The 67,598-nt window shown below is 63.7% G+C and overlaps 2 protein-coding genes across 6 annotated transcripts; one reads left to right on the top strand and one right to left on the bottom strand.

Moving 5' to 3' along the window:
* The first annotated feature begins 9,776 nt into the window (after nucleotides 1-9,776).
* Nucleotides 9,777-27,489, top strand: LOC100359014 (interferon-induced GTP-binding protein Mx1). 3 transcript variants are annotated; one of them, XM_070073144.1, is made up of 15 exons: nucleotides 9,777-9,809; nucleotides 10,402-10,574; nucleotides 11,430-11,565; nucleotides 13,239-13,431; nucleotides 13,780-13,917; nucleotides 16,289-16,443; nucleotides 16,946-17,084; nucleotides 17,486-17,684; nucleotides 18,442-18,520; nucleotides 19,439-19,561; nucleotides 19,888-20,029; nucleotides 22,106-22,264; nucleotides 23,627-23,703; nucleotides 24,540-24,791; nucleotides 27,127-27,489. In XM_070073144.1, the coding sequence occupies exons 3-15, from the start codon at nucleotides 11,461-11,463 to the stop codon at nucleotides 27,355-27,357; spliced, it is 1,992 nt and encodes a 663-aa protein (XP_069929245.1). In that variant the 5' UTR covers nucleotides 9,777-9,809; nucleotides 10,402-10,574; nucleotides 11,430-11,460; the 3' UTR covers nucleotides 27,358-27,489. The 3 variants fall into 3 exon arrangements, with proteins under 3 accessions (XP_069929245.1, XP_069929244.1, XP_069929243.1); XM_070073143.1 differs by lacking the exon at nucleotides 9,777-9,809 and having other exon boundaries at nucleotides 10,512-10,649; XM_070073142.1 differs by lacking the exon at nucleotides 9,777-9,809 and having other exon boundaries at nucleotides 10,557-10,767.
* Nucleotides 27,490-29,830: 2,341 nt separating this feature from the next.
* On the bottom strand, nucleotides 29,831-63,279 carry TMPRSS2 (transmembrane serine protease 2). Of its 3 annotated transcripts, none has more exons than XM_070071686.1 (14): nucleotides 63,023-63,154; nucleotides 52,951-53,024; nucleotides 50,036-50,258; nucleotides 45,131-45,217; nucleotides 44,332-44,445; nucleotides 40,180-40,306; nucleotides 38,896-39,003; nucleotides 35,507-35,550; nucleotides 34,105-34,273; nucleotides 33,062-33,237; nucleotides 32,280-32,375; nucleotides 30,937-31,079; nucleotides 30,547-30,699; nucleotides 29,831-30,268 (listed from the first exon to the last, which is right to left on the bottom strand). In XM_070071686.1, the coding sequence occupies exons 2-14, from the start codon at nucleotides 52,963-52,965 to the stop codon at nucleotides 30,257-30,259; spliced, it is 1,467 nt and encodes a 488-aa protein (XP_069927787.1). In that variant the 5' UTR covers nucleotides 52,966-53,024; nucleotides 63,023-63,154; the 3' UTR covers nucleotides 29,831-30,256.
* Between the last annotated feature and the right edge of the window lie 4,319 nt (nucleotides 63,280-67,598).

Raw genomic sequence — 67,598 nt, 5'->3', positions numbered from 1 at the left:
CCTGGCTTTGGCCTGGCCTGGCCCAGCCCTGGGCTGCTGCGGCCGTTTGGAGAGTGACCCAGTGGATGGACAATCTCTCTGTTTCTTCTTCTTTCTGTAACTCAGCCTTTCAAATAAATAAAATAATCTTTAAAAATAATAAATCCTAACAATAAGCCATAAAACAGATCAATCGTGAGTTATCTGACCCGAGAAAGGAGGCACAAACTATCTAAACAGATAATCCATGGAAGGCGCAGACGTGGTGTCAAGGCGGCACCTCCTAGAACCCAGCGCCAGGGCAAGCGTTAAGGGATGCGGCCAGCATTTCAGAGTGGGCGACGCCTTGCCTCTGGCTCAGGACAAAGGGTGAAGATCCAGCAGGACAGCAGGGACAGCAACACTGGACGGTGCACGGACACAGGGAGCTGCGGCCACCGCGGTTCACAAACGCAGCGAGGAGGCGTTCCAGAGCACGTGACCGGATGTGACCGGTCGTGACCGGTCGTGGCATGGTTGTAGCACTGGCCACCAGCCGCCTGGGGTGCAGGGGTCCTGTGATCAGCATGCTTCGATTTCTAGTGGAGTAATAGCATGTATAATTCACAAACTTACATAAAATGTTGAGTGACAGAATTCCAATTCACCACGTTCTTATAAATCGTGGGACTGCCCACTGATGACGACAAACATCTAACGATATTTTAAATAAAATTCTCAATAACAAAACTAGATGGATACGTCCTCCACGTAATGCATTAGGGGGCTGGGTATCAGCTTTTCAAGTTAGGAACAAGGTAAGGGTGCCTCTTCCCACTGAACTGGACGGTGTAATTGGACAGGAAGGAGCAGGTGGAGGTCTGAAATGGGGAAGAATGAATAATGCCATCATTGTTTCCACAACAGAGCCTGAAAACGCCCAATTTACTAAGAAAGTTAAAGTAAAATCAGTATGTACAAACCACCGGCTTTATATTCACAAGCAACAGCCAGTTTAGAAGATTTACTGAAATCAAAACATACGTGGCTAGAATAAATTAATAAGAAGTTGGCAAGAACAATACCAAGGAAATGTTAAAATGCTCTTTTTTTATTTTTTATTTATTTATTTTTATTTTTTTGACAGGCAGAGTGGACAGTGAGAGAGAGAGACAGAGAGAAAGGTCTTCCTTTGCCGTTGGTTCACCCTCCAATGGCCGCCGCGGCTGGCGCGCTGTGGCCGGCGCGCTGTGGCCGGCGCACCGCACTGATCCGATGGCAGGAGCCAGGTGCTTCTCCTGGTCTCCCATGGGGTGCAGGGCCCAAGCACCTGGGCCATCCTCCACTGCACTCCCTGGCCACAGCAGAGAGCTGGCCTGGAAGAGGGGCAACCGGGACAGAATCCGGCGCCCCAACCGGGACTAGAACCCGGTGTGCCGGCGCCGCAAGGCGGAGGATTAGCCTAGTGAGCCGCGGCGCCGGCCAAATGCTCTTTAAAAACATAAAATGTGAACAGATTTCTACAGAATCGGCACGTTTCTTCCTCCCAGAAAGGACTCACCATCAGAGAAGGACCAAGTCTTCTGAAGTTCAAGTATGAATTTTAGACCGGCACACGCACGGCCGGCATCCCGGATGGGCGCCGTGAGCCTCCTGCCTGCACTTCCAATGCAGCTCCCTGCTGGTGCACTTGGGAGAGCAGCAGAGGATGGCCCAGGTGTTTGGACCCCTGCACCCACGTGGGAGACCCGGATGAAGCGCCAGGCTTCAGCCTGGAACCAGTGGCCCACTCCCCTGTGTGTGTGAGTGTGTGTGTGTGTGTGTCTGCTCTGCCCCATAATCCTTTCAAATAAATGAATAATCTTTTACAAAACTAAACCTTTAGGGGCCAGCACTGTGGCACAGTAGGTCAATCCTCCACCTGCGGCACTGGCATCCCATATGGGCACTGGTTCTAGTCCCAGCTGCTCCTCTTCCAATCCAGCTCTCTGCTGTGGTCTGGGAAAGCAGTGGAAGATGGCCCAAGTGCTTGGGCCCTGCACCCATGTGGGAGACCTGGAAGAAGCTGGCACCTGGCTTCAGATCGGCACAGCTTCGGCTCTTATGGCCATCTGGGGAGTGAACCAGCAGATGGAAGACCTCTCTTCTCTCTCTCTCTCTCTCTCTCTGTCTCTACCTCTCTGTGTAACTCTGTCTTTCAAATAAATAAAATAAATCTTTAAACAAAAACAAAAAAACCTAAATCTTTAAAAAATTATATATTTATATCAACCCAATAAAAATTGCAGTATGTATTTGGGGGAGGGGGGTATCTGTAAGAGCTGATTTAGGCCGGCGCCGCGGCTCACTAGGCTAATCCTCTGCCTTGCGGCGCAGGCACACCGGGTTCTAGTCCCGGTCGGGGCACCGGATTCTGTCCCGGTTGCCCCTCTTCCAGGCCAGCTCTCTGCTGTGGCCCGGGAGCGCAGTGGAGGATGGCCCAGGTGCTTGGGCCCTGCACCCCATGGGAGACCAGGAGAAGCACCTGGCTCCTGCCATCGGATCAGCGTGGTGCGCCGGCCGCAGCGCGCTGGCTGCAGCGGCCATTGGAGGGTGAACCAACAGCAAAGGAAGACCTTTCTCTCTCTCTCTCTCTCTCTCTCACTGTCCACTCTGCCTGTCAAAAAAAAATCAAAAAAAAAAAAAAGAAAAAAATAGCTGATTTAAAGGTTCGTGTGGAAAATTAAATGTAATGAGGAAAATGTTGAAAAAGAACGATGGGAATGAAGTGGCCGTGAGGGCGACGAAGCGGTGTCTGTGGCACCGGCAAGTGACTGGCAGCCCACGGAAGGGAAATGCGCAGGAGAAACGGAGCCCAGGGCGAGCCCCGAGCCACGACCAGGCAGGAAGGTGATCCCAAGCCGCTGCAGGGGGTGAGTCACTCAGTAAATGGCACTGAAACACCGACACCTGGTGAAACCGCCCCTCACAGCTGAGTGTCTGTCCCGAATGCACGAGAGCCACGTGTGGGGCCCTCAGCCACACACGCACCAGCAGCGAGCGTGGGAGAGTTTCTTTGGAAACCCGGGGTTCGCTCCCCAAGTGGCCTCAGTGGCTGGGGCTGAGCCAGGCCAAAGCCAGGAGCCCGGGGCCTATGCAGGTCTCCACGTGGGTGCAGGGCCCAAGCACCTGGGTCATCTTCCACTGCTTTCCCAGGCCACAGCAGGGAGCTGGATCAGAGAGGAGCAGCCAGAATGCAAACCGGTATCCATATGGGACGCGGGCACTGCAGCAGTGGCTTGACCTGCTACACCACAACCGTACATTTAGTGTGATTCCAAAACAGGTCTCAACAGGATCATTTTAAGAAAAACATTCACTACTCCCAAAGGGTATCTAGAAGAACACAACACGCTAAGATGCAAGCTGACTCCCTGCCTCCCATTCTTCAAGGTTTCCTGTTCCCTGAGCTGGCAGCCGCCGCCCCCGGCAGATGCCAGGGGCCCACCCGGAAGAGCAGCGGGGTCTCGCCTGCAGGGGTCCCTTGGCGACAGCCTCGCCACAGAGCTCGGGTTGTGGGCACAGCGTCCCCGACACAACCATGTGGCAGTGGAGGACATGTTATCACCTGCAGACCCCAGCCAGGCAGGGCGACAGAGGGGGCACCTGGAAGACCCCCACCCCAGGAACATCCAGGAGTCGGGGGGTGGAGCATCTGGAACCGTGGTCCAGACGCTGCCTGGGGGCCCATCCCTTACGGGAGTGCCTGGGCGCGAGCCCTGGCTCAGCTTCCTGCTAATGACACCCCAGGAGGCAATGGGTGGTGGCTCGGGCACTTGGGTCCCTGCCTCTCAGCTCAGACCCCTGGGTTGAGTTCCAAGCAACTGGGTTCAGCCTGGCTCAGTCTGGCCATTTTTTAACACAAATTTACATTCTTTCTTTTTACATAAATACCCATATAGCCTCAACTTCGCCTTTTGGCCCGGAGAGTCCAAGCCATGTATTATTGGCCTTTTATGGAAAAATATAATTACAGACCCTAATATCAACCGCAAACATCCTTAAACCACAAACCCTTTAACATCGTGCACATGATAAGCAAGAGCAAATGTGAATGCGTCTTTTATCGGATTACCTTAGATTAGTCAAGATGAGGGGTGTCTCAGAAGGTACTCACAGGGCCACGGTTGTGGTGTAGCCAGCTAAGTTGCCACCTGCAATGTGGCATCCCATGTGGGAGTGCCACCTCGAGTTCTGGCTGCTCCACGTCCCAGCCAGCTCCCTGCTAATGTGCCTGGGGAAGCAGCAGAGGACGGCTCGGGCCCCTGCACCCACGTGGGAGACCCCATGGAGTCCCCAGGATTCTGGCTTCTGCCTGGCTCAGCCCTGGCCACTGCAGGCATTTAGGGAGTGAACCAGTAAATCTTAGACCTCCCTCTCTCCCTTCCTCTCTCCCTCTCTCCCTTCCTCTCTCCCTCTCTCCCTTCCTCTCTCCCTCTCTCCCTCTCCCCCCCTTTCAAATCAGTTGGTTACAGAAGGCGACTGGGGGTGAGGTGCCCTAATCTGGGGTTAAAACGTGGCTTCAATGCGGGATTCCTCGCCTTGGCCGGGCCTGGATAGCACCCAGCCACTGCTTCCCTGAGACCCCAAAGATGTTGGCCCCAGGACAGGCTGGCTCCCAAGGACAAGGACCTGCTACAAGGCCCTGGGAAAGTCTGGCCCCGGGTGCCGGGACAGACACCGTGTCAGGACGACGGGAGCACTCACGGGGCATTTGGAAACCAGGTCTCCACCAGCTCCCCGGGACCTGGGGTCTAAGCAGGGCCATGGGGCAGTGCCGTGCGGCCCGGAGGTGCAGGTCTGGCTGCGGATGCAGGTGCAGGTTGGTTCCCTGGAGGGAGCGGAGGCCTCTGGGCTTGGCGGGTGAAAGGCCAGGGCTCCACGAGCGTCCAGGTCATCGGGACCCCGCACACTCTCAGAAAATGACTGCGTGTGTCGGAGATCCTCCAAAGGACGAGGGGACCGGCTGGAGAACGGGAACACCTGTGCCTCGGGGGGGACGAGTGCCCTCGAGACGGGAGGGGAGTTTGAAGGCAGAACGAGGAGGACTCCACCGCTCTTTTGGAAACAACAGTCCCCAGGAAGGACCGATACCCGGCCACAGGACCGATACCCGGCCACAGGACCAATACCTGGCCACAGGACCGATACCCGGCCACAGGACCGATACCCGGGGCGCGGAGGGGCAGGCGTCCCTGCAGGGGGTCCGAGGAAGGCTGAGAGGCCCCTGTGCCAGGCTACGGTCCCAGCAGAATCTCGGTCCCGTGGTCGTCTGCAGGCGCAGGTGCACGGCGTCCCCTCCTTCGCAGGCCCCAGGCCCGCTCTGCGCCGCTTAGGGCTATGAACGCCCACCGTTTCCCACGCAGGACAGCGTCTGAAGTGGGCGGCGTCGGGACGATAAGGAATGGGAGCCTCTGGGGGACGGCTGGGGTGTTCTCCCCCGGCCCCTGCAGGAAGGAGGGACGTGGAGTCTCCGTCAGCCGGGGGCAGGCTGTCTCCTGGGAGACGGAGGAGGTGGGGGCACCCGCCCAGGACAGGCCCTGCAATGCCTGCACCGGAGGAAGTGGGTGCTGGTCCCACCCAGCCTAGAAGCAGATTTGGGTGACTTCAAAGAACTGAAACTCCCGTGACAGTCACGTTCTAGGGTGTTCCTCATGCCAGGAGGGGGCCTGTGGGCAGAGGTGGAGGGAAAGCAGAAGGGGTGGCAGTGCCCCGGGAGGCCCCCCGGCTGTGGCAACCACCCGTGGGCAGCAGGTGAGTGGGCACAGCTGGGTGCTGGCATACACGGGTCAGCCTCAGCCCTGACCTTGGCCCGTGGTCTCCTTGAGGTTCAGGGGCAGCGCATGGGGCTACCAGCCATCTCAACAAAGCCCCCTTCTGCCAGGGCGTCTGCAGGTGCGGACTCTGCAGGACGCACAGGGCGATGGCTCGAGCAAGCGCAACCCCTGGGGTTCCTGAGGTCTGCTGGTGACCCCATGACCAAAATGAGATCAAAACGAGACTCAGTGGTGCTCCTGTTCTGCTCCCACAGCCTCTGGGGCTGGGGTGCTGACATGGAGGCGGGGCCGTCTCTGTCGGGGGTTGTCTTCCCAGGTAGCCACCTGTCCAAGGCCAGGGTTAAGGTATAGCCAGCACAGCTGCCGCCGGCAGCCCACATGGGTTCTGGTTCGAGTCCCGGCTTCTCCACCTCTGATCCAGCTCCCCACTAATGCACCTGGAAAGCTGGTCCAAGTGTTTGGGCCCCTGCACCATGTGGGAGACGCGGAAGAAGCTCCTGGCTTTGGCCTGGCCACTGAGACTATTTGTGGAGTGAACCAGTGAATGAAAGATATCCTCTCTCTCTCTCTCTCTCTCTCTCTCTCTCTCTCTCTCTCTCTCCTGTAACTCTTTCAAATAAATACATCGTTTTTTAAAGAAGATGACAGCTGGCTGGCGCGGCGCTGACCTGCAGCACCCTGGGTGGCGCTGGAGCCCTCTGGTCCGCACGGCTTGGCCCTGAGCACCGGGACTCGGCTGCAGGGAGCAGGCACAGGGTAGGGTAGGGTTGGGCCGTCGCATCTCAAAGCCTGGTGCGCCTGTGTGCCCTGCTGTGAACGACCTGGTTCCCCAAGCCCAGGGCCCCCAGCTCTGTCACCTGTGAGACACAGGCAGCGCTCCACCTGCCGGTCAGTCTGGCCCCACACCAGTCCTGTCCACAACAGAGCCCCCCCCCCCCCGAAGCGGTCCTGGATTTGGGGACCCGCTGCCAGGAAGGGGAGGAAATGGGACCTTCCCTGCCCCCTGCAGGGCCCCGCCGTCCTCTGCGCAGGTGACACACGCGGCCCGGCTCCTGTGAGCCGTGAACCTCATGCCCCCTGTGCCAGGAAACCGACCCTTCCCCTCCGTGAACGCCCCTCCCCAGCCCCAGCAGCCCCCAGCCCTGGCCGCAGCCCCGGTCTGCTCATCTGTCCCCGCACTACGCACCCCCAGCCTCCAGCAGGAGCCAGCACGGAGCTCCGTGAAGGCGCCCAACACGACCGGATGGAGGGCGGGGTGGGCGCGGCGTGGCCGCAGGTCACTGCCCCACGAGGGGCTGGCGGGCGGGCAGAGCCCACGCTCCGACCGGGAGACGGGAAACTCGCTCCTGCGTGGGTGCCCGCGGACGGCGGCCCTAAGGGGAGGCGCGGTTTTGCAGAGGCCACGGTGCCTTCCCGCTCCCCCAAAGCCAGGCCTGCGAGCCTGGGCCCCGCTCGCCCGCCCCCGCGGCTGCGCCCATACACCCGGCTTTCAGCCTCCGTGCCCGCCCTGGGCCCTGCCTTGCGGACCTGGTAGACACAGAGAAGTGGGGGTCAGCGCGGGCTCTGTGCGGGGTCCCTAGGCGGCCCCAGACCCTGCGGCCATCCAGCTCCCAGCGAGGCCAGCGTGCGGGACTGGGGGCCGCCTCTGGGACACAAGCCGAGGAGAAGACGAGACCCACAGGTGACCCGCGCCCTGGACGGGCATCCAGGCTGGACCGCGGGGACTGATCCGGCTCCGCCCCCGGGACACGGCGGGCCCGGACGTGGGCACAGCATCCGCTCCGCATCCCGCGACCCCCGGACAGCGCAAACCTGCGGGGCACCAGCGGCATCTGGCCAGAACCAGGGGACCCCGACCACGGCCCCATCCACCTGCTCCCTCCTCCCTAGGTGACCCCTGTTTCCGGCCCCGCCCCTCTTCCTGGATCCGCCCCTCCTCCCAGCTCCAGCACCTGCTCCAGACTCAGACTCTCCCCAAAACCAAACCCTGCTCCCGGCCCCGCCCCCCCTTCTGCCTCCTCCAGGGTCTCCCAACCCCACTGCCCCCTCCACCAGCCCCTTCCCCCGGGACCGCCCCTCCACAGGCTCCGCCCACTCCACGGCACCGCCTCTCTCCTCCCCGCTCCAACCGAGCCCGAACCCCACCCACTCGTGGAGGCCCCGCCCCTCTCCGTGGATCCGCCCCTCCTCCCAGCTCCACCACCTGCTCCAGACTCAGACTCTCTCCAACCAAAACCCCGCTCTCGGCCCCCGACCTCGCCAGGCTCCGCCCCGTCTCCCGGCCCCGCCCCCTTTAGCCTCCTCCAGGGTCTCCTGGCCCCGCCTACTCCACGGCCCCGCCTCTCTTCTCGGCACCGCCCTCCCCTCCCCGCTCCAACCGAGCCCGGGCCCCACCCACTGTGGAGGCTCCGCCCCTCCTCCCCGCTCCAGGCTCCGCCCCACGCCCACCCCGGCTGCCCACCCGACTTGAGTTTCTGGCAGCCTCAGAGGAAACGGAAACTGAAAATGAACGCGGAGCATGGAAATGAGCGGGGGAGGGGCCGAGCGCGATGACGCAGGCGCGGTGACCAAGCTCGGGGGAGGACCAGGCTGTCTCCTGGCCACGCAGAGTGGGGGGCCCGAGAGGGGCGGGGGGGGGCTGCCCACCGCGGAACCCGGAGCCCTGGGGGCCCTGCAGCGGCGGGCCGGCAGCGACCACGCCAGGCCTGGGAAGTGCGCGCCTGGGGTCCAGGAGCAGCAGTGCTGAGCCGGAAAGAACCGGCCTGCACCTGCAGGGCAGCCCGGCCCAGGGCCACGCGCTGGGGGCTCCGTGGAGCCACAGGAACCCGGGATTCTTCCGCAGAGACCGGCACCTTGCAGGGTCCATGCGGGGAAGACGAGTTACAGGAGTTCATTTAGGGGCAAAAGCTGGAGATGGTGCGGGGCGTTTGACACCCAGCGCTCTCGGCGCCAGGGTCTCGGCCCAGGGGGACGACTGTGAGCTCCTGCGGGTGTAGCCGGGAGCAGAGGCCAGGGCGCAGCCGAGGGAATAAAGCCCTGCACGGGGACCGCGGTGCTGCCGCCCTCTGGTCGGGTGTGAAGTGGGCCTGCCCTTCCCTCTGGGGTGTGTGAAGTGGACCTGCCCTTCCCTCTGGTTGGGGTCTGGTGTGAAGTGGGCCTGCCCTTCCCTCTGGGGGTGTGAAGTGGCCTCCCCTCTGGGGGGTGTGAAGTGGCCTGCCCTTCTCTCTGGGGGGTGTGAAGTGTCCTGCCCTTCCCTCTGGGGGGTTTGAGGTGGCCTGCCCTTCCCTCTAGGGGGTGTGAAATGGCCTGCCCTCCCCTCTGGGGGGTGTGAAGTGGCCTGCCCTCCCCTCTGGGGGGTGTGAAGTGGCCTGCCCTTCCCTCTGGGGGGTGTGAAGTGGCCTGCCCCATCTCCCTCCCCCAAGGGGGCTGGGAAGGCATTGAGTGCAGATGGCCCCTCAGACGGGCATCCAGCATCACAGAGCCCAGGCACTGCTGCCCGTCCACCGGAACCCCACCCCAAACCGGCACAGCCACTCCTCAGGGCGCAGCTGTGTCACCTGCGGGAGCACAGTGAGGTCCCCGAGGGCAGGCCAGGGAGAGGCTGGGCAGGCGCCCGACCCACTGGGAGCAGCAGCCCCCTCGCTGCCCTTCCCCGAGCCCGCCCGGGCGCCACCTGGCTCCGCCTGGCCCAGGCTCTTTCTGAACCCCTCCCCTGCGAGGCCACGGGGATGGGGTGGGGGAGAGCCTCCTGTGGGTTGGAGCAGCGGGGGCAGCACAGAGGGACAGCTCTGTCCCCTGCGGGCCAGCCCCGTGCTGCCTGGGCCCACGTCTAGCAGCACTGTCCCCTTCAGAGTCCTCCCGCGGGGCTTCAGCCTCCAGGATGCTCCGTCCCCACGTGTCCAGGAAGAGCAGCCAGAGAGGCGGAGGGAGAGTGTGGGCTCCCCCTCCCCCCTGCGTGGGGTGGCCCGACCAGGGGAGGACCTCAGGCCAGCACCGCCCCTTCTCTGCCATGGGCCCTGATGGCATTGGCCTCAGGTGAGCTCTCCCCAGAGCTGGGCTGGGGCTGGCTGGGGTGGCCTCTGTCACCAGAGCAGTGTTGGGGGTGGGCTGCTTGTCTGTGTCTGAGCTGAGCTAGGAGCAAGGAAGTGGGGGGTCCGTGGCTACAAAGGGGCGTGTGCTTTCCCACCCACAGCCCCTTAGCAGGAAGGGGAGCCCCTGGGAGGGCTGCCCTCTGCCTGCACCACCCCACCCCAGGCCATGTCCATCCCGGGGAAGTTAGACAGGAAAAGTCCAGGGAGACCTTGGAGTGAGCAAAGGCAGTGGGGAGGGGGGAGGTGCAGGCGGTGGGGGAGGGGAAGCTGACAGGAGGGTGGAATCCCCCCAGGAGCCAGGCTGGCCCAAGACCAGACTGGGCTGTGGGGGCAGCAGCCAGGCCAGGGGCCTCAGAAGCCTCTGATGAGACCCAGGTCCTGGGCTTCCGCCCCTCCCTGAGGGTTAGACCCAGGAGGTCCGGGCTTGGGGCCCCAGGACCTGCATTTCCCGCGGGCAGCCAGGATGGGCATGGAGGGGGCTGCGCTGGGCGCCCAGCCCACCCCCTTGGCCACTGAGTTTCGTTTCTCTCCGGCAGGATGGGCTGCTCTGGGTTTCCTTCTGTGACCCCTGTCCCCGCCCCCGCTCTTGGTCCCTGGGGGTCCGCCAAGTTTCATTTCTCCGTGGCCCTGGGCGGAGCTGGAGGCGGAGCCGGCGCCTCATAAAACCCGAGGAGCCCGGACCGCGGCTTCTGGCGCTGAGCTAGGAGCGGTGAGTGTCGCCGCTGGGGTCCGCGCTCCAGCCGGGAGAGGGGCGCACGCAGCGGGGCTTCCTGGTGGAGAAGAGGTGAGGGCAGTGCGCGTCCTCTCGCGGGCGGGTGACGTCACGGGAGCGAGGGCCACGGTGGATGGGCTCCGACCACCCCAGGTGCTGGCCCCCGGAGCGGCCCGCCCGGAATGACGCGGTAAAACTTGAACCTGCCACCTGTCCTGGCTCTTTTCAAATTCCTGCAGCCAGAGAAGGGGGAGGGGCTGGAGTCGGGAGGGGTCTCCGGTCAGGGGGCGGGGCGCTGAGGAAGTTTCCTGGGGTCTCCGAGTGGGCCCCGCGGACTGGGAGTTTCTGCGGTGGGGCGGGGCGGGCTCCTGGGAAGTGCCGGCTCCAGGTCCTCACTGGTCCTGGGGCGGGGGGCTGGCGCGGAGACCCCAGGGCGGCTGGGAGAGGAGGAGGCCCAGAGAGGCACCTGCGGGGCTCCGCCCACCCTGCGGGGCTGGGGATGCCCAGGGGGCAGGACCCCACACAGAGGATTCCGGAAGGGGCCTGGGGAGCAGGACCCTGCTGCTGGGGATCCAGGCCTGGGGAGACGCCCCTCCCCCACACACAGCGGGGACCACAGACACCACTTCTGAGCGCCTCCCTAGCACCCCCTAGTGGATCAGCTCTGGTCCCCACCCCTCCCCCTCGCAGAGCGCCTCCCTGTCTCCGTTTCTAGGTAGCAGAGCCATGGTGCTCAGGGGCCAGGGCTGGCCCGGGGGAGGGGCAGGCACCATGGAGTCTGGGCAGGGCAATGGCCCAGGCCCTCTGCCCGGGCTCAGCGTGCAGGCCTGGCTGACTCCCGCTTCCTCGCAGCACACAGCGTCGCAGGAGACACCGGAGGAAGATGGTGCAGTCTGGGGTGGAATCCAGGAGTCCGGATTCAGCCGCTGAGCCCAGTGCAGCGACACTGAATGGAGACGCTCACCCGGCAGAGAGCGCGCAGCCCAGGGTAAGTGGCCGCCCGGCAGGTGCGCCTGGGGACACGGGCGTGTCCTGCTGAGGGCTGTCCCCTTCCACAGGGCAGCGGCCGCCCTCCTGCTGCCTCCGCGTCCTCCCCGCTCTCTGGGCCACCAGGGCAGGACGATGGCCTCCGTGCACTCTGGCCGCCAGGGCCACCTGGCTCTGGGAGCCTGGACAGGCGCTGGGGCTCAGGCAGGACAAGCAGCCAGGGCCGTCCCTGCCAACCTCGGCCCGGCCTCCGCTCAGCCCTGGGCCTGCTCACTGCGTTGTGAGCTCCATTGAGCAGCCACGTGCTGTCTCCCCCAAACCAAGACGTTTTGGGGGGAACCCTACGAGCCTCTGCGCTGAGTCCCTGCACTGCCGTTCCCGCCGGACCTCGGGGGGCTTCCTTGCCGCTCACGCCTGGACGAACACCCTGAGATGGGCTGAGCCGGAGGTGGGCTGCCTGTGACCCCCGGGAGGGGCCATGGCAGCTGCCGCCCAGGTCCCAGGGCGTGCCCGGTGATGCCGCCTGCCCCTCGGTGGCTTTATTTATGTAACTTTTGCGTGCACACAGTAGGCGTCTTTCACCGAGTAGGTCTGCCTCCAGGTGGAAACTCGCTCCTCAATGCGCGCTAGGCACCCTGCCGCCGCAGGCTGTGCACGGTCTGGCCGAGCCCCTGACCTCCCACGTCACACACCCCACCGTGCACGGTCGGTGTTGGGCTGGGACAGTCCGGTCCCTTCCAGACACTGAAGTCCCAGGAGGAGCTGAGGTGCTGACCCCTCCTCCGGGTGAGGTCCGGATCCAGCCGGGAGCTCTCCCTGCCGCCTGGAGGATCCCCCACAGAGCCGGGGCTGGGGGGCTGGGGGCTGCGGGGCGCTCAGAGGTCTGTACGTCTGAGGTGGTTGCTGCTCCACTTCCGTGTGTACAGAGACTTGCTCACGTGTGTGACAGGTAGAAACACACACACAGACAGCTCTGATCTGCTGGTTCACCCCTCACGGGGCCACCATGGCCGGGGTTGGGTCAGGCTGATGCCAGCGTCCAGGACCTCACCCAGGTCTCCCAGTGGTGCGGGGGCCCAAGCACTGGGCCGTCTCCTGCTGCTTTCCCAGGGGTGCCAGCAGGGAGGTGGATCAGAAGGGGAGCAGTGGACTCAAACAGGCGCCCCATGGGAGGCCAGCACCCCAGGTGGGGGTGACCCTGTCCAGCACACGGCCGGCCCCCACTTTCACTCCTAAAGGCGTTGTTACGGCGCTTAGACTGTCAGGTCCTCTGCGGGCTGAGCAGCGTCATCCCGCCGTCCCCGCACCTGCCTCGCTGCTGTAGGAACGCAGCGTCCGTCTCCGTCCGCCCCTCGGTGCTCAGCACCGCACGTGGGGGCCGCGATCCTCACGGGGTTCCTGGCGCTGGTGGTGAGCAGTGTGGTCCTGGTGCCCGGTGCAGTGCCCTCCTGTTCCCAGGTCGGGGCTCAGGAGGTCCCTGGGTCTTTGCTTTGCGTTTCCACGACGCGTGAAGACACCCCAGAAGCCTCTCCCGGGTGCTCTTCCCGCTGGAGCCTGCCCCTGCCCCTGCGCCTGCTCTCCTTGGAGAATCCCGAACCTGCTCGGCTCGCTGGGGCTGGCTGCTCGGACGTTGCACCCACGGCTGCCCAGAGTCCTCTGCCTTCCCGTCCGCAGGGGCCTGAGAACAACCTGTACGCCCAGTACGAGGAGAGGGTGCGCCCGTGCATCGACCTCATCGACTCCCTGCGGGCCCTGGGCGTGGAGCAGGACCTGGCGCTGCCCGCCATCGCCGTCATCGGGGACCAGAGCTCGGGCAAGAGCTCCGTGCTGGAGGCCCTGTCGGGCGTGGCCCTCCCCAGGGGCAGCGGTGAGGCCCCTCCCTCTCCTTCCGGGACAGCTGGGACGCGGGGCAGAGGGCCCTGGCAGGTGCTCAGTTGGGGAGGGCGGGGAGCAGGGTGGGGGCTTCGGGGCCTACAGGGGTTTCCCACCAGGCAGCCTGAGGAAGCCTGCGGGCCCCGGGGTCAGAGGGCGCCGGGCTGCCTGTCCAAGGCGGTTCCTGAGGTCATGCAGAGAGCATGCGTGAGCAGCAAGGGGGCGGCGGGAGGTTCTGCCTCGTCACCGTCCCCCCAGCGGTGACCGCCTGGGGGTTGACAAGTGTGGGCTCAGGCCTGCAGGGCAGGGGCAGGTGCGAGCTGACCCGGGCCTGGCCCCCTAGGCATTGTCACGCGGTGCCCTCTGGTGCTGAGGCTGAAGAAGCTGCCCCCGGAAGCCGAGTGGAGGGGCCGGGTCAGCTACCAGGACCAGGAGGTGGAGCTCTGCGACCCCGCGCAGGTGGAGCCCGCAGTGACTAAAGGTGAGAGCCCGGGCCTCCTCCCCTGCTGGTCCTGGCCACACCCGGGCGGTGGGGGGCTCCCGAGACCGCCCACCCCGTCCTGGGCGCTGCTGCTGCCTTGGGGACCCCTCCCCAGGGGCACTCAGCCTCCTGGGCGTTTCCTTCCTTTCCTGCCTGAGCCCCGGGCCCCGGGTGGATCTGACAGCAGCGTCAGGACGCACCGAGAGCCCTGTGACCCATAAACACGGAGGACTCGCACCCTGGGCCCTCTGCGGACTGACGGGGTCGTGTGGGGCGGGGCTCCTCTCGAGATCCTATACAAGGGCTGCCCCAGGGTTGAGGGTAGGGCCCCAGGGCTGAGGATCCAGGGCTGAGGGTGCCAGGGCTGAGGGTGCCAGGGCTGAGGGTCCAGGGCTGAGGGTCCCAGGGCCGAGGGCCCCAGGGCTGAGGGTCCAGGGTTGAGGGTCCAGGGTTGAGGGTGCCAGGGCTGAGGGTCCAGGGCTGAGGGTGCCAGGGCTGAGGGTGCCAGGGCTGAGGGTCCAGGGCTGAGGGTCCAGGGCTGAGGGTGCCAGGGCTGAGGGTGCCAGGGCTGAGGGTCCCAGGGCTGAGGGTGCCAGGGCTGAGGGTCCAGGGCTGAGGGTGCCAGGGCTGAGGGTCCCAGGGCTGAGGGTGCCAGGGCTGAGGGCCCCAGGGCTGAGGGTCCAGGGCTGAGGGTCCAGGGCTGAGGGTCCCAGGAATGAGAGCCTACACACATGGACTGTCTGTCAGCCTCTGAAATAAAAAAAATATATTTTTATAAACTTCAAGGAAAAACAGAATTAGAAATAAGTTCTGTCCTGACGGAAACGCTGGAATTGATTCACACAAGCGTCTTCTAGCAGTTCCTGGAGACGTGTGTGCTGTGGGACACGGGGTTTCCGCGTTCCAGCTGCGGAGAGGCCCTGTGCGCTGACCCCTGGCCCGGGAGCGAGAGCCCCGAGCAGCGGCTGCAGGAGGCTCCCGAGTGACGGCGCCTCCCCAGCTCCTCTGGCTGCTGTGGATTGGGGGCAGGGGGAAAGGCTGGCCCGGGCCTGCCGTGGGCGGCGTGGGTGGAGCGCCTGGCAGACCCAGGCCTCCGGGGACACGGACGCGGACACGGACACAGACACAGACATGGACGCAGACACGGCCACGGCCACGGTGCTCTTTTCGTGCTGTGGGTGAGGCCGGCTGTGGCTGCACACAGGACTGTGTGTCGGCGAGCCCAGCCCCAGGGCTGTCCCTGCCTGTCTCACATGTCAGCGGAGCAGAGGGAAGACGCTGGGGGCGTGGCTGGGCTCAGGAGGAGTGGCCAGGCCCTCCCCACCCGGGGTCTGTCCCAGAGGTGCGCGGGGCAGGTCTTGCAGGCCCTGCATCGCTGCGGCCATCACGTGGCATGGGGGCCGCGGGCCAGCGTCCCAGGGCGAGCCCAGTTGTAAGGAGCAGACCCTGCCTTGACAGGGGACACGGGGAGACGACCCTGCCCGTGGGTGTGGGTGCAGGACGGAAGGGACAGTGGTGTCCCCGTGCACACGGGTGGCAGTCAGCATGGTGGACCGCACACAGGAGCTTCCGCCCTCTCCTGGGCGCCTGCAGGGGGCGGACCAGAGCTGCACTGGGGCTGTGGTCTCAGCCTTGTGCTCCAGAGGGCATGGCCTCTGTCTCTGAAGCCCCTGCGGCACTGTGGGCATGGCCACCCTCCTGCCAGCAGGCCAAGGGCAACAGGCCTGTCCCGGCTGATTTCGGCCTCCCTGGAGCTGCCCCCAGCACTCTCGCAGGAACCCCGGCCGGAACTTAGCTGCAGGCGATGGCGTGTCCAGCCACCGCAGGGGAACCCAGCAGATGGGGCACCGTGTGCGTGGCTGTGGTCCCAGCCCGGGTGGGAGGCTGGTGCCTCGTGGGCAGAGAGCGGGGCGCTCGGCTGCCAGGTTGCACATGCAGACCCTGGCCCTGCACCTGCACCTGTGGGCCTGAGGAGGGAGCAGGCCACAGCCGAGTCGTGGCCGCGACGCCCTGCGTGGCTCGGGCCCACGCAGGCCAGGTCCCCGCGGAGCCTGGCAGTTCCCGTCGGGAATCCCCTGCTTCCTGTGGTTTTCCCTCATTTGCTGTGACCTCAGGGGGGACTCGGGGGTCTCGGGAAGCCTTCGCCTCCCCGCCCTCCCGAGGATGGGACCCCCGGGGGCTGTGAGGACACTGGGCTCTGACCCCAGGGGTCAGCCCGCGGAGGAGCAGTGCCGGGGCTTTGGCTCTGACCGGGGACAGCGAGGTGTGCACCCCGCTGCTCTCCAGCCCTGGGCCCTGGCAGGAGCCGCGGGGCCTCTCCCAGGGGAGCAGGTGCCAGCCCGAGCCCCGCCGCTCCCTGTGCCTCCTGCAGCCCAGAACGTGATCGCCGGGGAGGGGCTGGGCATCAGCTCCGAGCTCATCAGCCTGGAGGTCAGCTCCCCGCTCGTGCCGGACCTGACCCTCATCGACCTGCCCGGCATCACCAGGGTGGCCGTGGGCGGCCAGCCCGCGGACATCGGGCACCAGGTGAGACGCCCGCACCCTTCCCCCTGTGCCTGGGCGCGCCTGGGGAGGGCAGTGGCGAGTCGGGGCCTGTGGTCACCAGTCTCTGCCCGGCTCAGTGGGAACCTCTGAGGAAGTGGGGCCGAGGGCAGAGCTGTGCCCCGTGGTTTGCTCTCCAGGCCTGGCTGTGGCTGGGGGCAGAGGGCTGTGTTTGACGCGGGGTGGGGCGGGGCCCTGTGGGAGGAGGAGCATCAGCAGTGGGCGTGGTTATGGCACCAGGGCCTCACCTGGAGAGGGCAGCAGCAGGGTGCAGCTCCTGTTTTGCAGCGCAAGGCTGGTCCCGGGGAGAATGGCTGGGCCGAGTACCGTGGTGTCTCTGAGGCTCGGCCCTCGGCCGTCCGGGCAGGAGCCCCGGGGCTCAGGGCTCTGCAGGTGTCGCCCTGCGAGTCTGGGTGAGGCCAGGGCACGGCCGGGCCCAGGGAGTCGCTGCGTCACGGAGTCGCGGGGCCCCTCTCTCCCTGTGCAGATCAAGGCGCTCATCAGGAAATACATCCAGAGGCAGGAGACCATCAACCTGGTCGTGGTCCCCAGCAACGTGGACATCGCCACCACCGAGGCGCTGAGCATGGCCCAGGAGGTGGACCCCGACGGGGACAGGACCATCGGTGAGAAGGCGCGGGGCTGAGCCTGAGCGGGTGCCGGGGGAGTCCCAGGAATCCAGGCGGGCGGGCGTGCGGGCGCGGCTCTGCCCAGGTGCACCTGCTGAGGGTGCCCAGGGAGGCCATGGCCAGCAGCTCCCCTGACATCTGGGGGCCCCAGGTGACGCGTGGCCCCTGTCTTCCTGCGTCAGCAGGCCCAGTGGGGAGACTCGGAGGGCGGCCTGTCCGTCCTGGGGCCAGGGGAAGGGGCGTGGCCACAGCCTGTTCCGGGGGCCCCTGCCGCTCTCCCCGTAGGCTGTCGGGGGTTCATCTCTGGGAAGCCAGGCGGGGAGGAACCCTGGCGCCCGCGGCCGGCCCTGCGCTGAGCTTTCGCCGGGGCGGCTCTGACCGGGAGTCCCTGCCCGCAGGCATCCTGACGAAGCCTGACCTGGTGGACAGGGGCACGGAGGACAAGGTGGTGGACGTGGCGCGGAACCTCGTGTTCCACCTGAAGAAGGGCTACACGGTGGTGAAGTGCCGCGGGCAGCAGGACATCCAGGAGCGGCTGAGCCTGGAGCAGGCCCTGCAGAGGGAGCGGGCCTTCTTCCAGGAGCACCCCCACTTCAGGTGCGCGCCGAGCCCCCGCTGGCCGCACAGGCCTGGTTCCGACCCAGCCCCTCCCCCAGCAGGAGGAGCCACGCAGGCCTGGTTCCGACCCAGCCCCTCCCCCAGCAGGAGCCGCGCAGGCCTGGTTCTTACCAGCCCCATCTCTGTGTCCTGTGCAGGCCTGGTTCCGACCCGGCCCCGTCTCTGTGTCCTGTGCAGGCCTGGTTCCGACCCGGCCCCGTCTCTGTGTCCTGTGCAGGCCTGGTTCCGACCCGGCCCCGTCTCTGTGTCCTGTGCAGGCCTGGTTCTGACCAGCCCCATCTCTGTGTCCTGTGCAGGCCTGGTTCCGACCCGGCCCCGTCTCTGTGTCCTGGGCAGGCCTGGTTCCGACCCGGCCCCGTCTCTGTGTCCTGTGCAGGCCTGGTTCCGACCCGGCCCCGTCTCTGTGTCCTGTGCAGGCCTGGTTCCGACCCGGCCCCGACTCTGTGTCCTGTGCAGGCCTGGTTCCGACCCGGCCCCGTCTCTGTGTCCTGTGCAGGCCTGGTTCTGACCCGGCCCCGACTCTGTGTCCTGTGCAGGCCTGGTTCCGACCCGGCCCCATCTCTGTGTCCTGTGCAGGCCTGGTTCCGACCCGGCCCCGTCTCTGTGTTCTGTGCAGGCCTGGTTCTGACCCGGCCCCGACTCTGTGTCCTGTGCAGGCCTGGTTCCGACCCGGCCCCGACTCTGTGTCCTGTGCAGGCCTGGTTCCGACCCGGCCCCGTCTCTGTGTCCTGTGCAGGGTTCTTCTGGAGGAGGGCAGGGCCACGGTGCCCAGCCTGGCCGAGAGACTGAGCACCGAGCTGATTGAACACATCTGTGTAAGCACGCGCGGGCGCTCTCCCGGCGGAGCCCGGCACAGGGCTGCAGTGCCGGCCTCGGGGCCTTCCTGGAAGCCTGGGTGCAAGATGGGGCTCAGGAGGGAAGGCCTGACTCTGGGGAGCCGCCAGTGTGCCCCACTTTCAGTCCTCAGCGGGGGGAGTTGGGGACCCCCAGCCAGGTAGACGTGGGCGACTGGCCATTTGGGGCTGGCTGTGGGTCAGAGCTCGCCTGGGCTCTTTCTGCTCTGCTGGGCCACAGTTCCAGGCCTCCGTGCGTGGCCAGAGAGCCCCGGGACTGCAGGTCGATGTCCCTGAGCCGGGAGTGAGTGGGGAGCTGCCTGGGCCCCCTCATGTGGGAGGCGGGCGCTCGGTTATCGGCCCCTGCCCGGGCTTCCACAGCAGCTCGGGTCCAGACGGGGCAGGCTCAGGTCTCCTTCTCTGGACCAGTGCCTTGAGGCCCGGTCTGTCCTGGGTGCCACGGCCCCGGAGTCTTGCTGACGCACGGGGCTGCTCACGCAGCAGGAGGCTGGGCCTGTTGGCGCCACCGTGAGGCCTGGAGCAGAAGTTCCCGGCCACTTCTTGTTGAGGTTTGCAGATCTGCAGTGGCTCCGGGGGCCCCTGTTCCAGGACCTACCCCACACGGGGTCTCTGTGCTGCCTGCAGGAGCTCCCGTGGCCGGGTCGTGGCAGTGGCTGCTCTTCTGGGGCCGCCTCCAAGCCACGCGGGCGCCTGGGCCTGGTGCCCAGCTGCTTGCCAGGAGCTGGGCCTGGGGCTGGAAGGAGGCCGGGCTGCCCTGGGCCCCTCGGGAGAGACCCCGGGGCGGGAGGCGCCCTCAGGGGAGCCGCGCCCCTTGCAGAGGAGCCGGGCCCCGCCCCCTCGCGGGCTCGCCGGCACATCCGGCCTTTCTCCCCTCCGCAGAAAACGCTGCCCCTGTTGGAGAAGCAGATCAAGCAGAACCACGAGCAGTGCACGGAGGAGCTGCAGAAGTTCGGCGTGGACATCCCCGAGGACGACAGCGACAGGCTGCTCTTCCTGATTGACGTGAGCGCGGCCCGCCCACAGCTGCCCCGCTCTGCCTGCAAGGCCCAGATCTGCGTGCAGCAGGCCCGCCTAGTCCTCCAAGACGGACAGGGCAGAGAACCAGTGGGAGGGGAGGGCTGGGCGCGGGAGGCGGGGCCTGCAGGAGACGGTCGCTCCTTCATTGGCTCTGGCCCTGAGCCCACCCAGGCCCCCCCGGGCGGTCAGGGGAGTGGGTCCCAGGGCGGAGCCTCCTCCTTCCCAGCTCCCCACCCCGCGTGCACACAGTGCATACCAGCCCACGCGTGTGCGTGCACCTCTGCTGACCCCGATGCCTCTCCCCGCCACAGAAAATCAACGCATTTAATCAGGACATCACTGCCCTCATTCAAGGGGAGGAGGTCGTCCGGGAGAACGAAACCCGGCTGTTCACCAAGCTGAGGGCCGAGTTCTGCAAATGGGAGAGCGTGATCGAGAAGAATTTCAAGGCAGGTGAGTGTCGCGGCTCACGGGGGCTGGCCCAGAGCCGTCACCAGTGATCGCGGACGGCGGGGCCTCCCTGGTGCCGGTTCTGGAGGCTGGCGGGGCCCAGTCCAGGCTCCACCAGATCCCGGTCTGGGGCGAGCTCTGTCTGCCCCGCCCCACAGACAGGGCCCCCTGGTGGTGTCCTTGCGTGGGGATGGTCGGGAAAGCCCCTGGGGCTCCTGGATCAAGGCAGGTCCCCTTGGGGAGGGCAGAGCCCTGGGACCTCAGCGCTGCCCAGAGACGCCCCTCCTGCCCCACCACGCTGGGGGTCAGGTTTCGGCACTGGAGTTGGGGGCACAGAGACAGGGCACAGCAGCAATGCAGTCACAGACCGGGGTGCGGGCTGAGCCCGAGAGGGAGATGCACGCAGGCGGTGAGGGTGGGCGCAGTGAGGAGCTAGGGACACAAACTCCCCGTTTGTCCCGTTCCTGGCACTGGCCCGGGTCAGCCAGCGTCTGAGTGCAGGGGACCCTCAAGAGAGGATGGCCATGGACCGGCCGGAGCCAGAAGGCCGCGGGAGCTGCCGTCCTCCCCCATGGAGCAGAACCCACGACCTGTGAGATGACGCAGTGCCGTGGACGTGGCCCATGGAGCAGAAGCCCAAGGCCTGTGAGATGACACAGTGCTGTGGACGTGGCCCACGGAGCAGAACCCACGCCTGTGGGATGACGCAGTGCTGTGGACGTGGCCCACGGAGCAGAACCCAGGGCCTGTGTGATGACGCAGTGCTGTGGACATGGCCCACGGAGCAGAAGCCCAAGGCCTATGTGATGACGCAGTGCTGTGGACGTGGCCCACGGAGCAGAAGCCCAAGGCCTGTGAGATGACGCAGTGCCGTGGACGTGGCCCCCGGAGCAGAAGCCCAAGGCCTGTGTGATGACGCAGTGCCGTGGACATGACCCCATGCACCTGCTGGGGTCTCCAGCCCGGCACGTGGCTGCCGGGATTCCATCATGGCAGCCATGGAGGCAGACGCGCAGCTGCACCGTGGGTCTGCAGGGGCCCAGGAGGCAGGTGGCGTGGCTGCTGGGGCCCGGGCCACCCCAGGCAGCATCCAGATGGGCGAATCCATAGAGATGAGGTAGAGGCGCCCTTGCTCCCGGGGCTGGAGCGCGAGATGGGCAGGGAGTCCTGATGGCTGCCAGGGGTGAGCACGTGGGCGTGGCCAAGGGCGGAGCCGCCGGGTGCAGCCTTGAATGCAGCAAAGGCCTCTCCTGCCTGCACCGGGTGGGCTCCTGTAGGGATTTCTCCTCCATGATCGCTCCTGGGGGACGGCCGCCAGCCAGCAGGGGGCGCCAGGCTCCGCCCCGGTTCTTCACTCGGTGGGGTGGGGAGGGGGCCCTTGGGAGGCTCCAGCCCTGCAGGGTCCCTCCACCCCCTGGGGAGCAGAGAGTGAAAAGAACCCCAGGTTCCCAGAGGGGCTCCCATCACGCAGTGCACCTGCTGTGCCCTGGCCGCTGTCCCTCAGCCGTGACCGTACGCACCGCGGTGGGCCAGGTCCAGTGTCCATGGCTGCACCTGCTGTGCCCTGGCCGCTGTCCCTCAGCCGTGACCGTACGCACCGCGGTGGGCCAGGTCCAGTGTCCATGGCTGTACCTGCTGTGCCCGGGCCGCTGTCCCTCAGCCGTGACCATCCTACCACGGTGGCCGGGTCCAGCGTCCACGCTGCACCTGCTATGCCCATGGCTGTGTCATCAGGTGGTGACGGTGACGGTTCCCACCCGAGGTGCACGGGTTCCAGTGTCAAGGCCGTGCCTGCTGCTCCCTGGCCCCAGGCGGCACCTGGGGCAGTGCAGGGCCGTGGCGAGGTCTCGCCGGTTTTGCTCTTGTCTATGCTGCTTTCCCGGCCCGGGCCCTCTCCCTGCGGCCCTGGGGCAGGGACCTGGAACGGAGGTCTTCCCCGCACCTCCAGGCACTGCTCCGTCTGGGGCTCGGCCGACTTCCTGTTTCCTTGGCACTCTCACGCCCCGGACCCAGAGTGGAATCGCATCCTGAAACGCGGACGATCGCCTGAGGAGTTCACAGCTGCTCTTTCCCACGCAGGTTCTAGTAACATCCGGAACCAACTGTGGAAGTTTGAAAACCAGTACCGTGGCCGAGAGCTGCCGGGATTTGTGAACTTTAAGACGTTTGAGACGATTGTGAAACAGCACATCAGAGCCCTAGAGTTGCCGGCTCAGGACATGCTGCACAGGGTGACAGGTGCGTGTGGTGTGGGCGGGCCACAGGTGACAGGTGTGTGTGGTGTGGGCAATGCACAGGTGACAGGTGCGTGTGGTGTGGGCGGGCCACAGGTGACAGGTGCGTGTGGTGTGGGCGGGCCACAGGTGACAGGTGTGTGTGGTGTGGGCGGGTCACCCAGGTGACAGGTGCGTGTGGTGTGGGCAATGCACAGGGTGACAGGTGCGTGTGGTGTGGGCGGGCCACAGGTGACAGGTGGGTGTGGTGTGGGCGGGTCACCCAGGTGACAGGTGCGTGTGGTGTGGGCAATGCACAGGTGACAGGTGCGTGTGGTGTGGGCGGGCCACAGGTGACAGGTGGGTGTGGTGTGGGCGGGCCACAGGTGACAGGTGCGTGTGGTGTGGGCAATGCACAGGGTGACAGGTGCGTGTGGTGTGGGCGGGCCACAGGTGACAGGTGGGTGTAGTGTGGGCGGGCCACAGGTGACAGGTGCCTGTGGTGTGGGCGGGTCACCCAGGTGACAGGTGTGTGTGGTGTGGGCGGGCTGCACAGGGGATGGGTGGGTGTGGTATGGGCGGGTCACCCAGGTGACAGGTGCATGTAGTGTGGGCAATGCCCAGGTGACAGGTGTGTGTGGTGTGGGCGGGCTGCACAGGTGACAGGTGGGTGTGGTGTGGGCGGGTCACTCAGGTGACAGGTGGGTGTGGTGTGGGCGGGTCACAGGTGTCAGGTGCGTGTGGTGTGGGTGGTCATACAGGTGACAGGTGTGTCTGGTGTGGGTGGTCACACAGGTGACAGGTGTCTGTGTTGTGGGCAGGTCCCACAGGTGACAGGTGCGTGTGGTGTGGGCGGGTCACCCAGGTGACAGGTGGGTGTGGTGTGGGTGGGCTGCACAGGGGACAGGTGGGTGTGGTGTGGGCGGGTCCCATAGGTGTCAGGTGCATGTGGTGTCTACATTTGCACACCAGAAGCTGGTGTGTAAGACCCACCGCCCCACCAGAAGGCTGCAGGATCCCCAGCGTGGGGTCTCCCAAGTTCATGGACGGCGCCTGTTCTGAGTAAAGTCTGTGTGCAGCCGAGGCAAAACCAACTCCTGTTTCCATGCCGGGTCCCGTGAGGCCCCTGTGGCCCCTCCCAGACACCCTGGGAGCCCACGGGACATCATGTTCTTGGGCCCCTGTGGACTTAGGTGAACGCTGTGGGCCCAGCTGCCAGGCCCGGGCAGGTGGAGGGGCCGGGCTCTCCCCAGGCGGTCCTGAGCCCAGGGGCAGGGGCAGGGGGCAGGGGGCAGGGGGCAGGGGCAGGGGCAGGGGACGGTGTCTCTGACCATTTTGTGGCCTCCTGTTCTGCTCGGTCCTCCTGGCTCCGTTCCTCCGCCCTCAGACCTGGTGCGCGCCGCCTTCACAGATGTGTCAGAGAGAAACTTCCATGAGTTCTTCAACCTGCACAAGACCACCAAGGTAAACCCTGCCTGTGGCAGGCCCTGGCCCCAGCGCCAGAGCCAGGGTGGGTGTGGGGGGACGGCCCCACCTCCCCCAGGTGCGGGGCCCGGGGGCTCCTCCTCTGTGAAGTGAGAACAGGAGACCCTCCCCCACCATGGGGCTGTCAGCCCAGTGGGGGGGCGGAGGACACACCTGCTGCCCTGTGTCCCCTAGGCCAAGGGTCCCCTATGCTCTGGATCAGGCATCTCACAGAGAGCCCAGCAGGGGTCCCGGGCACTTGGCTGACGTTGCCCTGGCCCCACCCCCTCCCTGTGGACGCCCTGCTGGCCGTGGCCTCCTCCCCGGCAGGCATGCGAGCCCCACAGGAGAGGTGGACCGGGCTGAGTCCTAGGCCTGAGAGCAGTGTCCTCAGAGGGCCCAGGCTGGGGCGGAGCCAGCTCAGGCGTGGGGCGGGGACTAGGGCTGGGGCGGAGCCAGCTCAGGCGTGGGGCGGGGACTAGGGCTGGGGCGGAGCCAGCTCAGGCGTGGGGCGGGGACGGAGGCTGGGGCAGGGTCAGCTCAGGTGTGGGGAGGGGGCTGCGGTGGTGTCAGCTCAAGTTTGGGGTGAGGATTGGGGCTGGGGCGGGGTCAGCTCACATGTAGGGCGGGGACTGGGGGACTGGGCAGGGTCAGCTCAGGCACGGGGCGGGGACTGGGGCTGGGGCGGGGTCTGCTCCCCTCACGCCTCCCTGGGGAGCCCCACTGACCGCAGCGTCCCCTCCCCTGGGCTGCCCCGGCCTGAGGCCCTGCGGGCGCCTGCGTCCCCGTGAGGCCGGCTCCTTCCCCACCCCTGCCTGTGCTTGTCTCCTCCGCAGTCCAAAATCGAGGACATCCGCCTGGAACAGGAGAAGGAGGCCGAGCGCGAGATCCGGCTGCACTTCCGGGTGGAGCAGGTCGTCTACTGCCAGGACCAGGTGTACCGGGGCGCGCTGAAGAAGGTCCGGGAGGCGGAGGCCGAGGAGGAGAAGAAGTCGCAGAGGTTCGGCGGCTCCTCCTCCGGACTCGGCTCCTCCCAGGACTCCTGCTCCTTGGCCGAAATCATCGAGCACCTGGTGGCCTACTACCAGGTGAGCCTGGGAGCGCGGGGCCAGCGGCTCCTCCTGCCCTCCTGCGGTGCCTCTGCGGGCCTCGCTCTGCCCCGTCTCTGGTCTCTGGGGGCATCACCGCCAGCTCCATCCCCCACCCCTGGCTGTGCCCCTCTGGAGCAGCTGGACGCCAGGCACACAGCAGAGGCGGGGACTTTGCTTGCCCTGTGGGCTGCTTCTCCTCCGGGTTGGGACTTTCTGGAGGTCTCCGTGCAGCCTGGCCGGGCCCTGCACCCTGCGGGTGGCAGCTGTCCACTGGGCCACGTGGCCAGGGGCAGGGACACAGCACAGCTCAGTGGAGCCCCCAGCCTGTCCTGTGCCTGGCGCTCTCCTGGGCACAGCTGCCCCAGAGCTGTGTGTGCGGAGCAGGGGTCTGAGCGGTGTCCCTGCAGACGTGTCCTGTCCACCGCCCCGTCCACGGATGGTGCTCCTCTCTGTGTGCTGCTACCGCCCCGTCCACGGAGTGCCTGCTCCTCTCTGTGCCCCGCCCTGTCCATGGAGTGCCTGCTCCTCTCTGTGCCCCGCCCTGTCCACGGAGTGTCTGCTCCTCTCTCTGTGCCCCGCCCTGTCCACGGAGTGTCTGCTCCTCTCTCTGTGCCCCCGCCCTGTCCACGGAGTGCCTGCTCCTCTCTGTGCCCCCACCCTGTCCATGGAGTCCCTGCTCCTCTCTGTGCCCCGCCCTGTCCATGGAGTGCCTGCTCCTCTCCGTGCCCCGCCCTGTCCACTGAGTACCTGCTCCTCTCTGTGCCCCGCCCTGTCCAGGAGTGCCTGCTCCTCTCTGTGCCCCCACCCTGTCCATGGAGTGCCTGCTCCTCTCTGTGCCCCGCCCTGTCCACGGAGTGCCTGCTCCTCTCTGTGCCCCGCCCTGTCCATGGAGTGCCTGCTCCTCTCTGTGCCCCGCCCCATCCATGGAGTGTCTGCTCCTCTCTGTGCCCCACCCTGTCCATGGAGTGCCTGCTCCTCTCTGTGCCCCGCCCTGTCCATGGAGTGCCTGCTCCTCTCTCTGTGCCCCGCCCTGTCCATGGAGTGCCTGCTCCTCTCTCTGTGCCCCCGCCCTGTCCATGGAGTGCCTGCTCCTCTCTGTGCCCCGCCCTGTCCATGGAGTGCCTGCTCCTCTCTGTGCCCCACCCTGTCCATGGAGTGCCTGCTCCTCTCTGTGCCCCGCCCTGTCCATGGAGTGCCTGCTCCTCTCTCTGTGCCCCGCCCTGTCCATGGAGTGCCTGCTCCTCTCTCTGTGCCCCCGCCCTGTCCATGGAGTGCCTGCTCCTCTCTGTGCCCCGCCCTGTCCATGGAGTGCCTGCTCCTCTCTGTGCCCCACCCTGTCCATGGAGTGCCTGCTCCTCTCTGTGCCCCGCCCTGTCCATGCAGTGCCTGCTCCTCTCTGTGCCCCGCCCTGTCCATGGAGTGCCTGCTCCTCTCTGTGCCCGCCCTGTCCATGCAGTGCCTGCTCCTCTCTGTGCCCCGCCCCGTCCACGGAGTGCCTGCTCCTCTCTGTGCCCCGCCCCGTCCACAGAGTGCCTACTCCTCTCTGTGCCCCGCCCCGTCCACAGAGTGCCTGCTCCTCTCTGTGCCCCGCCCTGTCCATGGAGTGCCTGCTCCTCTCTGTGCCCCGCCCTGTCCATGGAGTGCCTGCTCCTCTCTCTCTGCCCCGCCCTGTCCATGGAGTGCCTGCTCCTCTCTCTGTGCCCCGCCCTGTCCATGGAGTGTCTGCTCTTCTCTCCTCTCTCTGTGCCCCGCCCTGTCCACGGAGCGCACGTGCTCTGCTCTGTCCCAGCTCCTGCTAACAGTGGCTGAGCTCCTTGCCCACCTGGCCGCTCCCTAATGGATTTTGTGTGTGGAATGGCCGGGTTCCTCTCCCAGGGCTGATGCTCCTGGGCCGGTTCTGGAGGGGAAACCGAGGCACACAGGGGGCAGAGCTCGCTCAGCCTGGGACCAGGGGCTTCCTGGAACGGCCCGACCCGGGAGGTGATGCTTTCATGGGGGCTTGGGGAGGGGGAGGGGAGGCTGGGACCTGGGCTGTGCCTGCAGGCAGCTCCGAGGCCCCTCCCCCAGCCCCAGGGCCCTGGCTCTGCCTGGAGCAGCCCGCGGGTGCAGACGTCAGCTGGGCGGGGCTGTGGGCGGGTGGTGGGGTGGGCTGTGGCCCTCGGCCCCCCGCCCTTTGCCCAGCGGGCTCAGCGCTGCCGTGGGCGGCCGCGTCCACGCTCAGGGAGCTGCTGGGAGCGCAGCGGGCAGCCGCCCGGCCACCCTCCCCTCTCCCGGCCTCCCCGGGCGCTCCGGGCGCTCTGGGCGGCCCCTGCAGCCCCCGCTCTCCCTGCAGGAGACGGGCAGCCGCCTGTCCAGCCTGGTCCCGATGCTCGTGCAGTTCTTCGTGCTGCAGTCCTACGGGCAGGAGCTGCAGAAGTCCATGCTGCAGCTGCTGCACAACAAGGAGAACTGCGGCTGGCTGCTGAGAGAGCGCAGCGACACCAGCACCAAGAGGAGGTTCCTGAAGGAGCGGCTGGCGCGGCTGGCCCAGGCCCGGCGCCGGCTCGCCAAGTTCCCGGGCTGAGGGCTCTGCCAGCCGGGCAGCGGGCGGCCCAGGCCCCGCCCCCCCCTCCCCCCCCCCCCCCCCGTGCTGTCCCTTCTGGAACCGCGGCTCAGCTCAGACCTCTCCTCCTTTGTAATAAACGTGTGAGCCTCTGCCGGGTGCCGGGTGCTGGGGGCGGGGGCCCCTGGAAGTGGCAGCGGATTGGGCTGAGCCCGGAGCAGGACCCTCACTCCTGCTGAGCTGGGCAGCAGCCCTGGTTCCCAGAGGTGGCGCCCTCTCTGGCCGCCCTGGGCATCCCCCCGCCCTCGCTGCTCGCTGGCACCTGCCTCAGGACGCTGCAGGACCAGGATGGTCAGCGGTGTCCCTGTGGCCTGGGTTCTGCTTCGCCCCGTTACCCTGCCCCTGTGATGGGTAGAGGTTGCAGGGTGACGTGGCGTCTGCGCTCCTGGGAAGTGGTTGGCCCAGGGTGACCTGCCGGGACCCGCCGAGCTACCCGGTCCTGTGCTGACCAGCCACCCCCAGGGCAGAGTGCGCCGTCCCTCCCCGTCCGTGTGCAGAGTGCGGTGGGTGCGTGGAGGTGGGCTCTGGCTCCTGCACGCCCAGGCCTCGCTCAGGGCTGAGCACTGGGGGTCATCAGTGTGACGTCAGGCGCCTGGGCCTCCCAGAAACACTCGCGTGCAGGAGCCCCCGTGGGTCCCCAGGCGCTCAGCTGCCAGGCGGGTCTCATTCTTTCAAAACAGATTTATTCATCTGAGAGGCAGAGTCACAGAGCGGGAGACCCAGAGCGAGCCGTCTTCCATCCGCTGGTTCCCTCCCCAGATGGCCACAACAGCCAGGCCCGGGCCGGGGGGAAGCCAGGAGCTCCATCTGGGTTCCCCATGGGGTGGGAGGGGCAGACACTGGGGCCATCCTCCACTCCCTCCCAGGCGCCGTAGCAGGCAGCTGGATCGGGAGTGGACAGGGGGACTCGATCCGGGGCCCACATGGGATGGGGGGAGGGGTCACGGACGGCTGCACCCGCCCCACCGCTGCCGGCCCAAGGGCTCTGAGTCCTGGCTGAGATCCGCGTCTCCCGAGTCAGCTGGCGGGCGGAGGAGGCGTTTTCCAACATGGGATCTGTGACAGGAGCGGCCAGTGCGCTGCTCTGTGCATCCTCACTGCCCGCGTCCCAGCCCTGCGTCCTGCACGTGTGCCCCAGCTCCCAGGCTGCGTGGACAGGCGACCAGGGCGGGCTCCCCACCAAGTCCATGTGGCCGCCTCTGCCTGCCCCCGGCCTCTCAGCGCCCTGGTGTTGGGTGCCTGCCCTCTGCAGGCGATGTCGCCGCGTGCCAGGCCCCATGGTGGGAGGAGGCCAGAGAGGGCGGGCAGCCTCCCCAGAGTGGCCTCCGCAGGCCCGGGCTCCCGTGCTGGGAGTGGTGCCCCCCGGAGGCCCCGGCCCACTGGGTGTGAGCTGGGGCAGGAAGTGGTTGGCCGTACCCTGGCCAGGCAGGAAACGTGGTGCGCAGGGCCTCGCAGGAACCCGTGTCCCCAGGTGCAGCAGTGTCCGCTCCCGACGTGGGCCCATGGCAACATCACAGGCACATTGTGGGGACTTTATGGGGTCATCACAGGGACATAAAGGGGACGTCTCGGCACATCACGGGGACCCGCCGTGCTGCGGGGTGCTGGGCTGCGGGCCGAGTGTTTGTCTCCCCTCACCGGGAGCTCTTCCTGGGTCTCCCGCCCAGCTGTGGAGGCCTTTGCTTCCGCGGGCCACGCACTGCAGCCCCTGCTGCCCCCGTGTGGCCGAGGGACGCAGGACAGAGCCAGGATTCTGTCCCAGCTCCTGCTGTACCGTGGCGCCAGCCCCAGGACCTCGCTCGGAAGCCGCTGAGGACACGGCTCTGCCCCGTGACCCTGCAGGGCCCGGGAAGAAACCTGGCAGGTGGACGTGGCTGGCTCAGGGCCGGGCCGACCCCAGGACAGGGCCCAGGTGGGAACAGCACCGGGAGCACACGGCCCAGGGCCCAGCAGAGCCCGATGAAGCTCCCGTGGGCCCGGATGGAAACGCACGCTGTGTTCCCGCATTCGCAGTCGGATCCTGGAGCTTGGGAAAGTGCAAAACGCGGCCACGCGGGGTCACGATGGCGGTGAGGAGGGACGGGGGGTCTTCCTGGCGCCACGGTTTTAAAGCCGGCGCAGGAGCGAGCCACGCGCAGAAGGTTCCCAGGGCGGCACCGCTGCCTGTGCGGGAGGTGGGTGCGCGCGCCGTGCTCACAGCTGGGCCCAGACCGCGGCGGTTTCTTGGTGACGGCTGCGTGAGGGTCTGGGATCCGCGTGGAGGCTGAGGTAGTGACACTGGGAAGCCACGCATCCCTGATTCCCCGCGGGACCCCGGTTCCCACACGCGGACCCGAGCAAGCGTGCGGAGGTGCGGGCGCTCCCTGCTCTGAGGGCTCCGTCCCCAGCCCCCAGGGGCTCTGATGGCTTCAGAATGAGGACCCTGGCACCCCAGGAAGGGCTGGTTCCTTTATTCCCTGTCACCTGCCGGGCTTGCTGAGAAGGCCGAAACTGACCAGCAGGAGGCCCCGTGCAGAGCCAGACCACGGGGCCATGCAGGCTCCCTCTCCCGCGCCTGCAGGGCCTGCCGGTCCACCCCCGGCTGCCCGCAGCCGAGAGCTCACAGGTCCTAAAGGGGCCGGGCATGGGCTGGGAAGAGCCTCAGGTGGCAGCCACGCCACCCACAATGCACTGGGCCCTGGGCTCGGTCAGGGTGGGGGAGGGGCCCGCAGCCCCCACAGAAGGGTGGAGAGGGGGGTCAGACTCCAGCACGGTTTAATGAAAAGGCAGGACGTGAGCTCAGCTGCAGGTGTGCGGGGCGGGGGATGGAGAGTCGGCCCCTCACTCTCTCCCGCGGGCACCTCAGGCAAAGGCGGCCGGATTAGCTGTGTGCCTGCACAAAATGAAGAAAGACACCAATTGTTTTCCTGGACTGAGAGACGCAGGAGTGGGCCTCTCCCTGCACTCCCGGGAGGCTCCTGCAAACCCCGGAAGCCGCTGACCAGCACGGGCGGGTCTCCACCGCCCGGCGTGGAGGCCAGGGCAGCAGCTGCAGGCACGGGTGTGGCACTGGCCGTGGCTTTGGGAGCCCAGCCTGGCCGTGGTGCTGATGCCCTCAAGTCTGGTTAGAGAGCGAGGTATGGGGGAGGGCCCGGGGGAGGGGTACGTTACCCTCATCTGCTGGTAGATCCAGTCTGTGAACGCCGTCACGTTGCCGTACACCCCGGGTCTGTTAACTTTGGCACAGCCAGACCCCCAGCTCGTGTCCCCGATCAGCCACCAGATGTCATTCTTCAGAGTGACCAGAGGCCCGCCGCTGTCGCCCTGGGGGACACACAGGTTACTCAAGCAGCGAGCCAGGGGCCGGGAGCGGTGGGCAGGGCTGGGGGTCTCAGGGTCCACCAGCAGGAGGTGCTGTGGTTTCAGGTCATCACAGCACCTGTTCTGGGTGGGAGGAAGCCGCCCCCGCCCTGGGGGTTGCTGATGCTGCTGCCCCCAAGGCGTCCCTCCCCGGGCTGTCCCTGCGCGGGCTCCTGGCACCCGACTTGACCCTGTAATTACCTGGCAGGAGTCGATGGTCCCCTGCAGGTAGCCGGCACAGATCATGGAGGGTGTGATCAGGTTATTGTAGACGTATTTACTGTTGCATTTCCAGGACTCGATCAGGGGCACCATGGCGGCGTTCAGCAGGTCCGACGTCTTCCCTGGAGGGGGATGTGTGTGTGTGTGTGTGGTGGGGTCCAGCTGTCCGCGCTGCCCACGGGCCCCACTCTGCCAGACCACAATGCCCCTGTGCACATGGCCGCTTCCCACTGTCCTGGCTCCTTCCCACAGCCCAGGATGACATGAAGCCCGGCTCTGGACCCGGTTATCCTGACAGCTACAGGGCCCGTGTGGAAGGCAGCCCACGTTCAGCTCACCCAGAACCCCCCTCATGTGCCCAACAGCCGGTTCTGTGGGATCAGCTTCCCCTCTTCCCAGCCCCTCCTCCCGGGACCACTCCCGGGGCACACGGAGCGCCTGGGCTCCCACCCTCCATCCCAGGGCTGCCCGCTCCTGGCTCCCGGAGGGGCTGCACCTGCTCTCTGCCTCTGCAGCTTCACCGCCCGTCTAGCTCCCGCCACCAGGGGCCCCTCCAAAACCAGGCTTCCCTGCTGCCTCGCTGGCACTGTCTGCATCCCCAGGGCCCGCACCCTGCTCTTCAGAAGTCCCCAGTTGGCCGCTGGTCTCTCTGTGACCCCAATCTGCCCCCAGACAGCCACAGGGCCCGTGAGGTTTGTGGGCCTCACCGGTCTGACCCTAACCTGGATGAGCCCCCCACCTCCAACACTTAATGTCCTCCGTCATGGCTGACGGTGGCACCCGTTCCCCGAAAGCTGAGATGCCAGCACGCCCCCACCCCCGACAGCAGTCCCCGTCACTGGGCCTTTGCCTGCACCCTTGCTTTGGAAGGTTCCAGAAGAAGGCCGTAAGGAGTTTGTAACAGGAGCCTTGGTAGCGCTGAGGCCTCCAACCCTCCACAAAAAGGACCCCTCACTTGGAGAGCGTTGTCTGAGAAGGGTGCAGATCCCAGCTCAAGGGACTGAGCACCCCAGCCAGGGGCCCCGCTCATCCGGGCAGGCCATCCCGGCCATAAGCCCGTGCTCCCCATGTCTGTGGCCACCCCGCCATCTGCAGGGCCTGGTGGGCCTGCCAGGGCGGCTCTTGGTGACGAGACACGCCACTGTGGCCAGCATTCCTACCACGGCAGCTTCCACAAAGCCTGCGCTGATCTGATGGATGCCAGACAGGGCGGGCACGATTCTTCCCGGTCAGCAGACGGCAAGCCTGAGACCCGGAGTACAGCGCCAAGATTCCAACCCCGACCTCCCCCTGTGCTGTGCTCGGGGTGCCGGGGGTCTCACCCTTCTCGTAGGTAGCCCCCCACCCGGAAATCCAGCAGGGCTGCTCCGGCTCCAGCATCAGGCCTGGGTTGGGCAGACACACGGGGCGGACTCTGTCTGTTTGGGGAAGAGGAGAGGCGGTGAGCCAGTCGGCGGTCCCTGACGTCCCAGGCCACTGTGTCCACCCGGCTCGCCCCTGCCGCGGCCTCCTGGGAACCCGAATTTCACGACACCCCAAACTCTCGCCCCTGCCAGGCCCTCCTTCCAACAGCCAAGATGGCCCCTCCGGAAGCGGTGCTCCTTGTAACGGGGGTTCGGAGCCCACTCTGCTTCCAGAGACCCACAGAGACCGCGTTCAGGAAACACACACGGCCGAGGGCACCAGGCTTGCGCCCCGCGAGGACCCCACGCTGGCGGGCATAGCAGGTGCTTCCCACCTGAAGACAAATGCCACGGGGGCGGGGGGGGCTCATTCTCTAGGTGAGGCTGGAACATTCCAGACCCGGGGGTGGACTCCAGTGAGGGCCAGATCAGAAAGCAGCAGACCACAGGCTCAGCTGGAGAGCAGTTCCCGTTGTCACCGCTGGGGGGCTCTGCTGCCAGGCCGTGGGCAGGGCCGGGGTGCTGCAGAATGTTCCGGATGCAAGGGCAGGCCTCACCCGGGAGGAGCACCCAGTGTGTACTACTCACCCCCCTCCGGACGTGGCCACGTGCGGATGGGCTCACCCCAGCGTGGGACAGCCGTGGCCCTGGGCCGCCCCCTCTGTCCCATCAGCACCTCCCTGGGGCTCGGCCACACGCACCATTGAACGTCAGGGGCGTCTGCAACTTGATGAGAGCGATGTCGTTGTTCTTGGTCTTGGAGTCGTAGTTGGGGTGAGAAATCACTTTCTCAGCTTGGTATCCGCTTGGGTAGAGCATGGAGAACTGGGACAGAATCCCGGCAAACGCCATCCAGTAGCGGGCGCTGTTCAGAGGCCTGCGGGGCAGAGCACGGGGGAGGGGGAGAGGGATGATGCGGGGGGGGGGCTGGTTCCGCCCCCTCCTCCCCTCAGCCCCACCACCGCCCACCACGCTGAGGACCCCGCCCTCCTGCTGGCTTCTATGCAGCCCTCGCCCCCCCCCCCCCCGCCAGGTTTTTACTCCTTTTCCGGCAGGATGTGTCTGTCCCTCTCATCCCCACACAGCCAGGGCATTTCCTGGCACACAGTAGGTGCTTAATAAATGTGTGCTTATGAACGGCCTCGGCGCCATGGACCAATCAGGGCGCCCCCTTTCAACCCTCTGAATCTGGGGGTGTGGCCTGAAGCCTCCGCCCCGCCCCAGCCCCGCCTCCCAGGTGCAGAGAGGCCCGGGCCAGCCAGGGTGGGCCTGGCTTAGGGCAAGACATCCAGCTGCTTCTCCCAAAACAAGGCACTCGTTACAGAAAACAGGAGTGGGACAGAATCTTCCACAGAAGCCGGCGGTGAGCTCTGGCCTCCCCCTGCCCCCTGCCCAGCTGCATGGCAGTGCAGGGGGAGGGGACCCCAGCCTTTCACTGGGGACCCCAGAAAACCTCCCCTGAGACCACAGAGGGCAGGGGCTTGTGAGGACAGGTAGAACTGCAGAGGCAGCACCTGGAAGGTCACCTGGCCACGCCCTTGCCCCGCCCCCAGCCAGGCAGGAGGGATGGGCGTGGCAAGTGCGCCCGCCCTCCCCGGGGGCGTGGCCAGCAGGCGCCACCTCCACCCACCTTTTAGCCCCCAGGACACAGGAGCTTTGGAAGGTTGAGGACGCCACTCGGGCTCACCGGAGAGCCACGCCCCATGCCAGGAGCCGGCCCGCCCCGCCCCAGACCCGGGCTTACTCTTCCAGGCAGTGGGCGGCCGTCACGATCCACTGGGGGGTGATGATGGAGCCTCCGCACACGTGGATGCCCTGCACGTGCAGGCTCACCTGCCAGGGCCATTCTCCGGGGGCGGCGTGCGAGCCGCCCACGATCCTGCCCTGCCTGCCGGGCGAGGTCACGCCGCACTCTGAGGGCAGCAAGCACAAGGCCCGGTGCACGCGTGAGCGGAGGCGGGGCTCTCTGCACAGCGCCCGCCCCTCACCGCCCGCCCACGGCTCCCGGAATGCCCTGGCGCCCGCTGCCGCCCTCCCTCCTCTGTCTGGGGTCCGACTCAGGCAACTCATGAAGGTCGTCTCTCGGGTGAGGGGAGCCAAGGACGCTCTCCTGTCCCCCAGGCTTCGGGAAACACCCCTCCTGGGCGGCGGGCACTCCGCCAAGCCTTCCTGGGCACTCTGGGGCGCTATGGGGTCTCCCAACGCCCAGGAAGGGGTGAGAAAGCTCCGGGGCCCCCAGACCCCGAACAAGGAGCAAGAGGCAGGTGGGAGTGAGGGCAGGGATTGGCGGGCAGGAACGTCCTGGTGCAGCTCTGCCCAGTCCCCCAGGCAGGAAGAGAGGCTGCCCCGGCGAGGCTGGGGCCCGCGGCAGGGCATGGGTGGGCAGTTCTGAGAGCCCAGAGGCCCTGGGAGAGTGCACAGGGGGCCCGGGCAGGGGAGGAGCAGGACAGAGGCTGGGTGGGGGTGGGGGTCACTCCTGGGGAGCCTCGCGGGGGCTTCCGTGAGCGCAGCACACCCGCAAACCACCTGCCGCCTTCCCGGCTTCCTCCTGTCTGCTCTTACCGGCCCACCAGGTGGACACCAGGGCCGCGGGCCGGGCGGGCGCCCCAGGCACCCACAGCTACATGGACACCTTCTCAGTACCTAAGAAGCCTTGAGCCCAGCCTCGCGGGAAGTCACCGTGCCGGCTAGCTAGCGTCACCTCTTCACATGAGAGGCGGGGCGTCAGGACCGAGACCCCAGAGCAGGGGAAAGAACCCCCCGCCCCTGCTTCTACGTGGTTTGGAGGCTGAGAGCAACGTAAAGAGACCAGGGGACCAGGGTGCCCAGATCTGAGCCTCTGCCCAAGCCCCGGAGAGGAGCAGTCGGGGGAGTGGCCTCCAGGAGCTGTCCTGAGTCCAGGTGGCCGTGTCACAGGGCTGGGTCAGTGCCCCACGCCGACTGCCTCCGGCTCTGGGTGACACAAAGGACAAGGCCTTGGCCGTATCCTGGGCTGCCTCCTCCCAGGACGCTCTGGGACGGAGGGTTGCAGACGTCTAAGGCGCGTGGAACCCGGGGCCAGGGCCACTACCCACGGCCCAGTGCTGCCCTCCTCTCTCCCCGAGAGACACAGGCGAAGCTTGCCAGGGGCATCAGGGAGCACTTACCGATGCAGCGCAGGGACACCACAGCCTTGGAGGAGCAGGTGTCGCTAGGAAGAAGGGGACACCCTGGTCACCAGCAGGAAAGGACGTGCCAGTGTCCCCTCTCCCGCCACCCAAGACTGCACACGGGCTCGGAACCAGCGGTGGGGCCCCGGGCAAGCCATTCAGCCTCTCTGGGCTGTTTCCCCATCAGCCAAAGGAGACAGCGATGCAGGCTGAACCCCCTTAACCTAAAAATCCAAAATCTTGGAATTGCCCGAGTTGAAACGTTTTAGGTCGACAGCAGACGTGACGCAGTGGACACCTGGGAGCACTGGGAGAGGTGCCTTCCGCGCCCGTGGAGGAGGCGGACGCGAAACCTCAGTGCACTTCAGCTCGGCAGGAGCCCCTCCCCCAGCCCCAGGGGCTCCCCTCCAGCACCCGCAAACACCCCACATCTGACGCAGCTCTGGATCGGGGTTCTCAACCTGCAGCCCCAACTCAGAGCGGGGCGTGGGGGAAGCCGGCTGCCACGTCCCTTGTCGGCCTATGGAGACGCGTGATGAAGTTTGTGGAAAATGGAATTAAACACGAAGTTTGTTTCGGTGTAAAAAAATAGAAATCTGCACACAAGGAGGCTTCAGAGCCTTCACAGCAACTGTGAATTGTGAAAAACCCACGCGTGGATTTCAAAAATGAGAGAGAGAGAGGAAGAGAAGTCCATCCACTCCCCAAGTGGCTGCAACGGCCGGGGCTGGGCCAAGCCAAAGCCAGGAGCCTGCAGCTCCCTCTGGGTCTCCCGTGCGGGCGCAGGGGCCCGAGTATTTGGCCATCTTCCGCCGCTTTCCCAGGCGCATTGGCAGGGAGCTGGATCGGAAGCAGCGATCGGATGTGGGATGCCAGCCTCAGAAGTGGCAGCTTAGCCCACCGAGCCACAACGGGCCCCCTCGAAAATGTTTGAGAGCGGCCGGCGCCGCGGCTCACTAGGCTAATCCTCCTCCTTGCGGCGCCGGCACACCGCATTCTAGTCCCGGTCAGGGCGCCGGATTCTGTCCCGGTTGCCCCTCTTCCAGGCCAGCTCTCTGCTGTGGCCCGGGAGTGCAGTGGAGGATGGCCCAGGTGCTTGGGCCCTGCACCCCATGGGAGACCAGGAGAAGCACCTGGCTCCTGGCTTCAGATCGGTGCAGCGCGCTGGCTGTAGCGGCCATTTGGGGGGTGAACCAACAGAAGGAAGCCCTTTCTCTCTGTCTCTCTCTCTCACTGTGTAACTCTGCCTGTTAAAAAATAAATACATGAAGAAAAAAAGATAATGTTTTAAAGCAAAAAAACCATATTTTAATTCCATTTTTGCATGAACTTTTAAAGTCCCTTTGTGATCGCGAGAGTTAAAAATCAATGTTATAGTTCTGTCAAGAAGTTGCTCTAAACTTCTGGGAACATGTGACGTCTTGACACGTCTGCCACAGAAGCAGTCTGACCAATGAAGATGGCAGCGACTCATTTGGGGGCCAAACTCCCCAGGTCCCAGATGAAGAAGAAACCCCAGTGCCTTTGTTCCGCGGCTCATGACCCCGATGCACTGGGCAGGAGACGAGCAGCCCTTGGCGTCCAGACTGGCCCTGTACTGACCACTGGGGCTGTGCGTTCTGTTGACCACAACCCATCTCTCCCAGTGTCAGCACCAGACCAGGCCATGGTGTGACGGAGGCAGAGCAAGACCCAGGGCAGCCCACTCCCGAATCAGGTCTGCGCTCACAGAACCACAGCCTAATGTCCAGCCCTCCCGTCCCGCTGACCCCAGGGCTGGGCCGTCTGCACCCATCACAGCTTCAGCCTGGCTTCATTCCAAGCACTTTCTAGAAAAACAAAAAAGGCAGCCGATGCCAGGGTTACCCTGGCTTCCTGTTAGCATCCAGTCCTGAGCAAAGCCCTGTGTCCCGGGACGGCCCCCAAGTCGCCCACCACAAGTGCAGGTCGTAGACCAAGGCCTCCCTAACATGCTCACCAGGAGGGCCCTGGGGCCCCAGGATGACAGACAGGTGCATCCTGGCTGGGCTTGGGCCGGGGGCACTGACGACGCCCAGCCGACATGTCCTTGCCCAGAGGGGACATTTTCCAAGCGTCCTCAGCACCCCCAGGATCTGGGGTGCAGCAATTGTCCAGAGTGCGCCCCAAGACTCAGACATCAAAGCGCAAGTTGTGAAAGAGGAAAAGCAGCGCGCCCCTCCACTGCCCGCCCCCAGACAGAATCCGCGTCCCAGACAATGACCTTCTCCTCTTTCCTGCAAACCTGGCAGCCGCCTTGTGAGTTCCCAAGGCTCCTGCCAAGGACCGCGGCCTCCCTGCCCCTCCCCCTCGGCTCCCTGATTGTTCTTGGCTCCCGATTTCTTGTGTAACTGAGCAAGACAAAGAACCACTCAGCATTTTCAAAGCGCCCAGGCAGCTGTGTTTAGCTTCTCCTGGGGCGGGCAAACCACAGCCCCCCTGTTTGGAAGGTGCACCTGGCCGTGCACAGTATCCCTGTCTCTGTCCCCGCCTGGCCACCTTCCCAGGGACGGCAGGCTGCCGCAGAAGTCAGCCAGCAAGACCCCGCAGCCCGCGGCCACCAGGATTGCGGAGCTGTCGCCAGCCTCCCATGCAGAGCACAGGCAGAGCGTGATGCATTCACCCTCCCCTAGGGGGCGCCAGGTGAGCAGGGAGATGTGGGGCATCCACCTGAGGCTTCTGTACAAAGGACCCGTGTGTCCGTGACATCAAAAGCATTCAGGTAGCAGCGATGCTCTTGCAAGCATCCTTAACACGCAGCAGTCCACCCTCCTCCCCTACCAGCCAAACCAGCGCCGCCAACAGTCACGTGACCTGTGGCCTCCGGGGGACACGCCTGGGCAGCCCAGGGTCACGCAGCAGCTTCCAGGTACAGGAAACCTTTGCTGAACCCACCTTGCCCCTGACTCCCAGACCCCAGACCCTGCCCATCCATCGTGTGACGGCTGGGACAGAGGGGACCGACCATCCCAGCTGCCTGCATGGGTTCCTGGGGAGCCTGCTAAGTCCCAGCACTCCCAGGAAGAGCTGCTCAGCCCAGCAGGGGCCCTGGAAATTCTGGGTTGCTAGTGGGGTGCCCTGGTGCGGTGGGACCCTTTCTCGATGTCTGCAGAGAAAAAAATCTCCATTTTGCAGCGGCACCCAGCTCTGGTGGGGCTCATGGCAGAGGCTGCGCAGGAATTGGCAATCAACCTGTCTCCTCCCGAGGAACAAACCCAGAGCCGCTGCCAGCCGCCTGTCCCAGTTTGATTCTAATCTCCCCTAGTGTGACCCATCCGGACCCAGCACCGCAGCCCAGAGAACCGACGGGGACAGAGACGCCCGCGGGGCCCCCGCCGTCTCGGCTGGGTGTTTCCAGGGGCAGGTACCTGTGGTAGAGCTTTTGGTACAGGTCGTGGTTGCTGGCACTGAGGTTCAGTTTCATGAAGCTGGTAGCCCCGCTGTTGTCTGCTATTCCGGAGCTAGTATAAAAACTCCTGGAAAAGACCGGAAACTTCCGTAAGCTAAGGGCAGAGCGCCAGCAGTCACAGATCCTAGGCTACATCATTGCGCCTTTCTTGGGCGATGGCCGGGAGGAGAGGGAAAATCTTAGCATTTTGGAAAACAAAAGCACACGTTCAGTGCAGCCCAGGGCTCGACCGCCCTTCTAGTCTGGGTTAGGACAAAGACAAGGAGACGGCCAGGATGTCAGCACACACCCCCGCGCGCCAAATCCCGGCGGCCCCGAGTGTGCGTTTCTCCAGCTAAGGGGCGACTTCCGATCAAACAGAACTCCTCCTGCAAGCCGGCACACACCGGCGCACTTTGGAAAGTTGGTGGAAAAACAGAATGCAAAGATCAACTTATTTCGGTGCAAAACAGCCTTGGAATCCACGCACGGCTTCTCATAAGATGCATTTTCAAGGCAACTTTAAAAGACCCCAGAGAGCAGCCTGGTGGTGCACGGCCGTCACACGGGCCACGCCCATCGCTCGGTGTGCATGTGGTTGTACGGTGGAGCCCGATGCGACTCTGGCGTTCAGCGACAGGGCTCCGTGGGGTGATCAGGCTAAGTCGTCGATTGAGTCCTGGTGGTTTTATTAAACGAGAAAGAGGCCAGAACATGTACACGTGTGCTCCCTGTCTGACACCACGGCCACTCTCCATGGCCTCGACACCCTTCCGGGAAAAAGACCATCACCAGACGCGGGCTCGTGACCTTGGGCCGGCGGAACTTTGTTAATGGCAACAGAAAAGGAGCCGGGCGCTGGCCAGCAGTCACCAGCAAGCAGTGTCTTTGTAAATCTGATAAAGCCGTCCCTCCTCCCCGCTGGGCTCGGAGGTCTTCAGGGGCTCCCACACACAGCGGAAGCTGCACCTGCTGACGTCAGCCCAGCCCTCCCTCCTCTCCTGCGGCTGCCCCGGCTGGGAAGCCCTGGGCCTGACCTCGGACCTGGTGACCATGACCCTGGGCCTTCCACAGAGGCCGTGAAGCTGCGGGGCTGGCTGGCGGCCTGGGGGTGTGTGGGGGGGCGGGCTCCTTAGGTGCTGGGGGAGAGAGCGGGGCAGGGCTCTGAGGGACAAGTGCTGGCTGCTGGTTGGGGGGTGAGCTTCCAAGTGCCGGGGCTTCCAGGGGAGACGGGAGCACCCCGGGGCCGTGGGGCCGTACTCACTGGTAGCCCATGTCCTTGCACGCCGCCCGCCCGTAGCTCTCGTTCCAGTCGTCTTGGCACACGGGGTGCCAGGACTTCCTCTGCGAGGAATACACCTGGAGGATGAAGTTTGGTCCGTAGAGGCGAACTGCAGGGAAGAGACACGCGTGTGAGCGGCACGCAGGTGTCCCCGACCCTGGGGACACCACGGCTCGGGAGGCAGCTCCTCTCCAGGAACCAGCACACGCGAGGGGGCCGGGAAGTATCCTTCCGGGGCTAAGATGTGTGCTTTGTGCAAAAGGCTTGAAAACAGGGATTCCAAAAAAGGCCCACGCGGCACGGCCCACGGGAGGGAACAGCCCAGCGCCCACCAGAGAGGAACGAACCAGGATTCGTCACTCGCAGCACGGTGACGAACCCCGAATACAGCGCTGAGTGACAGCAGCGACCCCGCCGGTGGGACCCGTCCACGGCGGGACTTGGGCAGGCAGAGGGGAGCGGCGGGTGCTCAGGACCGGGTTGGGGAGGGAGGTGGTCGCTCAAGGGGATGACACAAGTGTGTTCTAAACTGGATATGGTGACGGCCCCACCTAGCAAAGCACACAAACCCCACTGAATTGCTACTGTCAAAGGATATGTGTTCCGGCTTGGGAATCACACTCAATAAGGATGTCTCCACACTTCCCATCCAGCTCTGCTGTGGCCTGGGAAAGCAGTGGACGATGGCCCAAGTGCTTGGGACCCTGCACCCACGTGGGAGACCTGGAAGAAGCTCCTGGCTCCTGGTTTCAGATCGGCACAGCTCCGGGCATTGCAGCCAACTGGGGAGTGAACCAGCAGATCGAAGACCTCTCTCTCTCTCTCTCCTCTCTCTCTCTCTCTGCCTCTCCTTCTTTCTCTGTGTAACTCGGACTTTCAAATAAATAAATAGCTCTTTAAAAAAAACTAGATAAGATAAAGGTTTTTTTTTTTTTTTTTTTTTTTTTGACAGGCAGAGTGGACAGTGAGAGAGAGAGACAGAGAGAAAGGTCTTCCTTTTGCCGTTGGTTCACCCTCCAATGGCTGCCGCGGCTGGCGCGCTGCGGCCGGCGCACCGCGCTGATCCGATGGCAGGAGCCAGGAGCCAGGTGCTTCTCCTGGTCTCCCATGGGGTGCAGGGCCCAAGCACTTGGGCCATCCTCCACTGCACTCCTGGGCCACAGCAGAGAGCTGGCCTGGAAGAGGGGCAACCGGGACAGAATCCGGCGCCCCAACCGGGACTAGAACCTGGTGTGCCGGCACCGCTAGGCGGAGGATTAGCCTGTTGAGCATGTAACGCTGTGATATGTATATGGTATTTGTGTGTGTGATGTGCAGTCTGTGTGTGTGGTGTGATGGACTGTGGTCTGTGTATATACTGTGTGACATGTAGGATGTGGTTTGGTACGCGGTGTTTGCGTGTGGGCTGTGTGTGTGTGTATGTGGCATGTGTTTGCTGTGCAGTATGTATGTGGTGGGTGGGTGGTGTGCAGTGAACGTGTGTGATATGTGTGTATGATGTCCAGTGCATGTGAGGTGTGTGATACATGCAGAACACATGTGTAACATGTGCATGTAACACCTGTGATACACGTGTGTGAGCAGAGGGTGAGATGAAATTTTTCATTTTTCACTGCATACCTTTTATATGCCCCGGATTTTGATCTATTATATATGAGATAATATATAACATACATGGTATATTATATTATATTATATACGATCTATTAACGCATAATATATAATATGTAATTTAATTAACATATAATCATATAGTATGCAGTAGTTAATACATGATTATATCATGTGTTGTCATGCAATTATATAGCATCTTATATAATTATAATATATTATAGTTATATAAATAGGCTTTATTATATGTAATATTATCTATTATATGTTGTATATTTTATATACTGCTATAATCATGTAATATAATTAACGATTAAACTCACACAAACAAGAGCGAGACTCCAGGCCACACAGGGCTGTGAAAACCCTGCTGCCTTTAGGCTCCTGGGACCTCAGCCAGGCTCTGCTCCTCCCTGGGAGCTCGGGCTCCGCTTAGGGAACCGGGGGGCGGAGCTCCAGTTAGGGAAGGGGGGGCGGAGCCAGAGCTCCAGTTAGGGAAGGGGGGGCGGAGCTCCAGTTAGGGAAGGGGGGCGGAGCTCCAGTTAGGGAAGGGGGGGCGGAGCCGGAGCAAGGCGCTGGGCTCTGAGCGGTGACTGAGCCGCGGGGAGCGGGAGGCAGCGGGGACGCGAACGCGGGGTCCCGTGCCCCTCACCGAGAAAGCACCAACCACGCGTCCCACCGGCAGCCGTGGGCTGGGGGTGAGGACGTTAGCTCCAAGGACGGCCGCGGGGGAAGGAAGATTCCTGGGAAGGGGAGCGCGCGTCTTCCCCACGCATCTCAGCTGCGGGGTCTGCGGTTTCCACAGAGACGCCAAGGTCAGGCGTGCACCTGCCGGGGGCAGGGAAGGCTGCCCCCTGGCGGCAGCTCTGAAGCCGCTACTTTGCAGAGTGTGAACGGGTCGGGCTGAGCCCACCGTCCTGGGACCAGGACCCGGCTGGGAAATAAGCCGACTCCTGGGGAAGAGGAAAGAAGTGACAGGCGCTCCCAGGAGGGGTGAGCCAGCTCCAGGCCAAGCGCAGAGCGCACGGCTCAACACGGCACGGGCAGCCAGCGGCCCCCACCCTACACCCAGAGCACAGGTGCCTGCGGGAGATCCGCTCGGTGCCAGGGTGGACGAGGGGAGCCCGGCTCCCAGGCGAGGAGCCCGGGGCTGGGAATTCTCAGTACAGTTCTCAGCCTCGGTGTCCCTTTGCCGTCACAGCCTCTTCACCGCCCTGGCAGCCGCCTTCAAAAATTAACAGCAGAACTAGAAATGCAATTAAAGCCACAATGAGGGGGGCTGCTGCCGGGGCGCAGCGGTTAAGCCGCCGCCTGTAACACTGACGGCTCACACAGGCACCAGTTTAAGTCCCGGCTGCTCCACTTCCATTCCAGCTCCCTGCTAACGCGCCTTGGAGGGAAGCAGATGACCGCCAACGTACTTGGGCCCCTGCAACCCACATGATGGGCGTCCCAGGCTCCTGGCTTCGGCCTGACCCAGCCCTGGCCATTGCAGCCATCTGGGGAGTGGACCAGTGGATGGACGGTATCTCTGTGTGTGTGTGTATCTCCTCTCTCTCTGTAACTCTGCCTTTCAAATAAATAAATAGTTGTGGGTTTTGTTTTGTTTTGTTTTGTTTTTTACAAAAACCCCACAACGAGGTATCACTAACACCTGTTAGATCGGCTGTTACAAAAACACAGTTAAGCACTGGCGGGAACCTGGAGAAAGGGCAGCCCTTGCACAGCGCTGGCGGGAACGGAACCAGCGCAGACGTTCTGGGGAGCAGCACGGAGACTCCTCTGAAAGCTACAAGTGGAGTACATGCGACCCAGGACCCAGCGCTGAACACACATCCGGAGGAGAGCACACTGGCCCCTCAGAGCCACCTGCACCCCAGGAGCTCCCCCCACGTGTCCCGACAGCCAAGACACGCCAGCCACATAAGCACCAGCAGGGTGAAGGCAAGCAGGTGGTAGCGGTGGGAGGGAACTCGGTCCCCAGAAGAAGGGACTCCCCTGGCTGAGCCTGGAGGACCTGAGGGGACTCGGAAGCAGCCAGAGAGGTGACACCGCATGACGTCACCCGGCCGTGGGAGCCCGGAGCGCCGAAGCCCCACGGCGGAGGTGGCGGCCGAGGGACACAACTGCTCATTAGGGGAACGAGTCCAGAGTGCGCGGTGCATCCGGGTGGCACCGCGCGTCTGCCAGTTGCTGAGAGAGGAGAGTTCCCGTGTTCTCGGCACACACAGCAAAGGGAGCAGGTAACGTCACGGAGACGTTAACCGGCTCGATTCCACGGCAAAGCGCCGCGCTGTACAACCAAGCACACGCGGAGTTCACCTGTCCGTTAAACTAAATAAGAGGAACTAATGGCAGCCAGTGGGAGCGCCCAGCTGTGACACAGGAGCCCCGCCCAGCCTCGTGTGTGTGACGCTGGGTCAGGGACACAACCCAGAGCCCACAGCCCGGTCTCCAGGCAGGGGGCCCAGGGCCTCGCCGCCCCATCATCCCCGCCCCGCACCCGGGGCCCAGCCGACTCACCGCAGCGGTTCTCGTCCTCTCCGTTGGGACAGTGTAGGACCCCGTCACACCACTGGGAGGTGCGGATGCAGATCCTCGAGGGGCCACACTCCATCCCTGAGCACCTGCCCTCCACTGGCAGAGGGGACAGGGAGGGAGATGCCCGTCAGCCTGAGGAGCCCAGGGGACCTGGTGGAGCCCACCCGGAGCTTCGGCACCTACTCCCGAGCCCACGATCAAGAGGGAACCAGTCTGCCTCTCTCTGACGGTGAGGGCAGCGCGTGTCTTCACCAGCATCGCCCATCATCAGAATGAGGGCTGGGGAGGTGACTCCCACGAGATCAAAGATGGACCCAAAGTCTCTGGGTTGGGTGGCACTCACTCCTCCTCTGCCACACAGGACGCTCAGGGCCAAGGACAAAAGGCCACAGCAGGTGTCGAGGGAGGGGGCCTGCCTGGCGCATACAGGTGTGCTCCCGGGCAGGGAGGGGCTGTGCTTACGAGACCCTAGCTGCTGGGGAGGGGCTGTCTGCTTCTCCCGGGGCGTGTCGGCACTGCAGCCCTCGGGGTCGCCACCTACAGGTCTGGAGGAAGCGTGCGTGCGTGTGCGTGCGTGTGCGTGCGTGCGTGTGTGTCCCAGCAAGATCAGGGAGGAGCTCCCACCACACCAGTGTTAGGTGAAAAGGAGGAAGAGGAGACGGCCTGGGTGTGGAAGGCAGCAGCTTGGGGGAGGCCTCTGCAGCTCACAAGGCAAGGGGGGGCCCCACCCAGGGGGGCCGGGGAGCCCGTGGCTGGGGGGCTGCCCGGCTCCCGCACTTACGGAAGTTCCAGAGGAGGCCGATGACCAGCCCGGCCCCGACGAGGACGGCGCCCAGGGCAAAGGTGATGCACAGCGCCTTCTTAGCCTCTGGGGAGAGAGGGGAGCACAGGGTCAGCTCGGGGCTGTGCGGAGCTCACACGCTCGCCTGCGACCCACCGTCCTCACCTCCAGGGGCATTGGGGCTCCGACACGAGACGCCCGGCCAAGCAGCAAAGCCCTGAAGGTGCCGAAGCACTTGCCCGCTCCAGCGTGGCCTCATGGCCCTCAGCGTGCCCAGACACAGACACCGGCCTGCGGCTGCGCAGAGCCGCCTCGGGCGAGGCCTCGTTCATCACCGAGCGACAAGGCTCCCGCGACCTGAGCCCTGCGCGCTCACCGACCACAAAGTCGGAAACTGCTTTTATTATTGTTTTTAAAGATGTATTTGAAAGTCAGAGTTACAGAGAGAGAGAGAGAGAGAGAGAGAGACGGAGGTCTTCCACCTGCTGGTTCACTCCCCAAATGCCTGCAATGGTCAGGGCTGGGCCAGGCCTAAGCCAAGAGCCTGGAACTCCATCCAGGTCTCCCACGTGGGTGCAGGGGCCCAAGCACTCGGGCCAGCCTCTGCTGCTTCCCCAGGTGCATTAGCAGGAAGCTGGGATGGGAAGTGGAACAGCCAGGACTCGAACCAGCTCTCATACGGGCTGCCAGCCTCACAAGCGGCAACTTAACCAGCTGTGCCAAAGCTGGAAAATCTGAATGGGAGCCGTTGCTGAGTAGGGGACTGGCTGTGAATCCTGCTAGGAAATCGTTAGCTCTTGCACTTTATTTATTTTTATTTTTTTTGACAGGCAGAGTTAGAGAGAGAGAGACAGAGAGAAAGGTCTTCCCTCCATTGGTTCACCCCCCAAATGGCTGCCACGGCCGGCGCACTGTGCCTATCTGAAGCCAGGAGCCAGGTGCTTCTCCTGGTCTCCCATGGGGTGCAGGGCCCAAGCACTTGGGCCATCCTCCACTGCATTCCCGGGCCACAGCAGAAAGCTGGACTGGAAGAGGGGCAGCCGGGACAGAATCCAGTGCCCTGACCGGGACTAGAACCCGGGGTGCCAGCACCGCAGGCAGAGGATTAGCCTAGTGAGCCGCGGTGCCGGCAGCTCTTGCACTTAAAATGTGACTTAATTTTGGGCATATCTGAGAGGCTCAGTCCTTCTGTCTCCACTAATCTTCAAGCTTCCTGGAGAACAAAAGCAGGAAGCGACAATCTGAGCCAACACACGGGGAAACCAGACTCTAAATCAATAAAAAAGGACGGGGACCGAGGCCAGCGATGGATTAACGTAAAACCGTGGCCGGGAGCGGAAAAGCACCTCCCGTGGTGGCCGCAGGTGTCAGTGACCCAGCGGTCAGGGAGCCCCCGGGGCTCCACAGGAAGCTGAGCGGCCCCCGGCCAGTCAGCAAAGGGACACTGTCACCAAGCTGCACTGGCCCACGGCCACGAGCCACACGTGGCTCTCGACACCTCCGTGAACCAAAGTTGGACAGAACTAAAAGAAGGCAATGTGATCTGTGCCGGCGCCGCAGCTCACTAGGCTAATCCTCTGCCTGTGGCGCCGGTACCCCGGGTTCTAGTCCTGGTCGGGGCGCTGGATTCTGTCCTGGTTGCCCCTCTTCCAGGCCAGCTCTCTGCTGTGGCCAGGGAGTACAGTGGAGGATGGCCCAAGTGCTTGGGCCCTGCACCCCATGGGAGACCAGGAGAAGCACCTGGCTCCTGGCTTCAGATCAGCACGGTGCGCCGGCCGCAGCGGCCATTGGAGGGTGAACCAACGGAAGGAAGGGAAGGAAGACCTTTCTCTCTGTCTCTTTCTCTCACTGTCCACTCTGCCTGTCAAATAAAAAAAAAAAAAAAAAAAGAAAAGAAAAGAAAAAGAAAGCAATGTGACCTGGCGAGCTCACAGCGACGTGGCTGGAGGCCGCCACCCTGGCTGGTCCTGGCGTGGGACACCCAATCCCCACTAAAACTTGCACTGGGCGGCGCCGGCACAGGCCCTTGGGTCCGAGGGCAGAGACAGGAGGCTCAAACAAACTCGGAGAAGGTCACCGATTTTCTTTGCTCAAAACACACGGACGCGGCACCGCTGGCCAGAGCGTGAGACGAACCTGCCTGGGGTCCGGAACGCAGCGCTGGATGCCACGGAGGCACCGCGGTCACACACCGGCCCCGAGACCCGGGCCAAGGAGGGACAGTGGCCCTCCACGCCCCCAGCAGTCGCCAGGCTCCAGAGCTCCTGGGAGCTTCCGTGGGAGCGAGCTGGGAGGAGAGGTGTGTGCTGGCTGGGGCGCCCTGGGCAGACCCTCAGAGCCACGCCTCCTACCTCTCCACCTTCCCAAGCTGTCCCAGGCTGAAGGTCGCCCGGGGACCCCAGCAACCCGTGGGGCCCATGGAAAAAAATTCCTAACGGCTTTGCCATGCCAAAGACACTTTCCTCTTGGGCGACTTCCCTGCGTGCCGTTTTACCTGTGCTAGAACCGCTTGGCCTAGTGCTGACGGCCCCGTCAGGACGCTGCATCCCATATCGGAGACGGCAGCTCCAGCTCCTGACGCCAGCTCCCTGCTAACGCTCACTGGGAGGCTCAGGCAGCCGCGTGCCCCTTACCCAGAGGGGAGACTTGGACGGAGCCCCAGCTCCAGGCGTTGGCTCCTCCGTCAGCGCAAGCATTTGGAGAGTGGACCAGCAGCTGGGAGCCCTCTGGCCACGTCTCTCTCTGTCTCTGCCTCTCACATTAAAAAATCGAAGTGTATGTGGAAAATGCAATTAAAACAAAAATTTTAAAAATGAACTTTATCAAAAGATAATAACTTGCCCGGTGAGTTCGCGGCTATTAAATTAGATCTCCTTGGCCTCCCATGCGGAGCGTGGGTGCAGCAGGAAGTCCCGTTTTACCTCGGTGGCCGGGCACCTCTGTGACGGTGCGTGCTCAGCACACCTCCCCGCCCCACCTGCACAGGCTGCCGTGCGGTTAAACCGGAACTCACTGCTCGTTCACTCCATCAGCCAATCAGGGCTCTGCTGACTCCACCTCACCCCTTCCAGCGTCAACCCTGGCGTCACAGACTGCGAGCCTAACATGCGCACGTGTGCTCCAGGTGTGTGCACGTGTGTGCTCGCATGTGCGTGGGCACTCTCCGGTGTATACACATATAGGCGTGCTCTCCTGTGTGCATACACATGTTGTTCTCATGTGTGTGCATACATTTGCATGTGTCCTCTCCTGTGTGTGCACATACTTCCATGTGTTCTCTGTGTACATGTGTGCTCTCCTTGTACACACGTGTGTTCTCATGTGTGCACATATTTGCATATGTGCTCTCCTGAGTGTACAGGTGTGTGCTCTCCTGTGTGTGCACATATGTGTGCTCTCCTGTGTGTACATGTGTGCTCTCCTGTGTGTACATGTGTGCTCTCATGTGTGCATATATGTTCTCATGTGTGTGCGCACATATTTGCATGTGTGCTCTCCTGTGTGTACACATATGTGATCTCCTGTGTGTACATGTGTGCTCTCATGTGTGCATATATGTGTTCTCATGTGTGTGCACATATTTGCATGTGTGCTCTCCTGTGTGTAATGTGTGTGCTCTCCTGTGTGTGCACATATGTGTGCTCTCCTGTGTGTGCACACATGTACAAAGAGTCCTTTAAAAAGTTCACCAAAAAATGGAAAGGGAGGATGTTTCTTTTGGTGTGACAATATTGGAATCCACGCATAATTTTTCATAATAAGCAAGCACTTTCCATGTACTTTTTGAAGACCCCTCCTAGCCACGGACTTCACGATCTTTCAGGCCAAAACAAACTTGTCCTTTGCTCCCACCTCCACAACTTTTTTGAGCGCCCTTGTCTTCCACACCAGTAACTCATGCTTGAAATCCACGCCAAGGAGAATCCAATGCCATTACCAAGTTACGTGCAGGTTTGCAATGCAAATCACACCCGGGAGCCCAGTCGCCCACTGGGAAGGGACATTTCCCCAGGGAGAGGACGACGGCCGGCGGTCAGGGCGGGGGCGGGGCCCACCCTGTGGGGGTGCTGACCCTTGGCTTATGGCCTCTGACCTCTCTCGGGCGCAGTCCCCACTTCCCTGACCGCCTTCTCCACCGTGAGGGACAAAGGCCAGGATCTCTGCACCCCGGTGCTTCCTGACATTTTGGCCGACGAGCCACGGCCGTGGGGGCATCCTGTGCGTGGCTGGGTGTTTAGCAGCATCCCCAGCTCCACCCAGGAGATGCCACCAGTGTCCCCCGCCCACTTACACAACGCGGCTGTCTCCAGACACTGCCAGTTGTCCCTGGGCTCACAGATCTGCACCTGCCCCGCTGCCACCAGACAGGCGCTGAGGCCAGCACAGGTGCTCGCCTGGGCAGAGGGGACGGGGGTGGGAGGGAAAGAGAGTGGATCCAGGGAGGCGGGCAGGGTGGCCACGAAGCAGGCCCAGGAGGGGCGCAAAGCGTGGAAGGAGAGCATGGGCTGGAAGGGCCACCCATGGCAGAGGGAGGGAGTCGCAGGGCGGACGCGCAGAGTGGCCGTGCCTGGGCGGCGAGACAGGGCTGCTGGTGGGAGCGGGCACGAGGGGAGGCATCCGGAGAGACGCCAGGCCAAGAGGGGGGCCCGAGGCTGCAGTGGTTCACAGAGGAAACCCAGCCCCACGGCCGCTCCCTGAACACGGGGCGGCTGGGCTCACCACGTGCTCAAGAGGAACCAGCCATCACGGAGAAGCAGGCAGCACGGAGACACCCACGGAGCACGCGCGCCACGGCACAGGCCAGAGGGCATGGAAGGCGAGGGTGTCCGGCCGGAGGAGGGACAGGCAGGCGAGGACAGGCGGCCCCCGCGGAAAACCCAGGAAGCCATCGTAAAGGGCGCTTACTTGGGGTGCAGCTTGTGCCCGACCCGGAGCGGGGCTGCCTGCGCACGGCGGGCGTGGCGGCCTGCGTCACGACCCTCGGGGTGTACTGTGGGACCGGGGACGGATAGTACTGCGCCGGATACACTGTGTAGACATGGGGAGCCACAGGGGGCTGGCGGGCGTAGAGGTTTTCTGGTTGGTAGCCATGGTTTTCGTAGTAGGGTCCGACACCCGGGGATAACCCCTACAAAGAGAAGACAGATCAGTGAGGCCCCGCCCCCACTGCACGCGCACCCGAGGAGGCACAGACAGGCACCGCCCCGCCGGCCTCCTGGGGTCCAGGTTCAGGTCGCTCGGCCGGGCTGCTGGCATCAAAACCAGCCAGAATTGTCAGCTGTCAGCATGCTTGCTTTCTTGCTGTTCATACAAGCGGCTGGCACTGGGGCTCGGCGAAAAGGAAAGACAGAGACAGGCTCTCTGCGCAGGTGCTGGGCCACTGTCCCGTACCAGGGAGCCTGGCTCCGCTCCTGACTCCGCTGCCTGCCGAGGCACACCCTGGAAGGCAGCAGGTGGGGCTCAAGCATGTGGGTCCCCGTCACCCATGTGAGAGACCGGGATGGAGGGCTGGGCTCCTGGCTTCAGCCCAGCCCAATTCCAGCTGTGTCGGTCATCTGGGACTCTCTCTCCCTCTCTCTATCTCTGGTTCTCTCTCTCTCTCTGTGTGTGTCTGGCTTTCTCTCTCTCTCTCTCTCTCTCTCTCTCCCCCTGGCTCTCTCTCTCACTCCCTCTGTCTGGCTCTCTCTCTGGCTCTCTCTCTCTTTCTGGCTCCTCTCTCTCTCTCTGTCTGGCTCTCTCTCTCTCTCACTCCTCTCTCTCTCTGTCTGGCTCTCTCTCTGGCTCTCTCTCTTTCTGGCTCTTCTCTCTCTCTCTCTGGCTCTCTCCCCCACCCCCGTGTGCGTGTGCGTGTGCGTGTGTGTGTCTTGCTCTTCTTTTCAAACACATAAAAATAGAGTAGAATAAAATAAAATAAGGGAAAAAAACATGCAGAATTCTGGGGCTACAACCCTCTGGGCCAGGGCCTCTCATCCAAGTCTTTCCTTGAGAACAGAGGTGCGAACTTCCGGGGTAGCAAAGCCAGAATCGCAGTGACAGTGACCACAGCTGGTATCTGAGGACCCACTTGCTACAGGGTCTCTGGTGCATAGTCTTCTGGAAACCTGACCATTAACCCAAGACCAGTTCAGGCACAATTGAAACACCCACTCTGCATAGCTGAAACGGTTAAGGAATTTGCTTAAAAAGCACACTTAGGGGCCAGTGCTGCAGCACATGTAGTTAAGCCATAGCCCGCAGCACCGGCATCCCAGACGGGCGCTGGCTGGAGTCCCGGCTGCTCCACTTCTGATCCAGCTTCCTGCAGACGTGCCTGGGAAAGCAGCAGAGGACGGCCCATGTCTTCGGGTTCCTGCACACACGTGGGAGACCTGGGTGGAGCTCCTGGCTCTGGCTTCAGCCTGGCCCAGCCCTGGTCACTGCTGCCATTTGGAGACTGAACCAGCACATGGGAGATTCTCTCTCTCTCTCTCTGGCCTGGATACTGTGGGCATTTGAGGAGTGAACCAGTGGATGAAGACCTTGCCCTCTGTTTGTACATCATTCTCTCAAACAAAGAAAAATCTTTAAAAATAAATAAGTGAAGAGGGTACCCAAGGTGGGACATCCGTGGGAGCACTGGCCTCCGTGGAACCATCAAGAAGCCTGCCATGGCCCGCCCACCCAGCAATGGGCGGGGGTTCCCGCACCACGGATTTGAACTTAAAAAAAGGATCCATTGAAAAATAAGTGTCAGTTACGGAAAACCATAAATGTACACGGAGGCATTTCAAAGGTCCATGGGAAATGAAAAGATCGCTTTGGTGCCCAAACATTGAAATCCATGTGTCGGAGGGAGCACCACAAAGTTCAAGAAAGATGCATTTTGCAACAACACTGTGCGTGCACGTCTTCCCACAGGATCTAGGGAGCGTTGTTCCTAACGACACCCTCTGCTAAAGCCTCCTTGCAGGTACACGGTGAATGGGTTCTCGGACAGGTGCGTGGCACGGTGGTGCAGGTGCCAGTTAGGACCCCACACCGAAGGGCCCGGGTTCTAGTCTCGGCTCCACTTCCAGTTCCAGCCTCCTGGTAACGCAGACACGGCAGAGGGTGGCTCCAGTCCCCGGGTCCCACGCACGGACGTGTGAGAACGGCACTGAGTGCTCGGCCCCTGCCTTCAACCTGGCCCAGCCCTGGCTGTTGTGGGCATCTGGGGGGTGAACCAGCAGATGGGAGATTTCTCCCTCTCTCCCTCTCTCCCTCTCTCCCTCTCTCCCTCTCTCCCTCTCTCCCGCTCTCTCTCTCTCTCTCTGGCTCTCTATGTCTCTGTCTCTTTGCCTTTCAAAGAAATTCTATAAATAAGTAAATAGTTCTGAAAAGAAGTCTTGGCCAGCTGCGACAGGGAACAGAGAATGGAGCTTGTCTCCGGGGAGGTGGGTTCCAGGGAAGGAGTGTGCCCAATGCCTCATTCAAGTCTGGCTTTTCCCCAGTTATCGGGAAGCTGGGCTCTGCTGGCACCCTCATGAGCTCTCTTCCCTGGGACTCGGTCCCTCTTACGGCCACCCTGCTTCTCTTTGTCCCTGACTGTCACCCCCGCCCTCCCCCTACTCCCGAGCAGGACGCCATCCACCTCCACCTTCAGCAATGGGTCCCTGACCCCCCGTGCAGCTGCGGTGCGGCTGCTCCCCGGGCTCACTGCTCCCCGAGGGGTCCTTACCCACATCCACCCGGCCCAGGCATTCACGACGCGCGCCCAGAGAAGTGCCGACCCACACGGGCTGCTGGGAACAACCAAAGGAACACAAGAAGCCGAGGCAGACAGGTAATAATTAACCACTTACTGAGTTTAAAGCCATCCTGCTCTTATCAGCAGCATCAGGCAAGGGGAGGTATGCTGGCCGTTCAAGATGACCTGGGAGAAAGAATTACAAGATTGTAATATTTCCATGCGGCTGAGTTTTTAGAAGACCAATCGAGAACGAACCGGAAGATTCTAGGTGAAAGTTACCTCTCACCGGGACCAAGTGCAGGTTTGCCCTTGACCTTCATCCCCCCCCCCCCCACGCCTCGTACACCTGAGCAGGTTGCAACTCTGCCGTGCTAGGATACTTCGAACGCTGCTGGAGATGTCATGAAAAGGCAAGTTTATGCAGGTGCAAGAAAACCTCAAAAGCACATTTTTCAGAGTACACGTTTCCGTGAACGTGTTGCAGTCCCTACGTAGGCATGGATTTCCCTGAGTTCAAAGCAGAAGCCCCCGCGGGTCCCGGGCTTGCTGTGCGGTGGGGAATGGGGTGCGGTCGTAACTGCTGTGGCCAGGAGAGCCTCGCCCTGAAGGAGGGTCCGTCCACACCACCTGGGAGGGCCCCTAGCCCTGCCCGAGCTCAGCCTCCAAGCCCCACTACACCCCACAGGCTCACATTGGGTGCTGTGCTGTCCGCCCCCCACAGGCTCACATCCGGGTGCTGTGCCGTCCACCCCCCCACAGGCTCACATCTGGGTGCTGTGCCGTCCGCCCCCACTTTGGATGCAGCTGCCCAAGAACAGAAACGCCCCAAGCACCACCACCAGGGGGACGTCCAAACCCACCAAGTTCAAGGTCAAGGCAGGCCCAGGGGGCAGCTCCCTTCCAAGAGGTGTCACTGGCAGGTGGTGGAACCTTCCAGAAGGCTCAGGTTCCTCTGCTGACGGCCAGACAGGGTCGCCAACACCGTTTCCCGCGGTTGAAGATCCAGCGAGAGTGTGACCAAGAGGAGCAGCAGGTGCACGGTGCCCCGCCCCCACCCGGGCAGACCCTCACACGTCCATGTGTGTGGCAACTGGCGCCAGCAGGCGGTGTGGTGCTGAACAGCACAGACAGGTCCCGCTGGGCTTTTTAGAGAAAGTCCTCTGGAATTTTCCCCGTTGTTAATAGCCATAAATGTCTAAAAAAATTCTAAAGAGCACACCCATACCCGCTGCATCTACCCCCTCAAATCCAGGAAAGAAATCCAGGGCCAAGCAGTTCGACCTTTTCCGAGACGAATGCTCGGCCTGCGTGGAGCCGCCTGTGCGTGGCTAACAGAACCCACAGACACGGCCACGGAGACGCTTCGCGGCAGAGCCTCGGCCCTGGCGTCGCTCGGACAGAGAGGCTCTGCTCTGCCAACCTCTCTCTGGCTCCAGGACCTCCCAGCCGTGTGTGCACGTCCTCGTAAAATCTCGTCCCTCAACAACCCTGCCTGGCAGTTGGGCGAGACCGCCCCCCCCAGACTCACCACCCCGTGCACCCCGTCTGATCAGGTTCCTGGTCCTGCTCTGTCCTGCAGGGTCCCCGGCCGCCTGCAGGGGGCATCGTGCTGGGTGGGTTCAGCCACTGTGTCCTCCCACCGTTTTCCATCACTGAGGGACCCCTGCCCTGCTCCTCAGATGCAAATCCCCATTTGCCTATGCAGGGGGCAGCCCAATCCCCGGCCCCCATGCGGTGGTCCCTGCCAAGGGAGGGGCGCTGACCCCTCCCACTGGGCTTGAAATGACCAAGGAGTATTTCAAGAGATGGTCGTGGAGACCACCAGCCACACAGCCATCTCCCCACGGTGGGGCAACAGCCTGGGGCGCTGTGGGCTTCGGTGCTGGCCAGAAATCTGCCGTCTGCATGAGCCTGGCACACAGGAGGCGCCGAACAGCAGCAGCAGCTCGGCGTCACGGTTGGGGGGGCTCACGGCCTCCAGGACTGGACTCCGGGTCCAAGCCAGGAGTGGCCACTCCACAGCGGTGACCTGGAGCCCTCATCTGCAGGTGCAGCCCCACAGCACCGTCGGGGGCAGCAAGGGAGCCGAGGCCAGCGGGGCGCTAGTGCCCAGCACTGACAGTGCTGCAGAAACCCGAGTCGCGTGAAAGTAGTCGTGCGGCTGACAAATGCTTAACCACCTGCTGGGGAGAGGGGCTGTCCAGTGGCATGCGCCGATTCGCATCTAGCCAATGTCCCCAAGCCACTGATGCGAGTCCACCGGCTCCCAGGGCTCTCCAGAGACAAACGCCTTCCCACCTCCTAGGCGAAGCACCAAACAAACGGCCTTACAAAGCAGCAGCCCGCCGTGAGTCGGATCGCGAGCAAGCCCCCTCCGCTCGGGAACCCCGCCCTGAGCAGCCCACGAATGAGGCGCTGGATCACTCGTGTGCTCTTCGTGTACAGGAAAAACAGAAGAACCCAGTCCTGCTAAGGCCTTCGAGATCCGGGGCAGGTGCGTGATGCGGCTTGGGTGGCCACACCCACACAGAGCGCCTGGGTTCGAGTCCTGACCCAGCTCCAGACCCCACCCGGAGAGGCAGCCAGGGACGGCTCAAGGAGCTGGGTGCCTGCCACCCACTCGTAGGCCCAGATGGGAGTTCCTGGCCCTGCTCCGGCTGTTGCAGGCATTTGGGGAGTGAAACAGAAGATGGGAGATCTGGCTGTCTCTGTGCAGCGTGTGTGTGTGTGTGTGTGTGTGTGTGTGTGTCTGTGTGTGTGACTTTCAAATACAAATGAAATAATTTTTTTTAAGTTTTTAAGTTTCACGACATTTTAAAGATTAAAAAAGCCTTTCTGGTACAGGGCGGTGCAGGCGGGAGGGCTCCCCACTCACAACGCACCACCTGAAGCCTTTAAACCCAGGAGATACTAGCAGCGTGCCTTTCCTGCCAGGTAGAGGGGGCTCGGGGGCTTGGCACCCACACCCCGAATCCCGCAGCCCCGTCTCGGAAGCAGCAAGGACCCTGGTACCTTCCCCAGAGCACGCCCACGGTCCCGAGCCCGCGTTCTCACCCTCAGGTTTCCCTGCTCCCAGCCGCAGCTCTAAGCCCGCTCACCGGCCGTGGGTCCGGCTGGGATTTCAGGAAATGAAGATTTGATCCCCTGGCGGCTTTCCCAGGTTAGCCGCCCTCTGAAAGCAGCGAGGAATCCGTGCTCAAATCCACGCTTGCTATTCATTCAAGATCCCGAACTGTGAGACACAGACAGGAAAGGCGGGGGCACCGGGAGCCGGCCCCCGGGAGCAGGGCCCTCCCAGGACACCCCTCACTCGTCCAGCCGTGCCCCGCCCAGACAGCAGGTGCCGAGGCTGGCAGGACTGCGAGAAGACAGAGCTGTGTGATCTGCAGCAGCACAGGCAGCGGGCGAGGGCCCCGCGGGGTCACATCCGAAGGCGGAAGTGTCCAGAGGATGAAGGCAGCCCCGCTCATCTTCAAAACGGGCATTTCTGGGGCCGGCGCCGTGGTGTAGCGGGTAAAGCCACCGCCTGCAGCGCCAGCATTCCACATGGGCGCCAGTCCTGGCTGCTCCACTTCTGATCCAGCTCCCTGCTCATGCACCTGGGAAAGCAGCAGAGGACGGCCCGAGTGCTTGGGCCCCTGCACCCACGTGGGAGACCCGGAAGAAGCTCCTGGCTCCTGGCTTTGGATTGGCCCAGCGCCAGCCATGCGGCCCTTTGGGGATGGAACCAGCAGATGGAAGACCTCTTCCTCTGTCTCTCTCCATCTCTGTAACTCCACCTTTCAGATAAATAAATAATTTTTAAAAGGGCCATTTCCACGCCCTCACGGGGTCGTCAGCTGCATCAGCTAGTTTCTGAAAGCAGCAAGATCCACGGGAGGAAATGAGAGACAGCTCCCTTCGGTGGTCGTCCCTTCCTGCCACTCAAAGGGCCCGGATGATGGGTCTCGGCACTTTGGGGCACTGTCCTTCCAATGGCAAACAGCAAACGCGGCTGACACCGCGAAGCCCTCCCGGGCGGCCGCCAGCTCCTCCCCGGCACGGGCACTGAGTGTCCTCCCATCACAGCTGCGTTCGCTCGCTCACGGTCCACTGGGGCAGTCCTTTCTTTGCACAGTGAACCGTGCCCGGCTGCACGAGGCACAGGGTCGACCATGGGGGTCAGTGTGCACCCCAGGGCACGGCGACATTCTCCCACCCAAGAGCAGTTTCTACTTATTGCTGTCTGTCTCCGGGGACCTCAGCAGGGGTCTACCAGGGAGTCACTTTGAAAAAAAGCCAGGGCAGCACAAATGAGGCCGGGCTCAAGGACTCCAGCTCTGACCCAAGAGGGACGAGGCGCCCGTGCGACAGCAGGCGCAAGCTGCTGGCAGTGTGAGGATGACCAGGCTGGATCCCAGAGCTGGCACTGGAGCACAGCGGGTCGGGCCACCGCCTGTGACACCGGCACCCCGGATAGCAGAGCACCGGCTGGGACCTGGGTGCCTTGTCTGAGCACAGCAGTGCCAGGCACGCCTCCCCGAGGCACAACAGACAGGACAGACCCTGGAGCCGAAATCACCGTGCTGGAAGCCCCTCACACGGGGACGACGCGCCGGGACATGGACGGTCATGGACGGTGGCCGTGGACGGCAGCAACAGTGACCGAGAGGCACTGCTTGCCCTGCCCGTGTTCCTTCCACTCGGTCCCAAGGAGGTGACACACGTCCCGGGGAAGGAATGGGGTTGAGCCCCTTTTCTCTCTTTTTTCCAGTCTAGCTTTGCACCGCACAAAAACAGTGTTCAGGGATTTTTTTTTTGTAAGATGAAATTGAACAGGGAGAGACAAGAGGCTGGCACCTGCTCGTCCCCAGCTTCCCAAGTCGGGGGCAGATGGTGACCCTGGAGGGTGCCAGGTGCCCTGAGCTGAGAGCACCCCTCACCTAACAGGAAGGGACCCCCGTGCTCTCCTGGACGCTGCGCGTGGGCCACTAGGGGGCGTGCCAGCAGATCTGTAAGGGTTAGTGAGGGAGCAGTGTGGGTGCCCTGGGGAGCTCCCAACACCGGGTCACAGCAGGAACGGGTGCTGCGGGGCAGCAGGTGAAGCCGACGCCTGAGACACCTGCATCCCACCCATGGGTGCTACTTCAAGTCCCGCGGCTCCACTTCCCATCCGGCTCCCCGCTGATGGCCTGGGAAAGCAGCGGAAGACGCGCAAGTGCTCGGGCCCCTGCACCCACTTCGGAGACCCGGATGGAGCTCCTGGCTCCTGGCTTCAGCCTGTCCCAGCCCCGGCCATTGTGGCCACCTGGGGAGTGACCAGCACATGGAAGATGTCTCTCTCTCTTTCTCTCTCTCTCTCTCTCTCTCTCTCTCCTTCTCTCCCTCCCTCCCTCTTTCTCTCAACTCTGCCTTCCAAATAAATAAATCTTTTTTTCTTTTCTCTCTCTAGTCATCTCTGTGCATTCGAGGCGGCAGCGACCAGAACGGTCAGAAAGGCAGGCTTTGGCTCACTACGGGAAACCCACGCCTCCACCGTTAGAAAGTCCAGCTCCGCACGGGCTCCCTGGAAAGCCATGAACTCCTCAAACCAAAGGACCTGATTCATGCCCGCAGCTGGGAGGGCAGGGGCGGGGACACGTTTGGTGCGGTGGGTAAACCGCAGCTGGGGACGCCACGCCACACCCCACCCTGAGGGGCCTGGGTTCAAGTCCCGGCACCGCGCCTGATTTCAGCTTCCTGCCAATGACACCCTGGAGGCAGCGGGGTCCCTGCCACCCATGCGGGAGACCCAGGGTGAATTCCTGGCTCCCGGACACAGCCTGGCCCAGCTCCGTTGTTGTAGACATTTGGGGAGTGAGCCAGCAGATGGAAGATCTCTGTCTCTCTCTGTCTCTCAGCCTTTCAAAAAAATCAAAATAAAATTTTAAAATCAATTTTTAACAAACCTGAGTCACAGCTAGGAGACCATTGCTCCAGCACATTCCAGACAAGACCAGGTTCTGGCCGAGAGCTCAGACGCACGGCCTTCCGAAGTGGCACTCATGCCTTCATGAACCTCTCGCCGCTGGATTCACTGGAGAATTCTGAAGACCGAACCCCAGCTACGAGGCCCTAGAAACACAGCCTCCTGTGCCCTGAGGTCAGGCCTGAGGCTGCCCAGGGGCTGCGTGGCCGCGAGGTCACACCGGCATCTCGCCAGGACGGCCCCTTGGAAAGCAAGGGCTTGTCGGGAACTTGGCACTGGGGCAACACCGCGCCTGGCTCCGTGGCCTGGCTCCGTGGCCTGGCTCCGTGGTCTGCCTCTGTGGTCTCTGCCAGCTCCACTCTCCCCGGGGCACACCTGTGCAACCGTCAGTCCTTGCAGAGTGCCCAGTTCTTCCACCTGGCCTGCCCTTGCGTGAGCTCCCGCAACCACAAACACGCGGTGCCCGCAAGCATCTACAGCACGCTTGTCGCCCCTCCCGCCCACCCCCCAGGGACGCCAATAACTCACACCTGGGTGCCCCCCCACCCCACTCCCCTGCGCCGTGCCTCCAGGGAGAGCTGCTACACACTAAAGTCCTTGCTGTGCACACGGCGAGCACCCTCGCCCCCACCCAGTGCTCCTCACTCTGCCCCAGAGTGGCCTACACCCCAGGCCCCCTGCGCTGACCACTGCCCAGTGACTGGGAAAAGCCAGGGGCCTGGCTGGGCTGCCCCCTTCCACAGCCCAGGCTCCATTCTGGGGCACCTCGCAGAGCGGCCTGTGTGACCGGCTGAACCACAAAGGACCATGGACCTCTCCCCTGGCTCCTCCCCAGGGGTCCATAGCCAAGGTGACCCACAGCAGGGTGCAAGGCAGGGCTCCCCCAGTCACCCTCTGGGGACAGTCAGCACAGACCTCAGCGTTCAGTTGCTGGCTGGCCATGCACCCGGCCCCTCTGCAGTCACCTGACTTGTCCTGGGGCTGGCCCAAGGCCGGGGGTCCTGGCACACGCCCTGGGTATTAAACAGGAGCTGGAGCAGCAGGCAGAGGCTTAGCGACTGTAGGGTGCGGGAACACCCAGGGCGAGGCAGAGGGAAGAAAAGCACCCTGGCTCTGTGGCTCTGGGGGGAACTCTGCAGCCCCCAGGCCCCACTGCCTGCCAACGGGGCCAGTTTCTGACTCACCGCTAACCAGCATCAGCCGGCCACTTGAGTGCCCAGTCACCCGTCCTTTCTGCCTCAGGGCCTAAGGCTCAGACCTGGCCGGTGGTTCCCAGACCCAGAACCTCCTGGCAGGCTTAGGGGGGAAAAACAGGTTCCTGGGCCCCACTCTGAGCCCAGTGCAGCAACTGGGGCCAGGGTGGTGACCCCGTATCATGGCACCGGTCCCCCAGGAAGCCCACTCCAGGGCAGGGGTCACCAGCCCAGACTCCTGGCCAGGCCACCACACCTAAGCCGGGCACAGAGCAGCAGAGGCACACTGACGGGTGACGGTGACAATGACCAGCGTCCCGCACCGTGTGTCGGTCTAAAGGACATTTGCACCAGCAGGCCTCTACCAGGGAGACATCAGCTCCCCATGAGCCGGGCACTCCTGGCCACGCCCTGTGCCTGCACGAGGGTGCAGGAGCCCAGGTGCAGCTGCAGGCACGGCTGGTTCTGAGGCCACCGGGCCAAGTCCCTTTCCAATCAGGAGGCCCTGGGCCTCGTCCTCAGCCCGCTTCTCTGCTTTTCTCCACTCACCAGGGCAACACCGGCCCCTCCAGGGGACTGGGAGCATGGCGGGGTGGGGCGGGGGCAACACTCTGCCCTCGGCCACCAACCCCTCCTAAGTCTCCAAAGCAGGGCCAGGCTAAGCTTTGGCCTGCAACGCCAGCATTCCACATGGGCACCAGTTCGATTCCTGGCTGCTCCACTTCCAATCCAGCTCCAGCTCTCTGCTGTGGCCTGGGAAAGCAGTGGAGGATGGCCCAGGTGCTTGGGCCCTGCACCCACGTGGGAGACCTGGAAGAAGCTCCTGGCTCCCGGCTTCAGCCTGGCCCAGCCCCAGCCCCAGCCACTGCAGCCATTTGGGGAGCGAACCAGAGTATGGAAGATTCTCTCTCTCTCTCTCCCTCCCTCCCCCTCTCTCTCCCCTCCTCTCTCTAACTCTGCCTTTCAAGGAAATAAAAATTAAATCTTTTTTTTTGACAGGCAGAGTGGACAGTGAGAGAGAGAGACAGAGAGAAAGGTCTTCCTTTGCCGTTGGTTCACCCTCCAATGGCCGCTGCAGCCGGCGCGCTGTGGCCGGCGCACCGCGCTGATCCGATGGCAGGAGCCAGGTGCTTCTCCTGGTCTCCCATGGGGTGCAGGGCCTAAGCACTTGGGCCATCCTCCACTGCACTCCCGGGCCACAGCAGAGAGCTGGCCTGGAAGAGGGGCAACCGGGACAGAATCCGGCGCCCTGACCGGGACTAGAACCCGGTGTGCCAGCGCCGCAAGGCGGAGGATTAGCCTAGTGAGCCGCGGCATTGGCCGAAAATTAAATCTTAAGAAAAAAATCCTCCCACTCAGAGCCTAACAGTGAGACACCGACAGCCCTGTCAGCCCAGGGTGTGCCCTTGTGGGTTATGGGACCTTGGGCAGGAGCCCCCGCCTCCGTCTCCCTAGCGTGAGTTCAGTGCGTCACAACAGCTCGCCTTGGTGCCTGGCTGGAAGGAAGGGGAAAAAAGGGAAGGAAGAGGCAGGGTAGGACAGGGCGGGGCACAGCAGGGGCCACCTCACCTTCAGAGGCCATAATACTGATGTGGCCAAAGAAACGCCTTCAGTCAAGGTGACTTGGGCTCAGGGTGGGGCGCACGGTGCCAAGCAGCCAGTCACGCAGACTCCAGGGTCTCCATGTGGCGAAGCAGAGCACCCTCGGCCGCCCTGGGGGTGTGGAGGCCGGGGAGCTGCTGGGGGCCCAGCTCCCCCGCAGACATCAAAGCTGAGGCACCAGCCGCAGCCCCGACTCTTAGGGTGTCCCAGAGAGCTCCACTCTCACCCACCCATCCGGGGCCCCAGAGGCCTGGGCGCAAGCCCCTCCTCTCCGGAAGAGTCCCCTCCCCCGACTCCCCCTCACCTGTCCCCACCCTGCACTGTGCTGGGACCCAGGCCCCGCCCCCCAAGCCCTTCCTGGCACCCCCCAGCGGCTTCCAGCCCCCTCCGGCCCGCAGGTCCCGTTGGCGCCCTGTCCACTTCCTGGAGAACCTTCCTTCCAGACCTCCCTGGCTGGGTCAACAACCCTCACCTTGCTTTAAGTTTTCCAAACACCTTGTAAACCGCTTCGGGGCCTCTGTAATTTTCCACTCCTGGGGGCGGTTCCCCCAGCTCAGAGCCCGCAAACACCCTCCCCGGATTCCCGCACATATTCACCTGCAGGGCCCCGCAGACTCTCCCCGCCAGGCCCACCTCGGGTGCCCTGAGGTCCCTTCCCAGGCAAACAAGCCAGCCAGATTCCTCCTGCGCAGGCCCGCCCCGGTGCATTCCCAACCAGACCCGGGCGGCCGCCGCGCGGTGCCCTGGAGCAGGGCGCACCTGCGCTCCTCTCGGCCGCACCCGCCCTGGGCGCCTGGCGCGCAAACGCCAGCACGAGCCTGTGCCAGCGGCCACCGGCACCCTCGGCCTCTGGGGCGTGGCTGCACACACTTGCGGGCTGTGGGGTGCTTCTCCAGCCGGGCCGTGGGGCCTCGGCCTGGGAGCTCCCCGCCGGGCCACCCTGCCACCTGCCGGCGTCCGGGCGGACGGGATGCGGTGGGCCGAGGCTCCGGCTTTCTCGCCCGCACGGAGCGCACGCCGGCTGCCCCCGCGCCCGTCCGCCGTCCCGGGCTCCAGCAGCGCCTCCCCGGGCCTGAAGGGCGCTTACACCGCGCCGGCCGTATCGTTCCCGGCATCTCAGCGAGTTTCCAGTTTCTCCCCTCCACGGTCGGGAACCCGGGAGCAGAGTTCAGGTAACACTCGTGCGGCAGCGATTTTCTCGGAACAAAGAAACGGACCGCGAATCCGGCCGCTTCTGGCCCGCACGCGAGCTCCTCGGTGGGGGCCAGGAGCCCTCTCCGGCCGAGCGACCCCACCCGGGGAGGCCCGCAGGCACCTTCCTCTGCGACCCACCAGCCAGAGACTCGCCCGGCCACCTGGGGATGCCAGCCGCGCGCCAGGGGCCCCGGGCGTCCCCTGCGAAGGGCTCTCGGCCCGGCTCGGCCCGCGGGCGAACGTAGCTGCCGCACCCCCGGCGCTCCCACCTGGCTTCACCGCCAGCCAACACGCACCCAGCGCGAGGACGGGGGACTCGGGTCTTCCCCGGGCGCGGGGCGCGCAGGGGCTCCTCCCGAGCCCGGAGCCACGCTGCCCGGACCCCAGCCCCGGGAGCGGGTCGCGCGCGCCGCTTACCTGGCGCGCTCGGGGCCGGCGCTCCCCGCCCCTTGCCCTTCCTCCTCCGCCTCCTCGGGAGCTCGCGTCTTCCTCGCCCGGCGCCGCCGAAGCTCCCGGCCTAACCCCCACCCCCCGCTAGCGCTTTAATCTCAGGAGGCGGCGTCCGCGGGCTCTGGGCGACACCCCCAGCACAGGTCCCGGGCCACCTGCGGCTGGGGGAGGGGACAGCCCGGGGGCGGAGGCTGCAGGAGGTGGAGTTTCCCTGAGGGGAGCCCGGCCGCGCCGGGACGCTAAAGGACTCCTCCGGCAGCTCTTGGGCGAGAGGGGCGCGGGATCGCCGTCCCTCCGCCCCGGCACCTCTGCTAGGGCGACAACCGAGCCCCCGTGTGCGTCCCGGGAGCCACCGTGGGCGGCCGGCCGGCCGTGGCGTCTACCAGGCCGCAGGAGGCGCAGCGAGGACCGCCGGCGCGGGAGACCCTCCGCCGAGGCCCGGGCCGGCCTCCTCCGTCCTGGGGCCAAAGTCCCTTGGCCTCGTCCCACATCCGAGTTGAAAGAGCTCCCCAGGAGCGGCCCGCGGGCGGCACCGGGCCTGAATGGGGTGCGCCGGGGTGGTCGGAGGCCCTGCCAGGTGTGCACTTGTCGGGGTGCGGGACGCGCACCCCAGAAACGCGGCCGCGGGAGACGCGAATCTGCCTCCCGCAAGGAGTTCTCATCTTGCTTATCTGGGACTGGGAGCCGCCCTTGGGGCTCCCACTTCGCGTCTGTTAGGCACTGGGTGAGGGTGCCCGGGCCAAGGGCTGACCCCCAGACGTTTCCGATGCCCGAGCTCCAACCCTGGATTCCTTTCTGCACTCGCACCCTGGGGCGCTCGGGGCGCTCGACGGGGAAGGTGAAGACGCGGTTTTTGGATGCGGCGCCTGACTTTGCACAGTACACTTTTTCCATGAACTTCTGGAAGACTCAGTCCTCTGTGCTTTTCTTCAAGTCTCGGATTTTTGTGGGATCCCCTTCCTGGCGAGTGGCGTTTGCCCTGTGAATGCGTCTTATGTCAATCTAACCCGCTGAGCCCGCCTCCAAGGTATGCAAGTCCATGTGGTTTGCTTTCAAAGGAGGAGGAAGAGGCAGAAAGCCGGATCTCACCAATCAAGGCTGCCTTGTCTTGCCTTCCTGTCCCTGGCAGCCACACCTCACCCCGTGCTGCCCAGGTGTGCTCTGCCCCCTCCCCCCCCCCCCAAGGCCCCTGAGGACAATCCCACCCAGGCCTCAGGTCCAGCTGTGTTCCCATGGCAACCCGCTCACTCCTGTTTTGCCGGTGTGTTTGCTGCCTGCCAGGACTGACCGCTACGTCCACTCACACACTGAGTAGCATGCGCGTCTATCCGTTTAGCCCTTGCCCAAAACCCAGTTTCCACAGTCAGAACCCACAGGAGATCCATACATAGATGATAGGAAGACCGATCGATAGGTAGGCAGATGATAGACTGATCGATGGTTAGATGGTATTTGGTGCGTGTGCATATAAAGGGATGCACAAGGCTCAGGTGGCTACGAGGCTGTCCCAGGAGCGCCTGTACGTTGTTCAGAGCTCTGAGAGCCAGCACGTCATGGACGTACGTCAAGCCCCCGTCTGAGGCCCTGAGAAGCGCTGAGAAGTGGGCATGCGGCGGGCAGGAGGGGAGGGTGGCTCCCTCGCGGAGTGGTCAGGCGGAGGGCACTCCGACCCCCCTCCACCTCTCTGTTGGACTCCTGCTTTCTTCCTTGCACTCATGTCGACCAGATACTCCCAGGATTCACGCTCAGCCTGCGCTCTGGGCACCCCATGGCTCGGTCAAAGAGCAGCCTACAGAGTGCCCAGCACCAGGCCACCCGTGGGCAGCGTGGCGCCCACACGCAGCTCCTTAAACCCGCTGAACTCCAAAGGCGATGACTGCTCGAGGGATGCGGTGCCCGGCACACAGCAGGCGGATGCCTTCCCTAGGGGAGCAGGTGGCGTTGTGCGTCCCGACACCCCAGAGCTTACACCCTGTGAAGTCAAATCAGTAACCGTAATACGGTGAGATAAGGTTAACACCGGTGTGTGATAACAGAATAAGAGAGGAAAGCAAACAAAGACACACAGAGAGAGAGAGAGAGAGAGAGAGAGAGAGATTATCAGAACAAAATAAGGAGGAAACTCGACCCTCAGGACGCCCCTCATTGCCGTAGTGGTCGCAGGGGCAGAGCTGGTATGATGTCTTCCGCCACCCGTTCTGTAGTTGCCTTTGCCTTTGCCGGCTCCTCAGCTGGTCGGGTTCTTCACCTGGTGATGGACCCAAACCTCAGCCACCCACACTCATGCCTGGTGGTATCGTTAAGAGTTTTCCACTGCGGCTGTCGCTGTGGTGTAGCTGTGGCATAGGTAGAGCTGCTGCCTGCAGTGCCGACATCCCACATGGATGCTGGTTCAAGTCCTGGCTGTTCCACTTCCAATCCAGCTCCCTGCTATGGCCTGGGAAAGCAGTGGAAGATGGCCCTAGTGCTTGGGTCCCTGCACCTGCCTGGGAGACCCGGAAGAAGCTCCTGGCTCCTGGCTTCGAGTTGGTACAGCTCCGGCCATTGCAGCCATCTGGGTGTGAACCAGCAGATGGAAGACCTCTCTCTCTGCCTCTGTAACTCTGCCTTTCAAATAAATAAATCTTTAAAAGAAGAAGAGTTTTCCATTGGCTTAAACAGAAACATGGTATTGCCAGGAGACCCCTCAGCCCTCCAACGTATCCCAGACACCGCGTCTCACCTGCCTTGTGGAGAGTAGTCTCACTTCTCCTCGGCAGTCCGGATCAATCACCCCCACCTTGGGGCCAGCGCTGTGGCGCAGTGGGTTAAAGCCCCAGCCTGCAGCGCTGGCATCCCATATGGGCGCTGGTTCAAGTCCCAGCTGCTCCTCTTCTGATCCAGCTCTCTGCTATGGCCTGGGAAAGCAGTAGATGACGGCTCAAGCCCTTGGACCCCTGTACCCACATGGGAGACCTGGAAAAAGTTCCTGGCTCGTGGCTCTGGATCAGCTCAGCTTTGGCCGTTGCAGTCATTTGGGGAGTGAACCAGCAGGATGGACGACCTCTCTCTCTCTGGCTCTACCTCTCTGTAACTCTTTCAAGGTAAATAAAATAATTATTTAAAAACAAGCAAAAAAAATCACCCCCGCCAGTACCACATTCTCTTCTCTGCCTGCTTAGCCGGAGGCATGATGAGTGAGCCCAGAGCCCGGGCAGCAGCCCCCAGTTCAAATGTCATGGGATGCTGGTTGAGGCTCCTGGCGACAGCATTCCTCCCTGTGGCCAGCAGAGCACAGGAAGCAAAAGGTTTGCTAGCAGATCGCCCAGTGGCGTAAGGAGCGAAGCCCCTCCCACTTGCACCCCTGGATTCCGGAGTCTGTGGGCATCCACCCCCTTGTAAAGAATGGTGCCCCAGCCCCACAGCACGCGGCCACCCAGCTGTCACTCCAAGTGAGACTTCACAAAGCCATCGCGCTGTTGCTGCAAGCTGGCTGCTCTGGAGGGCCCGGTCCCGTTGCCACACTTCCCTGGCTGCGAGTGAGTCCCCTGGCCAGCAGCAGTGGCCACGGCGGTTGGTGTCGGGCAGGCCCGCGAGGGGAGTGTGTGCAGAAGCATTGCCTGCAAGGAAGGCGAGTCTGTTTGCAGAGTCAGGGCCCGTTCCAGTAAGGACAGACGCTGCCCCTGCCTGGATGGCGGCGTCCAATATAACCACCCGGCAGGTCACCCTGGGAACACTGTGGATCTCTGCTGCTGACGAGAGTGGGAGCCCTGTCGCCCTGGCCGCTGGCTCACGAGCCCTGTGTGGTGAGAGCTCACAGGCATCACAGAGCACACCATCCTACCCCCCCCCCCACCTGATTATTAAAGCCCCCGCTGCCGAGGTCTCACCTTGCTGAGCCTTCTCCCAGGGCCCAGATACCTGCTTGGCGTCCACCCATCCAGAGGTCTGGCCGCACACTTCTCCCTGTTTGTTTTTGTCGCCGATTTCCCAATCCTCGTCGCACAAGATCAGCCGAAGCACTGGCCCCAGCCGATGAGTCGGCCCAGCACCTATCTGGCCACTTGTCCTCCTCAGGGGGTGCACGGCCAGGTGGACTGCCCTGAGCCCTGAAGCTGGAGGGTGTCCCTGCATTGCCATCCTTCAGGGGGGCCGGAGTCTGCAGCTGTCCACTCGGAGCCGGCGTGTGCATACGGGGCAGAGCCGTCTGTAAACCAGGAGGTCTTCTCTGCTCTGACGGCCAATGGAAGGGAACTCCCCTCTCCCAGTGCGGGGACTCTGCGAGCTCCAGGTGTGCGGGGACTCTGCCAGCTCCGGGCATGTCCCCTCTGATGATGCATTGGAAACGGGGGAGTGACCACAGCTTGGGTTTGGGGGCTCACTAGGCCCAGGGAG

The sequence above is a fragment of the Oryctolagus cuniculus genome, chromosome 4 (genome assembly GCF_964237555.1).
Source record: "Oryctolagus cuniculus chromosome 4, mOryCun1.1, whole genome shotgun sequence".
NCBI classification, from domain to species: Eukaryota; Metazoa; Chordata; class Mammalia; order Lagomorpha; family Leporidae; genus Oryctolagus; species Oryctolagus cuniculus.
This window is presented reverse-complemented; position numbering and strand designations above follow the sequence as displayed.

Bases quoted from the DNA above. Each gene is read 5' to 3' on its own strand.
- TMPRSS2 (XM_070071686.1), bottom strand. The intron at 40,307-44,331 runs GTGAGTCGGCTG...TCTTCCCTGCAG, and splicing joins AGAGGACGAGAACCGCTGCG to TTCGCCTCTACGGACCAAAC. The intron at 33,238-34,104 runs GTAAGCCCGGGT...TCTGCCCCGCAG, and splicing joins GCCGCCCACTGCCTGGAAGA to GCCTCTGAACAGCGCCCGCT.
- LOC100359014 (XM_070073142.1), top strand. The intron at 16,444-16,945 runs GTGAGACGCCCG...CTCCCTGTGCAG, and splicing joins CCGCGGACATCGGGCACCAG to ATCAAGGCGCTCATCAGGAA. The intron at 22,265-23,626 runs GTGCGTGTGGTG...CTCCGCCCTCAG, and splicing joins CATGCTGCACAGGGTGACAG to ACCTGGTGCGCGCCGCCTTC.